At 33.8% G+C, this 72,089-nt stretch overlaps 3 protein-coding genes, 2 non-coding genes and 2 pseudogenes across 7 annotated transcripts in view; 5 read left to right on the top strand and 2 right to left on the bottom strand.

Moving 5' to 3' along the window:
- Positions 1 to 14,429, bottom strand: part of LOC143622940 (uncharacterized) — an 18,829-nt gene extending 4,400 nt beyond the window's left edge. The window contains exons 1-4 of the mRNA XM_077093952.1: positions 14,056 to 14,429; positions 13,474 to 13,577; positions 13,250 to 13,368; positions 13,081 to 13,156 (exon numbers count right to left, since the gene is read on the bottom strand). Coding sequence (XP_076950067.1) covers positions 13,081 to 13,156; positions 13,250 to 13,368; positions 13,474 to 13,577; positions 14,056 to 14,332 — 576 coding nt within the window. The 5' untranslated portion in view covers positions 14,333 to 14,429. The remainder of the gene's footprint in view (positions 1 to 13,080; positions 13,157 to 13,249; positions 13,369 to 13,473; positions 13,578 to 14,055) is intronic.
- A 6,525-nt stretch (positions 14,430 to 20,954) lies between these two features.
- On the top strand, positions 20,955 to 30,900 carry LOC143622936 (ubiquitin C-terminal hydrolase 12-like). Its single transcript, XM_077093947.1, has 32 exons — positions 20,955 to 21,599; positions 22,005 to 22,086; positions 22,171 to 22,321; positions 22,402 to 22,559; positions 22,931 to 23,196; positions 23,278 to 23,496; positions 23,589 to 23,697; positions 23,791 to 23,906; positions 24,020 to 24,118; positions 24,454 to 24,563; positions 25,026 to 25,100; positions 25,529 to 25,607; positions 25,696 to 25,842; positions 25,936 to 26,016; positions 26,094 to 26,213; positions 26,325 to 26,447; positions 26,816 to 26,890; positions 26,968 to 27,056; positions 27,212 to 27,320; positions 27,397 to 27,465; positions 27,559 to 27,669; positions 28,205 to 28,260; positions 28,338 to 28,515; positions 28,617 to 28,718; positions 28,815 to 28,886; positions 29,330 to 29,395; positions 29,516 to 29,581; positions 29,677 to 29,757; positions 29,831 to 29,947; positions 30,265 to 30,339; positions 30,424 to 30,507; positions 30,607 to 30,900. Exons 1-32 carry the CDS (start codon positions 21,570 to 21,572, stop codon positions 30,646 to 30,648), a joined length of 3,357 nt encoding a protein of 1,118 aa, XP_076950062.1. The 5' UTR covers positions 20,955 to 21,569; the 3' UTR covers positions 30,649 to 30,900.
- Positions 30,901 to 33,362: 2,462 nt separating this feature from the next.
- On the top strand, positions 33,363 to 33,435 carry TRNAR-CCU (transfer RNA arginine (anticodon CCU)). Its single transcript has one exon. It is a non-coding gene; the product is annotated as a tRNA-Arg (tRNA).
- A 945-nt stretch (positions 33,436 to 34,380) lies between these two features.
- Positions 34,381 to 37,039, bottom strand: LOC143622774 (uncharacterized). Its single transcript, XM_077093830.1, has 8 exons — positions 36,811 to 37,039; positions 36,470 to 36,670; positions 35,708 to 35,798; positions 35,495 to 35,565; positions 34,972 to 35,034; positions 34,791 to 34,894; positions 34,606 to 34,705; positions 34,381 to 34,498 (listed from the first exon to the last, which is right to left on the bottom strand). The coding sequence occupies exons 1-8, from the start codon at positions 36,920 to 36,922 to the stop codon at positions 34,404 to 34,406; spliced, it is 837 nt and encodes a 278-aa protein (XP_076949945.1). The 5' UTR covers positions 36,923 to 37,039; the 3' UTR covers positions 34,381 to 34,403.
- Positions 37,040 to 37,063: 24 nt separating this feature from the next.
- Positions 37,064 to 37,136, top strand: TRNAR-CCU (transfer RNA arginine (anticodon CCU)). The gene has a single exon. It is a non-coding gene; the product is annotated as a tRNA-Arg (tRNA).
- Positions 37,137 to 40,247: 3,111 nt separating this feature from the next.
- Positions 40,248 to 42,657, top strand: LOC143622773 (myosin-binding protein 7-like; annotated as a pseudogene). Its single transcript, XR_013151774.1, has 4 exons — positions 40,248 to 40,461; positions 40,553 to 41,847; positions 41,995 to 42,041; positions 42,323 to 42,657. The product of XR_013151774.1 is annotated as a myosin-binding protein 7-like (transcript).
- Positions 42,658 to 44,664: 2,007 nt separating this feature from the next.
- Positions 44,665 to 54,908, top strand: LOC143622772 (calcium-dependent protein kinase 20-like; annotated as a pseudogene). Its single transcript, XR_013151773.1, has 7 exons — positions 44,665 to 45,614; positions 46,356 to 46,499; positions 46,618 to 46,770; positions 47,630 to 47,745; positions 47,890 to 48,057; positions 53,831 to 54,055; positions 54,721 to 54,908. The product of XR_013151773.1 is annotated as a calcium-dependent protein kinase 20-like (transcript).
- Positions 54,909 to 72,089: the final 17,181 nt, after the last annotated feature.

Here is a 72,089-nt window from a genome sequence, read left to right as displayed (position 1 = left end):
TAATTATTTAAATGAATTATTATTTAAAAAAACAAATAAAATTAATAATGAATGGGCGCCACGTGGCGCATAAACCCTGGTAGTGGAGAGTTATGACTACAGCCTGTTTTTGTACAAAACCATAACTCTGACTGGGCGCCACGTGACGCATAACCCCTAGTAGTGGAGCTTTATGACTATTTGTTTTTAATGAATATTCTAGTTCTTTTATAAGGAAACAATATATATATAGTACTCATGTGTATGTAAAACAATAAAAACTACTTGGAATTCCAGTGCTTTCTTGAGTTGTAACACCACCTCACTTGCCGTGGGCCGTTTCGCTCTCTTATCATGTAAGCACTGATACGCAATCCTTTGGTAAGTGGTTATTGAATTTTCCACGATGTTATCCTTTATTCCCTTAAACACCAACTCATCAACTTTTCCTTCTTCATAGTGAGATGTAACCAATCTGGTAAGAAACCTACGTTCATCCTGATAGTCATTTATAAGGGCCAATCTTCCGCACATTATCTCAGACAGAACCACACCAAGTGAATATATATCCGATTCTCTTGTTAGTAAACCTGTCATTGGGTACGCTGGGTCAATGTAGCCTAATGTGCCGCAAGCATTAGTGACCAAAAAGTCATATTCATTAAATTGTTGAGTTGTTGTGGAAAACCCAAAATCCGTAATTAATCACCATTTAGTAGAATGTTGGTGGATTTTATATCTTATGTATCACAGGAGGAGCCTTTGTCAAACCACCCCCATGAAGGAAATCCAGCCCCATTGCAACATCAATGCTGATTTTAAGTCGTTTTGTCCAGGTAAGATTAGGATTGTTCACATGCCTATCCAGACTTCCGTTACTCAAAAATACTTATCCTCTCATTATTTTCGTCACAGTAGCCTATGAGAGAAATAATATTCTCGTGCTTATACAGTTTCAAGCTCTGTCAGAAATTCCTGTCCTCCTTGCTGGAAGCTTATATGATTCCGCTTTGCAGCAATGGGAGTAGGTTCATTATCAAGTAAAATTTCTCCTCTGTACCATATCCTCCCTTCCCAATTTCATTTTCAATACTGAAGCCTCGTGTGGCCCCTTTCACATCTTCAATTGATAATCGGAGCTTGTCATCCCCAATTTCCTATTAATCACAGACATTAAGTTTGTGGATCAATCACAAGTAAATTGAACTTGTTAACTAAAACTTCATTATGTTATCATTTCTAGTAGTTCCCAATTGTTGCCCCGACACTATTAATATTTGGGAAAAAAAGAACTAAAACGTGCGCATAGATAAAACAATAAACAGTAATGCTAGCTATCAGAAACTACAAGTTTGTAATATTTAAATGCAAAATGGTGTTTGAATTGGGCACAAGCATGTAAGCATGTTAGTGGATGTAGAATCATTTTTATAGCGGAAATAATTATGAACACTGAAAACTAGCAATGAAACTACAACACACGTAACAGAGGAAATCAGAGTAAATTGTAATACACATGACACTCCAATACCTGAAGGTATAATTTATCTAGTTTGTTGATGACGTCGTTCATTGATGGGCGTTGAGCCTGCTTTTCTGACAAACATTGATACCCAATTTCACAAAATGTATGTAAAGGATCTTCATCGGGTCCTTTATTTGGTGTGCGGTTTTTTTCATACAATTCTTCCTTTAACTTTGGATCTACCAATTTTTTTTAATGTTCTTCTCTCGAAGTGTTGTCGCACAATGGGTGCAAGACCCTTTTCATTTTCTTTGGTGTAAACCGAATCATGAGCCAATCTCCCTGTCAATATCTCAAACAACACCACCCCAAAAGAGTAAACATCTGATTCTTTTTTCAAATGTCCAGTTCTCTCATATTCTGGATCCCAGTACACCTTTGTGCCTACAACGTTGTTCGTTATGATAGTGCTCTTCGTCTGATTAAGTGGGTGCAATTTGGACAGTCCAAAGTCGGCAATCTTCGCCTTCCAGTTCTCACCCAACAGAATATTGGCACTTTTTATGTCGCGGTGGATAATCGTTTCTTTGTTCTCAGTGGGGGTGTGTAAGTAATCCAACCCACGTGCAATATCAATGCATATCTTTATGCGCTGCGCCCATGTAAAAGTAATCATCTTTGCTTTGCTACTTAAATAACTATCAAGACTTCCTTTAGAAACATACTCATAGACGAGGATCATATGAGGACGTTTATAACAAAAGCCTAGAAGAGACTGTTGGGATGGACACATCTACTAAGTGTGTCAACTTCTGTAAAGATAGTCTCTTCTAGGCTTTTGTTCTCCTTGTGTGTCTTCTCTAATGAAGATTTTTTTTATAGCTACAATGCTGCGTCTCCTACGCAGTTTCGAATCGTTGTTATCTTTCATTTCGGAGAAATCATAATGTTCAAGTTCTGATTTGTACACTGCACCATACCCGCCGGACCCAATCTGATAATTCACGGAAAAATTCTCGGTGGCCTTCTTTATAGCATAATAGCCAATCCTCAAGTGTTCCAAATTTTTACCCTGCAACCATGGGCGGATCTACGGTAGTAACGGGTGGTTCCGCGGAACCACCCGAGTTTCGAAATTATAGTGTATTTATATATAGAAAATAATAAAGGAACCACCTTATAAATTATACAGGAACCATCTTAAAAACATATAAAGTGCATGCTCGGCTGGTAGTTTGTGGGTTTTGTAACCCGGAGGTCGCAAGTTCTATTCCCGTTTTTAACAGTTTTTTTTTTTTTTTTACTAAGTTACCCTAAGTCCCTAACTGATGTTAGCCTGTTAGGGTTTTTTATAACATAACCAAAGCAGCTCAGCAGCTGCAGCGCCTCTGTCCACCACTCCACCCTCAGCTCAGCCACTCCGGCACACCGCCTCCGCCTCTGATTGAATCAGTCACACGTAAACGATAAACCGAACTGGTTTCAAACCCCTGAACCAATCCTTGCCCCCATAAAAATCAATTCCAACAAAAACCGATATTGACCAAACTAAACCCGGTTGTCCACACCGTCGTCCGTCGCTGCAGACTGGTGTCCTTTGCCTGCTCACTAGTCACTGCTCCTTGTAGGTATTTTTTTGCTTCTTGTATGATTCATTTTATTTAATCCATTCGAAATGATAATTGATTATTGAAAGTAGTTTGCTTTGTGAAAATCTTTTTGAAAGAGAGTGTTGTATTCTAGTTATCCGATTCATATTGATCCAACCCAGTCCTTCTTATGACGATTCCCGAATCCAGGGATGCCCTCCACCTGTTCGACGATTTGTCTGAGTGAAAATTTGTTTTGATATTTGTAACTTTATTTTTTATTTATTTCACTAAATAAACTTATGTGAATAACTTTATTTTTTTTATTTATTTCAAATAAACCCAGTCCTTGTAACTTATGTTAACTCTGAAAATTTGTTTTGATATTTGTAACTTTATTTTTTTTATTTATTCGAAATGATTATTGAAAGTAGTTTGCTTTGTGATTAATGATAACCATCTGCATTCACCAACACTAAATAAACTTATGTGAATAAAACAAATAAAGCTCAATCAAACAACACACATTGGCAGTTACAATAAAGCCTTAATGATTATTGGTTTTAATTTGTTAGTTTGTTAGTTTTTGTTAGTTTCTTAGTTTTAAATTTGTTAGTTTGAAATTGTTGATTGTAGGTATTTTGAATATGAAGAGATATTATCAAAGTGAACCATCGAACCTTGGATCATCATCTTCAAGTAGTAAACCATTAAAAATAAATTTGGATGATCTACCATGGGATCCTTCCGAAAGGCAACCAATTTCATCTTATCACCCAAGTCAAAAAGATGAAATTAGACGGGCATATCTACTTAGAGGTCCATGTCAACCAACCGTGCATGATTGTCCTCTAACAAATTTTAGTGGTAAATTAAGACGCTTTAATGAGGAATGGTACACTAGTGAATTTGGAAATTGGTTGGAATATAGTGTCAAAGCGGATAAAGTGTATTGTTTGCATTGTTACTTGTTTAAGGAAAGTGGACAAAATGATGCATTTCTAAGTGAAGGATTGCGATGTTGGAATAGGTGTCGGGAGAAATTTAGCAATCATGTTGGAAAAATCAATAATTTCAACACGGTTCTCGACATGCAAATTCAAGAGCTTGGAAGCCGCTTTAATGAGGTAACCACTAAATTGCTTACTAATATGAGTTCTTTGAGCCCGTCTTGTAATTTTAGTGCCTTTAGTAAAGTAAAATAATTTATTTTATCGTATTTTTATTATGTAATGAACTTTTCCCGAACCATCGAACCGACCCGAACCTCAAACCGACCCGGAATTTTATATACCCGACTCGGTGAAATTGAAACATATAAAAGTAGTGAACCACCCAAAAAAAATTCCTGGATCCGCCACTGCCTGCAACATTATATGTTAGATGAAAACTAGAGTTTGCAGCCCACAGAGACTAGTAATTATGGATGCAACTTAACCAAAAAAAATTTATGAAGTCAGTACCGTGTTCATTCCTATCCAGAAATAAGTTAACATAAAACATTCAAATTTAAGTTAATCTACTAGTTTTTTTAACACTAGCCTCCCCTTTTACATTCACTTGATACCACAATCTACTAGTTTTTTTTTAACACTAGCCTCCCCTGTATGTATGTATGTATGCATGCATGCATGCATGCATGCATGTATAGGGTAGGGTAAGGTTAACGTCAAAAACAATAGTTTCGTGAGAACCATAAGAATAGATCTTGACCTTTGGATCTAGTATCCAGTGGTTGAGAATTGAGATTAGTAGTTTCTAAAAATTGTATAGTTTCCTATTTACATGATATAGGATCTTATTTTAGTAATGTGCTTGATTTTAAAGCATTCTCACATTTCTTACAAAACAATTGTTTTTTTTTAATCATTTTGTGTGTGTGTGTAGAGAGAGAGGATGGTTCAGACGAAAAGTCATTTTAAAACGAGAATAGCGAGAAGTCAATTTAGACCATTGATCATGTGTAAATCATTGACATACAATAGAAATGACAAAATTGTAATAATTAACCCATATTATAACATGTTTTTAAGACAAAAGGGTATTTATGTCTTTTGAATGTATCCTTAATTAAATCAAAGAAAAGCGTCCATTTTTATTCTCAAATCATGTCTTAAAATAGTTATTTAATATACTTCTATTTTTATGCTCAATCATCGCTTAATATACTTATTTAATTAATACATTCCTACAATTGACTACACAAATTTTGTGGTTGATTCTTACTGTTTGTTTTTTTTTTCTTATAGTAACATTGGTTCAATATTTCCTCCGGTATACATACACAACCATTAGTAGACAATTTAATATATATTATGTTATGTATAGGATGTGTAGTACTTATATGTAAATTATGCATTGTTTTTGTATATGTAATGATATGTTATGTTATGTGTAGGTCATGTAGTATATATTATGCTATTAGGCTCTATAGTATTTATTATGCTATGTGTAGTATATCTTAAGTTATGTGTCGGTTATGTAGTATATGTTACGTTATGTGTAGGTAAAGTTGTGTAGTATATATATGCATATACATCATGTTATGTGTAGGTGTTTATCCGTCAATTGTCTATTATGTGTATTTATCTGCAAATTGAGTATATATATTATTATGTGTAGGTTGTGTATGTGTTAAGTTGAGTAATATTATGTTATGACATATAGGCTTTAGGGATCTGCAAATCATTATTGCATTTCTATCGGAATGGAAATTGCCACCATAAATATTTTTTAAAATAACCATTAAAACACACACACGGCTAGAATCTGAATACCTACATCTAGATTTAAACATTCTACACAAGGTCATAGAATACAATAATGTTATCAGTTATAACAGAAAAGTCATGGTAAATATTGGCAAATTCTAAGAATTATTATTGGGGATAAATGACTAAATAATAAAATTAATGCTATGGCAAGTTGACAACTTTGAAGTGGGTACAAACGAACTGAATGAAAAATTGATTTGGCATTGGTATATGTAAATTTCTCTAAATAATAGTTACTTTCCAAAAATATGAAATTAAGTCGTACTAATATACCCCCATGTAATAAAAAAAACTTGTGATTGGTTATAATGATTTCTCACAGTTCTCGCATTAAGATGATTTCTCGTGTGAACTTAAGCTTATATATATATATATACTGGCTTTAGAAACTCGAGTATTACACGGTATAAATTAATGTATAAATTACAATGAATAATTTAATACAAAAAAAATATAATTAAGTCTCTTTATATTATGTAAAAAAAATGTATTACAAATATAGTCGTTTTATACCATCAAAAAAATTTGAATTTTAAATCAAGAATGAGTTGTTCTACTATCGGTATACAATAATAAAGCAATGACACTGGAAGCAGCATTTAAAACAATGAGACCTTTCGATGTGAAAGATTTAGCAAAAGTCTTTCACAAAAATGTTATACGTTTCATACCCGGCCATAGACAAAAAAGACACGAGATTTTCCTTTTTAAACAGTTTTCAAGTTGTCCTTATAAACACATTGTTATTCAACTATCACAATAGTCTTATAATGAATATAAAAAATGAAAGATTTGTCTATGATTTTTAAGACTAAATATTTGTTTAAAAATAAAAAAAAGTTTATTATAGCTTTCTTCAATATAAAGACGTCTCAAAAAAATTAAATGTTAATGTAATTTTTAAGCATAAACTCTTTTATATATGCATTTCAATCTTAAAGAAAATATATTTATGACACATAATTATTATATTAATATTTTTTTATATTAAGTATGTTTAGAATATAATTTATTGCATTAATAATTTAATCAATAGAGATTAATACTATATTTAGAAATAAGATATTTTTTCTTTTCCATCAATAGAAAGTGATTTTTGAAGGAATTTGATAGTGAGAATCAACCTCAAAATGACATGTGTCATAATTATTTTCTTTTATTAGTATAGGTAGAGGTAGATATATATATATATATATATCTATATATATATATAAAGAGAGAGAGAGAGAGTAAGGTTATAATAAGAAGTATATTTTTTTAAAAAGTGTAGAAAGTGTGTTTTCACCATTAAATCTAATAAAACGCAACATATTACTTCTTACATTTCTTAGACACACTCCACTTCTTACTTTAAGCAGTGTTTTAAAAACCGGTTAAACATGATTTCGCACAACAAACTGGTATTTTGAGTCCGGTATTTTTGGTCGGTTTGCTAAAATATCGTACCAGCGGTTTTTGTCTAAAATACCGGTTTTTTTTGAAAAACCGGTTTTATATCCGAGAAATTACTAATATTTATGGTCCATATTTTTTTAAAATTACTTTAAACCCAACAATTAACATTTAAACGTGTAAACTTTATGACTATTTTTTTAAAAAAATTGAGTGCTTTTATATTATTTTTTAATATCTATTAACTTTTGGATTATATTTTTGTTATGGAATCATTTACTTTTAGGTTACTTTTGAATTGAAGTTACATTTATAGGAAATTATAAGGTAATTTATTCAACCGGTTGAACATTCCGTATAACCCGGTTCAACCGGTTGTACCGTTTTTTAGCAAAATCCGGTACAAGTAAAATATCGGTTTTTAAAACATTGATTTTAAGTACTCCCACATAAAGGATCCAATACAATAATCCCTAATCGTACATTACGTACGCGACTCGCATCCCCGTCGATTTCAAATAACACGCGGTGGCAATATTGTAATATTCATCAAATCGTTGCTCCCATCGATTTCGTCCACCTTCAATATGACCGTTCAACAATCCGTCACCATCCAACGATCCTGTCCACCGTCCACCATCTAATGATTCCGTCCACCGTACACCATCTTCCTCTGTCACGACCTGTTGATAAAATTGACCAATTGAAATTGAAATTGTTGAACTAATTGACCAATTAAACTTTGAAATTGGTCCAATTAATCATCAATTTGAAGTTTCAATTGATCAATTTTGAGTTTTGAGAGATGGGTTTTAACTGAACGTTTAAAGTTTTAAGCGCCATTTGCAGAAACCCAGTTGCAGACGTTCCATATTTTGTTCATATGATCGAATCAATGATCAAATTAACGGTAACTGACGATTGTTTGATGATTATGAGATTATATGAAGTGATTTCAGTGTTCAATTTCATGTTTACAAGTGTTTAATATTTTTTTATTTGGTTAGTTTTAGAAGTTCTGAACACCCAGAACTTCTTAGAACTTCTAAACTTTATCAGAACTTCTAAACTTTTTTGACTCATAACTTCTTAGAACTTCTAAACTTTATCAAAACTTTTAAACATTTTTTAACAACCTGAACTTCTTAGAACGTATTAGAACGTTTAAAGATGTTCATTGTTTTTTGAACACGCAGAACTTCATTGAACGTATTAGAACGTTTAAAGATGCTTTTTTTGGTCAGAACGTTTAAACATAATATTTTGAACCCTAATCAGAGCTCGATTGAGTGCGTTATTTCTGCAATTCCATAATCGATTGATGATTCTAAAGCCTCTCACACATCAATTCCATCGATTAAATCATCAATTTTGGTGCTTATTTTGGTCAGAACGTTTAAACTTTGAGCAGAACGTTTAAACATGAACCCTAATCATAGCTCAATTAAGTGTGTTAATTTGTATTTTCTAATCGATTGATGATTCTAAAGCCACTTACACATCAATTTGATTGATTAAATCATCAATTTTTAATCAATTTGAAGATTTTTAATGTTCATGGGCGTTCTATTTCAATTTTGGTTTTTGACTTTAGAGATTTCATACTTTAAGCTGTGATTAGAGTTTATAAATTGGATTAGATTGAGCGACAAGTTCCAAATTTGGATCAGAGTTGATTTGTAATCGACGAATTTTGATCACGAACTGGCTGTTGGGTTATTTACGAAATTGCCACCGCGCGTTTTTTAATCAAACGCTCTGGAATGTCGCGTACCTAATGTATGATAAGTCATTATTGTACGTTAACCCACCCATATATATATATATATATATATATATATATATATATATATATATATATATATGGTAAGGATCCTAAGAGAACCCTTTAAAAATTGAGAACTTTGATAAATGTTTTGGACCACTATAAAAACCTCTAAAAATTTATTAAAAAAAACAAAAATTGTTAAAAAGTAAAAAACCAAAGTTCTTATACTTCATTCCGGTTTCATAAAAAAATCGTATTATACACATGTGTATAATTTCATTTAATCTTTAATTACGTAATGTACACATGTGTACATTATCATTTACCTTAAATTGTACATATATGTATAATTTAGCTAAACCGAGATGGTTTTTTTATGAAACCGGGATGATAAATAAGAATTTTTTTTTTTTTTACTTTTTTTATTTGCGTTTTTTTTGTTTTATGATATTTTTTATTTTGGATTTTTTGTGGTTCAAAATAGTTTTTAAAGTTCTCAATTTTTAAAATAGTTCTCACATGGTCTCAATCCTATATATATATAATATGATATTTTTTTAACAAAACTAGAATAGTTGGGTTTATACATAAAAATGAAAGATTTAAACGTAACAAGTAAATAATCTAGGAACTTTAGAAAGAAATCAGTGTAAGCCTAATATTTTTTTCAATTTTAGCTAGGATTTAAAACTCTCAAAAGGAATAGAGCACATATTTTCTTTTAGAATAGCGACTTTGTTAACCTCTTGGGCTAGCTCAAGTGGCCAGCCAAATGATAGGTAAGAGCTTGATGCTGGTTGGCCTCTCAAGTTCGAATCTTGATGGCGACACGAGTTTTCTATTAGAGTGTCCCTTCACAGAGACCTTGCTCTTGTGGGCGGACAACTCCTGTCAAGTGGCAGGGGGCTCGAAATTTTCTCATGGAACGCCTAGCCAAACTTGGATGTCAAGTGTGGGCCCGGTTAAGACAACATAGTCTTGGCCCGAGTGGGGCGATTAGGGCTCTCTCCGAGAACTGTGGTTAATTATTCAACCACTATGAAAGTCACCGTTAAAAAAAAAAGAATAGCGACTTTGTTTTAGTTATGCTACAGATACACAAATGCTATTGAGCCAAATGCCCACTGGTTTTTGAAATTAATGTGCCAAAACTTTTATGTAAAAGAATTTAATTACCTTCCAATGGTTGAGTGAAGTACCTTGAGCCGAGTGTTCCTGTAATACAAGTTGCAACAACAGGAAACCAATTAAGATCATGAGTAGTCATAACTCTCCACTTCCAGGCGTTATGCGCCATGTGGCGCTTATGGCTTTTTACAAAAAACAAGTGTAGTCATAACTCTCCATAACTTTGTTTATTTGTTTTTTTTTTTAATTCTTAAAGGTAAAAAAGTAACGCTTCTTTTTCGATTTTGGTGCAATTATCGCGTTTTGTGTATAACTTGCAAAAAAAAAACCCATAACTTTGAGGGGGGCGATGTTTCCCAGAGTTATGAGCCATAAAGCTGCCCCATAACTCTCCACTATGAATAATGAATATTTAAAAAATGTATTAATGAGTTAAAACAAAACAGGGGAAATAATGGCCTTACAGAGGTTTTGCGTGCCAGCTGATGAATCAATGCTTGCTCAAGTGCAAAGATAACCTGATCTATAGTTGGGCGTTGTCCTCGTTTCTCGTTTAAGCAGTAATATGCTGCATCCGAGAATATCTTTAGTGATTGCGAGTCCATTTGCTTCTGTAGACCGGGATGGATGACTTCATTGAGTTTTCCACTTTCATAATTGGATTTGGCCGATGTAGCTAATAACACCTCGTTGTTGTCTGGGATGCATGCTTTCTTCCCGGACATGACCTCAAAAAACACCACACCCAAGGAGTAAAGATCCGACTTATTGGTCACACTTCCAGATGTTACATATTCTGGGTCCATATACCCAGGCATTCCACATGGAGTGTCAAGGACAAGACCATGCCTTCGATCTACTGGCTGCGTAATAGAAAGCTCAAAACCAGAGAGTTTTGGTTCCCACTCGTCACCTAATAAAATATTAGAGCTTTTGATATTACGATGAATCACGCTAAAACTGCGTCCCTCGTCATAGTGGATGTAACTGAGCGCACGTGCAATTCCAAGACAGATCTGCAATCTTTGAGTCCATCCAAGTGTTGGGTCACTAAGGTGTCGGTCAAGACTTCCCCTGGCCTCGAACTCAGTTATGATGATCTTCTCATCATTCTCGTCACAGGCCCCAACAAGCGAGACCAGATTTTGATGCTTGAGACAAGAGAGCATCATAATCTCCGTCTCAAACTCTTTGGTTCGTTGCCCAAAGCTACGATCCAACCTCCGTGCAACAATTTCAATCAGTTTTCCGGAGATTGAGAGTTGCCCCTTGTAGATCTTGCGAGTTAATCCTCCTTGTCTGATGAGATTTTCATGAGCAAAATTTTTGGTAGCCTCTTTTATGTCTTCGAGTGGAATATTTAGGTAATCAAGCTTTTGATCTAAAGAAGACATGATGTTTCTATACCAAGTCAGAGAGATGGGGGCAAGAAATGAATGAATGTGAAGGATCAGTGAATGAGTTGTATGTTGCCGCCTCAATAGATGTTTGTATATATATAGCCAGCACTTGGACTATGTGTAGTGGAAGGACTATAAAATAGGCCGACTTGTGCCGTGTAACGTTCAGTCAACAAATTGTTTTGTTTTAAGGGTGTAATGGTGTTATAGCCCCGCGTATATATATATACATACCACACACATAATAAATTAATAATCATTAATTTTTCTTTCTTCTTCATTCGCAACCATCCTTAACCCTAGCCAGGTTACAATCAAGTAATATAATATCGATTATATGTGAACAAATTTTATAAAGTTTTTAGTAGACTTCTTATTTATTGATTGGTCATAGTTTATTAGCCAGGTTGCAATAAAATAATTAAACATCATAACCGAGGAACATGGTGACCAAATTTTTATAGAGTTTTTAGTAGACTTCTTATTTAATGATTGGTCAATGTCCATACTATATGATCAGCCAGGTTGCAATCAAGTAATATAATACTCCGTATCAATTAGATGTGAACAGCTGGTAAAAAAAGGAAAAGAAAAAAGATAGACGTGAACAAATTTTATAAAGTTTTTAGAGCATTTTTCAGACTATAATAAATAATGATTCATCCTATTTTCATATGTTAATCAAACATGACAATGAAATAGTAATAATCAATTTCATTCTCCTATCCATTCTATTCCATCGTCTATTTTATTCCATCTCCTTCCATCTTCATTCCATTATCCCATATCACATATCAAACATATACAGTTTATAAATAAGTATGTTACTACTATACATGAGCACCCTCAACATAGATATCTCCTGATTAACTTTAGAGGTTAACAAATTTTAGGTTCGAATTAGGTAGAAATGATATAAATCAATAACTATGCATTTAGCCATTTAGGTTATACACACTTGTACAGTTGCACGGACCTAATTTAGAAAACATGCAAGCGAGCAAAGAAACAAACAAAAATAATAACTGATGTTTTGTGATCTATATGGGCTATTGTATGAGATAAGCCCAAGACCCATTTGGAGTTGTACGTAGTTGAGAACTGATTTGTTCTCAGTTAAAAATTGGGTCCAATCCCTTATTAGTTTCTACGTTCTAGTATGCTCTTCAAGTTTATTTAATCGAGTTGATATGATAAATCTAAAGCTTGGATTTAATCTTATATAGGGGAAATGGATAATAGTGGTATTTGTAATCATCCATACATCCATGTGCTCCATGAGCAAAATGAGTGATTCCATGTAAACTTTTATTACTTTTGTTGATTAAGATGTCTATTTACGTGATTTTCTTTTGTTTTTTAATCCTCGTACCCAATATATAATCAAACATCATGATACAAAAGATATATATCACCAACTTAAGTAATAATTCAAAGATCCATACATCATCATGCTCATAGCATTATAATAACATAGTCTTAATTTACCACCACAACAATATAAGTGGGTTACAATCATACACTTATATAAATAACACAATCAACACCATACTTAATTATACTTTTATTGGATCAGAAATTACGCCTTCTGCGGACGAACAACGAGAACAGGACATTTGGCATGATGCGCACAGTAGTCGCTAATGCTTCCAAGTACAGCCCTGTAAATATATTCATTACAGTGGTAATGATTTTTGTTTATTTGAATATATTTTATATATGAGGTTTTAAATAAAAATTAAATATCTAAATACCTTTTAATCTGGCCTAGACCTCTGCTGCCAACAACCAGGAGATCAATATCCATTTGCTCTACAGCTTCAACAAGTATTTCTTTTGGATTTCCTCTTAAAACCAAATATTCGGCTTTTATCTGTTTAAGTGTTCAAGTGATATATAAATCAAGAACATGAGATGTTATAGAAGAAAAAATTGGTCGATTCGTATGAAATAATGACGATCGAGAAAAATGATTAACCTTATGTTGGTCGCATAATTCTGAAGCACGCGCAAGGATTTTAGCAGCACTTTCTTCCTCGGCTTTCACCACGGAGTCCCTCATCCCAGATGTTGCAAATAAAACTGCATTCATCGCAAATAAGCAGATAAACAGTTTTAATAGTCAATCTCAAACGTTGATTATCAAGTTAGCGAATCTAGCACCGCTATCAAACAGTGAGTCAAACCATTAGTAACGTGACCATTGCAAACCAAACCATTAGAAATTAAACCAACCCAACCAAATAGCTACCAACATATTGGATCTTTTGTCCATTCGATAACCGTACAAAACCCTTAGGAAACCATTCGCTGCAATTTGAAAATTTTGAAGCTTTAATAATAAAATATAAAAGGATACATAGTAAAAAATTCTATATCCCGGTTTGGCTTTTTATTTCTCATCTTGTAATGGTAAACCAAACCATTGGGACGGTTTGAAATTTTCTTGGCTAACTGACCAAAAAAAGAAATAATCATGAATTGACTATGAAACCAAACCGATGACTAATTTGAGCGGTTTCAAGCTGAACTATGAACACCCTAAAACATCACCACTTACCGGGACCAACGGGGAGAGCAGTGTAAGTCGGTTGAAAGGGCGGTTGGACATGAACCACAGTGATGGCAAAAGGGGACTCCTTATCAGCATCATAGTGCCCAAAGAGGTGGCCAAGAGCCCATTCGAGAGCATAAAAACTCCCATCACTCTCATCCACGGCTATCCATATCTTCATTGCGGCCTTCTGCTCCGCGGTATCCTCCCCATCACCCATGGTTTTCACATCTCTCTCGGTTGCTTGCACCGCAGTCTCAACACTTCCGTTTGTTGCCTCCATATCACCTTTGTAATCTTTGTTTCAGTGGTGGAAGAAATGAAAGAGGTTTATGTGTATTTATAGTGAATTTTTGGCCTCCTTAGGTTTATGTAAAGTTTTAAAAGTAATAATTATTTATTAAATGTTAAAAATAATGTTGTGTACAAGATTAATTTGTTAGCTTATTCTGTCACGTATGCATGAAAGAAATTAAGCAAACATTTTTTCTTATCTACACTAAAAGAATGGTATGGACAAATAACCCCTTTATATCATCTAAGCTTTTAGTAGATTTATTAAAGTTGACACGTACACTAAATGTGGCGATGAGCATTGGACATTTTTTGAACCACGTCAACATACCTAACCAAAATTTCAATTATAATATAAAAGTTGAGATGAAAGGCTTCCATCTAACTCTATAGTCTATACACAAACCAACGCGGAAGAAAGTTTGGCGTAAGAAAGCTCAGGTTCGAGCTCAGTTAGACAGTTACTGAGCTCGATCTTATAGTTGACTCTAAGGCTTCCATCTAATTCGAGTTTTTATCAAATGACAAGGTTAATCATGAATAATCAGACTTCTTTACACCCTTGTTTTGATAACCTTATGAAACTATTCTATTAATAATGTGTTTAAGTTCTAGTTCCTGCTCATACTATTAAACCTTTCTAGTAGACTTTGATTATTTTATTCTGAAAGTTGACTTAACGGTAAATTTATGTTTTAATGTAAAAAACAAAAACTAAAAAAAAAATAAAACAAAATACATAATATAAGTTAGGAAATAACAATAATTAATGCAGTTTAGAGATTAGAAAGTTAGCATTCGGTCCAATTCAACTTATTGATCAAAAGGCGTCCACTTTATATCCAAGCTTTTGATCATTGGCTATCTTTTATTGGCATAAATCGCATGAAAACTGACACCTTATTCTAGTACATTCGTTACATAAACGCAAATTATACTAAAAATTGCAAGAGTAACAAGTCTAGAAATTGTGATCGGACCAGAAATAGATCATGATCGGACCACAAATAGATCATGTACATGGATGGCTCAATTTTTTTGCACTAAAGCAGATTTTTTAATCCGGATTCTTTTCGTTAAAATTATATTTTATGCTTATAACACGTTTAGATGTCTTTATTTATATATATCGGTTGTGAATATCTATCGCATAGGGGTGTCAATCATTCTGGGTTGATGGCTTGAGTCAATCAATCCTAACCTGTACATACTTAAATCGTGTAACCCGAGCATGACCAATTTAATTCATTTATCTAAACGTGTTAAAAGTTGACAGATTGGTCATTAGTGGATAGTAATCAAGTTGTAAACGAAATAATCACGTAAATACTTGCAGTTGGACGGGTCATGTATATGCAAAAAATGGTGCCTGCTTTATCTAATTAACGAGGTTGTGTCTGGGGTTAATCACTCTATATATTTCCCCCGTATAAATTTTGGGAGGTGTTATTTTAATCAAGTTATATAACTATTGCGATATAATATATTATAACACGATATATTTCTAAGTTATGTTTTGCACTTTAACCGTGAAATTTATAATATAATCTAGGTAAATTTCCGAGTTATGTATGTATCTTCTTGGATTATATTACATTTTTTTTAACTATTAAATGTAACCTTAGAAAATTTTTGAGCTACAATTGGTATTTTAGGCTTTTAGCCATATAACCTAGGGATGAGATTGGTACCGTACATGTACCCGTATCTATACATGTACTCGAAAGTACCTGTACCTAAAATCAGTAAATCTAATCTGGGTACCCATACCCGTACCCAATTTTATGGTGCGGGTACATGTACTGATACGGGTACGGGTACTTTCGGGTACGGTACTCGCTTGGTACCACTTTGTTTTTTTTTAAATTCCAACTAAACTTGGTATAGTACCTGTATAGTACCGACAAACAATTTTTTATAATACCACAGCCAAAGGTCCAAAACCGTATTAACACCGACAAACAATTCTTTATAATACCACAACCAAAACCGTATTAACACAACCAAAACATAATACTAAAACTAAAAATGAAATCTTACTATACTATTAAAGCAATACAAAATATTCATATGATCTTCAACTAGCATGTTCACGTATGCTTCCAAGTCATCCGGTTTCCATATATAAAATTGCCACATAATTCACTAATTAATGTTTTCAATAATCAAAACCTTACTAATTAATGTTTTCTATAATCATAACCAACTATTTCTTTTCAAATGATTTAAAAACCGATTTTGACCACAATTCATCACCATCATCATCATACTCATTAAATTCCACCAATAGCACAGTTATGATAGTGTCTGAGGAGGGTAAGATGTAGACAGTCTTAACTCTACTCTCTAGGAATAGAGAGACTGCTTCCGGTGAGACCCACAGCTTGATAGTAGTTTTGCATCAAGCCTGGGACATAAAGCACATAACACTCAACCATCCGGACACCGGTTGATTGGTGCATGTACCTTTGTCTTTCGGCCATCAACGCCATCACATGATGCCTGATTAACCTTCCGCAACTTTTAACGTTATTTTCACGAAAATAGTAAAATAACATCAAAATTAGTGCAATTTCACTTTTGCCCACCTGCGGGCCCACACATAAATACATTATATGCACGCACCACAACCACGGCATAAATTATTTATAATTGTTTTTGTGTTACCCTTCTTTAGTATGGCTATTATTTTAGCAATTCAACTATTTGTATATTTATACAGTTTCTCATTTCACTCACTATTTATACATATTTTTCCTACATCTTGTGGTGTTGTAAAGAACAAGGTAAAGAATTCTTATGATAGCTACATATATATGACGTTCGAAATATTTTCCACCCGTGTGTAACACGAGCCAGTATCCTAGTAAACCATAATATAAAATATATTCAAAATCAAGTAATGAATTCCAAAACTTATAAAGTGTCCCAAATTTTTTTTTATCAAAATGTTTAAAACAAAATTAACTTATGCAAGGAAAGTTAACATTTGTTTAGTCTTCGTTATTCATCTTACCATTTTCCCTTTCCCCCTTTTTTTATTGTTTCTTAATTTCTATAGAAAAACAAAAGAGAACGTTAATACTTGTTATTTAATGATATACACAAGTACACATACATGAAATAAAAATATATGAATATACATATATAGATCGAGAATGAACTGATTCAACTGATATATACTACTATTAGGTTTTGAAAGTCCCGAGTGAAATTAAGTCATGAGTGTTGTAAATCTAATAAAAGCCCCTAAATATTCTAAACGAGTACTAGTGCCCGTAATACCCATACTTGTACCTATGCATGTACCCGAAAGTACCAATACCTAAAATCAGTAAATTTAGGTACTCATACCCGTACCTAAAAACAAATAAAGCCGTACAGGTACTAAATGTATACGGGTTCGAATATTCAAGAAAAAAATCACATCCCTAATATAGCCGTATCTGTTAGCAGTGATTTGTCAGTTCATCCTAACAGCATGAGCGAATTGCCACCTTTTACTGAGGCTACACTTTACACTAATCATCACTCAAAGACCAAAAGTCTCAAGGTCAAAAGTCCAACACAAGTTTTTTGAAGTAGGTATTTGGGCTATGAGCTTCTCCAAAGAATTAACTACAACCCATAAATAACATCTCAAATGGGCCTTACCCTTCTAATGTACATATCAAAAACCGTCATGTTACGACGACACACCAAAGCAAATGCGGTCACTATCGGCTAGGTTAGGTTTGTTACCGTAACGACATTGAACCCAAAAAGTAAATTAGTAAATGCCGATAATAGTATTGGCACTCGTATAGCTTATGACAAAATAAAAAGCATATTTAAAATGACATTTTCAGTTGGTAAATGTGAACCAACGTGAATTCGGTCATTGTTGGTTTAAGTTTGCGAGGGTACCATAAGTAAAAAATACATTCTTCAATGTCTAAATACCAAAAGTTAACATATTTAAACAACAAAAGGAAACATCACTGGTACTAAACCCAAAAAATAGAGTCGTCTTTGGTTGGTAAACCCGCTCGTTGCGGGAGCGAATCGTCTCACATTCGGCCAGTATCGGTTAGGTTCATGAAGATATCATAACTAAAGCCAAAAATATACATTCATCAACGCCCTGATACAAACAAATTAACATATTTAAAAAATATAAATTGGAAACGGTAACAAAACTAAACTAAAAAAATTGGGTTTGGTTGGTAAAACCTTCTCGTTGCGATCGCGAATTCAGTTTGTATCAGTTAGGTTCATGAAGCCAACGCAACTAAAGCCTAAAGATGCATTTGTCAACGGCCAAATACAAAAAAAGATAACTCGTTTAAAATAAAGATACTGAAAACGATATCAAAACTAAAACAAACAAAATAGGTTCGTTAACCTTCAACCGCGAGTTCGGTCGGTATTAGTTTTGTTCATTACTTTACCAGAAAATTGATGGCGTTATTATAAAAGAATACAGTGTTTTTTGGTATCGTAGGTATCATGACCAACCAAATCGATTCTGATCGGATAACATCAGTACCGGTATCGCATTATTGGAACTGATGTTGATAAATTTTTTTCATTATTTTCAGTCAGCCTGTTAAAAGAGAGATGCATTCAAGAAATATATATTTTTTATTTGTTGTGTGTTACCAAATCCCAATAACAACATTGGTTTCACTATTGTTATCATGGAAATCATTACCATTTTTCGTTTCTATGATTGTCGATTGATGTAAAACATGTATATATATTCTTTGAGCATGTCACAACTTTATTTATTATTTTTCTTTTATGGTTGTTAGAGCATCACCAATAAGGTGATTTTTGATGGTGTTTTTTAGATACCAAATGTCACATGGCCCCACCAAACATACTCTCTCTTTTATGTGCTTTCTCCTCTTTCCTCCACCTCCCTCTTACAAACACATTCTTGGAGATTCTTGTATAAGAATCTTACACCTCCTTCTCTCCTCCACATCACCATCTCTTTCCTCCAACTCACCTTCTCTCTCTTCCAATAATCTCTAAAAACATCCTATTGGAGATGGTTTTATATTGAGTGTCAATACTATATTGATACCTTAATGAACCTTACTAATACTAATCAAACTTATGTCACGATGAAATTCTACTAGTCAGATGTACAATGATATAAGTATTAAATGTGAAGATTTGCCGTTCATCATTTTTACTTTAATAGAAAAGGGTAAAAACGCTCATCATATATCAAATCTTTCTATTAAATAAGTATACAAAATTAATTTTAAAATAAAATAACTTTTAATAACTAAAAACAAATAAGTAAACTTGAATAAAAAATAAGTAACTTTAAATAAGAGCTTTCATGTTAAAATATTTCTCTGTAACTCTAAAAACCACATTTTTGTCTTTATATTTTTCTTATTTTTTATTCTTCATCTAGGCATCTATGTCTCTATATATTCGGTATAACTAAATATTCAAAAGATAGATATAGAGATGAAAATGTAGCTTTATGAAACAAAATTAGAATAAATCTCTAAATTTTTAGAGATTGAGAAAAAGATAGATATTATAATTCGAGTTGTTTTAATAAAAATAATATCAAAAGAAGAAGATTATTTTAAGAGTAAGTTAATATAAAATATGATTGAAATAAATGAACCAATTCGCATAATTTCATAAATGTTATTGCATAATTTCAAAATTTTATTTCTTATAACTTTATTAAAGGGTAATTAGTTGTATAATAATGAGTATTGAATGCTGATATGAGTATAAAATACAAATCAAGATAAATGAACCAAATATGCATAATTTCATTATATTGTTAATTTATAACTATTAACAAGTTTAAATTAGTGTCGTTCAAGATAATATAATAAAAAAAAGGTGAATAAGTTGTATAAAAATATGAGTATTAAATACAGAGATTGGGAATTGTCATTATCCACTTCAATAGATAAAGGTTAAAACATTAATCATATATTGAAGCTTTTTGCGGGTGTTAAAAATATTAAAGTTTTTTATTAAATAAGTAAAAAACAAAAGTTAAATTTAAAATTAAAAGTAACATTTTTCTAATAAGAAGTTTATTCATAGCCCGTGGGATTCGAACCCAAAATCTTTAAGTGTTGAATAAAGTTTGTATTTACCATTGGACTATCAACCTAAGGACAATTAAAAGTAATGTTTAATAACTTAAAAGGTAAACAAACTTGATAGAAAAAAAATCATCTTTGTATGGTTTAAGAGTAAATTAAAAACAATAGTGATGTAAATGAACCAAGTCAAGTTGATTCGAGTTCAAATTTATTTAATTTTGAGTTCGGTTTGTTTAAATTAAAATATCCTGCTCTTAAACCATACTCCCTTTGTCCCATTAAAAATGTCATACTTTGAAAAACACAAAGTTTAAGATAGATTGAATAATTATTATTTTTTTGCTTACCAAATGACAATTATGTCATCGAAAACTAGGTTCATCAATATTGTTTATTAATATTAGTTTTGTGTGTTTAAGGGTAAACTTGAAAATTGACTCATACATTATGAAAGTGACATTTGTAATGAAACATATAAAAAAAGGAAATATGAACACTTTTAATGGGACGGAGATAGTATGTTTCAAATTTGAGTCAAACTCATTTAATATATATTACATTTTACACCAATACATTTATTTTATTCGTCTTTACAGCCTGGAATCGTATAACTTAACATATCGAATCAAATGGTGTCCAAGCATATCAAAACAGATCCCAGGAAATCCGCACCGAATCACAACAGAGCCTGCGGTTTTCATTTATAACCGTCAACGTAATAAATATTCATCCTAAAATCATAATCATACATTGATTATACCAACAAAACTTCATTAAAATAGGAAAAACACTAAACCAAAACAAAAAAGCAAATTAAAAAAAAAATAAAAAAAAATAAAAAAAGAGTTTAAGCAATGGGCCAAGTGTAATTAGTACCATGAAAAGTCATTATCACAAGTTCATGAACCTCACAAGCAAAAAGCCCAAAACCCATTACAGTCCACGTGGCATCACATTATTGGCTGTTACACCAATGACTTGTACACCGGACTCCATGCTTATGCTTACATAATAACAATATAAGAAGAAGAAGAATAATAATATTAATATCCTTCACTCCCTCCATTCGCCAGACCGCCTTCTGTTTCTTCAAACCCCCAAATTGCCGTCAGTCAATTAATTACTCTTTAGGTTTCCGGCATACGTCACGTCATGACAACGATTACGCCAGAACCGATGGATGTATGTGTATCTAATTCTCTGTATTCTCTGTTTGTATGTATATATATGTATATGTGAAGTTGTAGTGATTTTACTGATTGTAGTGTATTGATGATGTTTATGAGTGTTTAAGTGTTAATCGTTACGTTACGGAAGCAATTGCTGGTGCAATTGAGGTTCTGCTAGGTTTACGAGTAGCGATCACGCTAGGTTTACTGTTGTTAGTGTGTGTAGAACTGTAGTGTGGTGGTTTGTTAGTGTAATCGGTGGTTTTCGAGTGTTGATTTTGGGTTTTTTGGTTGTGGATGGTGAATTAGGGTTTTAGGTTGATAAGTCGATTATGATTAGAGCTAGTTGTTTGTGTAATTGTGTGGTTGTGGTTGGAATTATGTGTTTAATGGTGTTGTGTTGGTTGATTGAATGCAGCAAGACGGTGAGCAGCTGCTTGTGCCGCACGGTGAGGTCGTGGAAGGTGATCAGCCGGTTGAAGCGCCTCAGAATATGGAAGGTTTGTTTTTTTTTTGTTTTTGTTTTGTGTGTGTGAAAGGTTTTTTTGTAAGTAATTATTAATTTGTTGATTTGGACTTATTAGTGGATGGTGAGGCAGAAGTTGTTTGCACTGCTGAGAATCAAGTAGAAAATAAAACTCAAGCAACTAGGTTTACATGGACAATTGAGCATTTTTCCCGAAGAAACGTCAAAAAGCTTTTCTCTGATGTTTTTGCGGCCGGGCCATATAAATGGTAAATAATTGTAATAAAAATAAGCTCCAGCTTCCTTTGTTTTTAAATTTCTACTTTCATAGCTAATTATTTATCTGCAGGCGTGTGCTTGTGTTTCCACAGGGAAATAATGCGGACTACTTGTCCATGTATCTGGATGTGGCTGATCACGCAACCCTGCCACCTAATTGGGGTAGATTTGCACATTTTAGCTTGGCCGTGGTAAATCAGATGCACAGCAGATTCACAGTGAAAAAAGGTATGTTATCTTTGTGTTTTTGGTTGTGGAGAACTTGTGGTTGGATTAAATTTTTATTTAATTGTTGATCACATGATAACTTATAGTTGTAGACACATTGCTTTTTCTTTTATGGTTCATTATTGTGTTAATGTAGGTAATATATATAATTGTTAATTCACATTTGAAACTAATAGATATCTTCGAATGAGGGAAAGTTTTCTATTTCTCAATCAAGTTATGTTGTCTGGTATAAAAACTAATCGATACTGGCTGCTAAGCATTTTGTTGATGTTAATGTTGAAAAAAGAAGATACACAAACATGCTGGAAAACAGATCATCACTTTTGGCAAAAAATAAGATTAAAGTTGAAGTTTTACTAATTTTGCAGATGCACAGCACCAGTTTCATCAAAAAGAAAGTGACTGGGGGTTCACATCTTTTATGCCTCTAAGTGAACTATATGACACCAGTAGAGGTTACCTTGTGAATGACACATGCGTTATTGAAGCTGAGGTGGCAGTACGTAAATTGGCTGAGTACTGGTCATACGACTCAAAGAAAGAGACTGGCTATGTTGGACTTAAGAATCAAGGAGCAACATGCTACATGAACTCTCTGCTTCAAACTTTGTACCATATTCCTTATTTCAGAAAAGTATGTAATTTCTATTATCTGTGCCTATATGTATAACATACTTGTTTAGAATGAAACATCTAATGTGAAATTTAATATCAGGCTGTGTATCATATGCCGACAACAGAAAATGACATGCCATCTGGCAGTATTCCGTTGGCTCTTCAAAGCTTGTTTTATAAGCTTCAATACAATGAAGCTAGTGTTTCAACAAAAGAACTAACAAGATCTTTTGGGTGGGATACGTATGATTCTTTTATGCAACACGATGTCCAAGAACTTAATAGAGTTTTGTGTGAAAAACTTGAAGATAAAATGAAGGTATGGTTTTCGTTCAATGGTTTTTTATTTTTAAATGTTTGTTTGGGTCTGTTTAGTTAGATGGTCTGAACTTTTGATTCTTGTTTGTTCAGGGAACCGTCGTGGAAGGTACAATACAAAAGCTATTTGAAGGACACAATATGAATTACATTGAATGCATTAACGTGGACTTCAAATCAACTAGAAAAGAGTCATTCTATGGTATCAATTATGTTGAAAATAGCTAAACAGTCTTGTATAGTTTGAATTTGCTTGCTTAGTTTTGTTTTAGTGACATCAAAACTTTAATTTCAGATCTCCAACTTGATGTGAAAGGTTGTAAAGATGTTTATGCTTCTTTTGACAAATACGTTGAAGTGGAACGACTTGAGGGTGACAATAGATATCATGCTGAACAACATAATTTGCAGGTTAGTTGTCAGTTTTTGTTTGTAAATTGAACATTACAACTACTATTGAGAATATAAGGTTTATCATCACATGTTATAGTTATTATGCTTGTTTCATATGCTTTTCCATCCAGGATGCTAGGAAGGGAGTCTTGTTTACCGATTTCCCGCCTGTTCTTGAACTTCAGCTAAAGCGTTTTGAGTATGATTACATGAGGGATACAATGGTAAAGGTAAGTATGTTTTGCTTCTACTTTTCTGAGTTTCTTTTATGAAAACGAGGTACATGAAAAGCTAGTAACTGTATATAATGTGTGAAGAGAAAAACAGAGATATAATGTACAATTGCTGTTTTCATCTTTTGGTGAAACATTTACTAGTGGTTTTTCTATAACTTGTATGTGTTCAGCACTCATGATTGTATATCTACAGTGAATTATACGTGTTTTATTTGAAAGCACAATTTTAATTATTTTTTAGTATGCTGTATATGGTTTCAGATGGAAACAATGGATATAATAGAAGCCCAGATTTTTTCACAAGTTACTTAATGTGATTCTTTTTGCAGATAAATGACCGTTATGAATTCCCACTAGAGCTTGATCTTGATAGGGATGGTGGCAAGTATCTATCTCCTGATGCAGATAAGAGTTTTCGCAACCTTTATACCCTTCACAGGTATCAATATAACTTTTGTGTTTGTTTGTGGATTATGGGTGTGCATGGGTCGGCTTTGGGCTCAAACCGTACAAAAAATCATCGAAGTTTTGGTTTTGAAAACCGCTCACTTTGGATTTTTCGATTTTGCCATTTGGGCTTGAATTTTCTGGGCCAAAAAAAGCCCCAAGGTAATGAAATTGGGTCTAAATATTTTTGTTAATTAATGACTAACTGGTTATTATACATTTGGGTAAAATTTTTCGGTATTTATTAATTTTTTATAAATTACTTAAAACTCAAGGTTAAAAATGAAAATCTTCTGTTTGGTTCGTTTTTAATTACATGCAAAATGCAACCGAATTTACGAAAACATATAATTAAACCGTCGGTTTATGTTTGGGTTCGGTTCTTTCGGTTTCGAATCGGTTTTTTAAGTTTCATGCGCACTCTCTTTGACTTACAATTTTTTTGTGTGTACAGTGTGTTGGTTCATAGTGGCGGTATAAGTGATGGACACTATTATGCATTCATTAGGCCTACCCTATCAGATCAATGGTAAACCCTTTTCCTATTCATATATTGTGTATATTTTCAGACCTTAGTCAGTTTCTGGTTATGGTTATATACTTATCTCTAATTTGGGAGAGTATGAAGGTTTAAACATTATTTGCTATCTTCTTTTCTCTTGTTTCAAGTTTCAACGGATTCATTTGGGTTTACTCAAACTGGTCACGGGACAAAACCTGATAACTTAAAAAGGGTTCAACTTGGTTAGCACCACCCATGACCATTATGTTTCCACCACCACTTGTGGGGTGGGGGTAATATTGTATAAGTTATTTGTTTTTTATTATTTTTTTTTAATTTTAAGTGAAGTAAACTATTTTGGTACTCTAATTTGGTCAAAATGAGCTAAACTGACCTGTAACCCAAATCCGCTCAATAACCTCTATATCTTGTAATATGGTTGTGCTTTCATTCAGGTTCAAGTTTGATGACGAAAGGGTTACAAAAGAAGATATAAGGAGGGCATTAGAAGAGCAATATGGTGGTGAGGAAGAGGTAAAGATTTACTCCGTCGTATAGATACTTGACACTTGTCACCAACAACAAACTTATTTTTCTCATTGTTTCATTTCTTTCTCAACAGCTACCTCAGACGACTCCTGGCTACAATAACACTCCTATAAAATTTACAAAATACTCAAATGCATACATGCTTGTGTATATACGTGTGAGTGACAAGGAAAAGATTGTTTGTGATGTGAACGAGAAAGATATCGCAGAACATCTTAGGGTAAAAACACAATTACTTATTACTTAAATGGCTCGTTCTTGACGAGATTTTGGTTTAGTATAAAGTTAAAGTCTTGCGTTTATGTATTTTTAGATAAGGTTGAAAAAAGAGAAGGAAGAGAAGGAAACAAAGAAAAGATACAATGCAGAGGCTCATCTTTACACTATTTTAAAGGTATTTGATACTTTTTAAGAATCTTTTAAAGTTGAATACTTTGACCTTACTAATTAATATATGCTGTCATTGAATAGGTTGCTCGTGATGCTGATTTAGTACAACAGATAGGAAAGGATTTATATTTTGATCTTATTGATCATGAAAAAGTTCATAGTTTTCGAGTCCAGAAACAGATGCCCTTTAACGTTTTCAAGGTACAAATCACTCATGTTTTCTGTATTTCGTAATGTTTTGTTATTTAAAACCAGACTTAATATTTGAAGCCTAATCATGAGTCATTGCATTTTTTTATTAAATTGTTGCAGGAAGAAGTTGCCAAAGAATTAGGCATACCCGTTCAATATCAGCGTTTTTGGATATGGGCAAAGAGGCAGAACCAAACATATCGCCCCAATCGACCTTTGAAACCAGAGGAGGAAATGCTAGCTGTATGTTTTCACTTCATAACGCTCTTTATATTGTGTAATATTTTTTATTAAACTGAAATTCTTTGGGTCTATTCGTTAATGAGCTTGAGAGTTTAAGTTGGTTATTTAGACTAGAGGTTGCATTTGTTTGAGCTGTTTAGCTATGAACGAGTTGGTGCAGGTTATGTTTTATATCAAATGGATCGAACATTAGCCAAAAGTGTATATTTAATGCTTACAAAGTTTTAAATTGTTTCAAGGAAAAATATTAAATTACATTGCAATATTATAGTGTTTCAAAAGCACATGATTTTATTTGATATTTAGTATTTTGTTTCAACTTTTGAAATAATTTGCCAAAATATATATGATCATAATTGAATTTTCAGGTTGGGAACTTAAAGGAGTCTCATAAAGCTGCAAGTGCTGAACTGAAATTGTTCTTGGAGATAGAGCTTGGACCAGTAATATCCTCTTTACAACACATATAATATTATATATAGTTTCTATTAAATCGTTAATAAGTTATATTTTGTTTCAGAATTTAAATCCACTTCCGCTACCTGAAAAAACTAAAGATGTGATACTTCTTTTCTTCAAGCTTTACGACCCCGAGAAGTCAGAACTTCGGTATGCGTTCATTTCCTTTATTGATTAATATGCATTAGTGTTCACCGCTAGGTTGGATGACGGTTGGATGACTGGGATAAAATGTTTTTCAGTTTATTATCTAGCGATATGTGATTATGGTTTCCTGATTAAATACTACGGTTTTTGTTTTTCAGTTTTGTCGGTAGATCTTTTGTGAAGATATCTAGTAGGGTGAGTGAAATTATACCAAAGTTGAGAGAACTAGCTGGATTTAGTCCTGATGAAGAAATCCAACTTTATGAGGTTTGTTTTCTCATACAGAAATAGGCATTTTTTATGTCTGTAAATGATTTCTAAATATTAATCTGTTATTCATCAGGAAATAAAGTTTGAACCTAATCTCATGTGCGAACGTCTTGAGAAGAGTGTTTCTTTTAGGTTTTGCCATGTAAGTATTTCATCAATTTTATTTAACAGATTATCTTAGTAAATATTTAAAGTTCCTTTTAATTGTAAAATTAATTTCTTTAATTCTTTTTAGATTGAAGATGGTGACATCGTTTGCTTCCAGAAAATTCTTCAGCCTCATGTTGCAGAGAAATGCCAGTTTCCAGATGTCCCATCATTTTTTGAATATGTTAAAAATCGTCAGGTTTGTTATAGTATCAATGGTTCCATAAAAATAGAGGAAGTAATCTTTAAACGAACACGAACACAAACAGAGCATGTTTGTGTTTATTTATTTAATAAGTTTAACCGAACAAACGGCGGAACGTGAACAGTTAAACGAACGGGTTTTTCTTGTTCGTGCTCGTTTGGTAAGAAATTGAACATGTTCGTAACTAACGAACATAATTAAACGTAGATGAACGAACATAACTGAGTTGAAACCTGTTATTCTATTAATAATAGTGTGAAGAACAGTGTATTGCAGTATTGGGCCTAAAAGGTTATTAAAACTAAACATTGTTGTAATGGGCCAAAAATTTAAATGAATATATTAACGAACGTAACGAATGAGCTTAAATACGCGTAAACTAACGAATTTTTTGTTCATGTTCGTTCGTATATTATTTAAACGAACTTTTGTCAGAACACTTCACTATCTCTTAACGGAGTGTTAGGTTTGTTTACGGATCTGTAGGGAAGTGACTATGGATATCTGATTATTTTTATTTTCTTTGCAGATAGTTCATTTTCGATCTCTGGATAGACCTAAAGAGGATGATTTTTGTCTAGAATTGTGAGTTCTGTTTCTTATTTATGTTAGATTTCTGTCAAACAAGCCTGTTGACTGTTTTCATATGATCCATATGATAGGTCAAAGTCACATACATATGATGATGTTGTGGAGAGGGTGGCCTATCAACTTTGTCTTGAAGATCCCTCCAAAATCAGACTTACAAGTCATAACTGCTATTCTCAACAACCGAAACCTCACCCAGTTAAATACCAAGTTCCAGATCAACTTCTAGACATGCTTGTTCACCACAATCAGGTATCTGTACTTTTTAATTATTTTAATTCATTTTTAATTAATAGTTTGTGTTCATTATGATTACTAAAAGGTATAATGCCATCCTATTCTTTTTATTACAGATGTCTGATATTCTATACTATGAAGTGTTGGATATACCTTTGCCACAGTTGCAATGTCTGAAAACTCTTAAGATTGTTTTCCTTCGTTCTCCAAAGGAAGAGGTATGTTACTAAGACTGCAATAATTGTTTCGTTTTTGGCCATCATATTGTAATCTATGTTATTGGTTTTTATATCTTGTTGTAAATTTTGTTGCAGCCTGTAATTCACAATATTAGGTTGCCCAAACAAAGCACTGTTGGAGATGTTCTCACTGAATTGAAGACAAAGGTATGCTTTCAATAATAATAATATACATCAAACTCATAATTTACAATTAAGTAGCAGATTATAACTTTTTAGGCAGTTTCTTATATGCCTGAAAACTGGTATAATATCATATTTACCCAAGCAAAAAAGTTATTTACCCATTCAAAATACTTGAAATTTCATATTTACCCCAGCAATAAGTTATAGTATGACCATTATACCCTTCTCTTTTTGCCTTACACTCCAAACTCTCATATACTATCATAAGTTGTGAGGGAAGGGTATGAATGTCATATAAGAAATTGTCCCTCTTTTTGTGATTTTTTCTTTTGTTACAAAGTTCACATGTATGATTGAAGCAATATTTCTGGAAAACACATATTTTGACGTCACTAAATAATTTTTCTGCTGACACTTTGTGTTCTTTTGTTCTTTGATATATTCTAATCTGCACATTAAAATAGGTGGAGTTGTCACATCCAGATGCGGAACTGAGACTACTTGAAGTGTTTATTCATAAGATTTACAAGGTATAACATCGCGTATTTTACATAAGTTTTTAATTTATGTGGAAATGCTTATAGTATTATAATAAGGTTTGTACTTTATTAGTTTCTTGAGTAGTTTTTTTTAATGAATTTTCTTTGCAGGTTTTTCCTCTGAGTGAGAAAATTGAGAATATAAATGATCAGTACTGGACAGTACGTGCTGAGGAAGTACGTTTCACAGTTTCTTTTTGCCATTTCTTATTTGATTATCTCGTGTACATGCAATGTGCTTTATATAAAATAATTTTTGTTTCTACTCTCAGATTCCCGAAGAGGAGAAAAACTTTGGACCCCAAGATCGGTTAATTCATGTTTACCATTTTAATAAAGATAGTAACTTAATGGTATGTAGATGATTTTTCTTATATATAGTTTGGAACATTATTATTAACATTTTTATGTTTGATGGTTTTGCAGCAAGTGCAACACTTTGGCGACCCGTTCTTTCTGAAAATTTATGTAGATGAAACTGTAGCAAGTGTGAAAAGTCGAATTCAGAAGAAACTGCAGGTTTCTGATGATGAATTTTCTAAGGTACTTTTTTAGTTTATTATTAATTTTCTAATAATATGTCGTATATGAAAACGGTAATGTAAATATACGTATAAATAAATAAAAATATATATAAAGATGCATATAGTTTATAAATACTAACCGAGCCTGAGTTTGTAAAACTACTCACGAGCCGAGCTCGAGCTCTCTCGGAAATTAAACGAGCCAAGCTTGAGCCTAGTTGTGCTCGGCTCTGCTTGTTTGTACCCTTAAAATTGCGCAACGTGTCAATTTGGTTATGAAACCTACTTTTGAGCTGCTTTTATTTTGTATTTATGAGTAAATTATTGTAATTGCAGTGGAATATTGCATTTTTATCTCTCGGAAGGATAGATTATCTTGAAGACACTGAAATCGTGTCTAACCGTTTTCAGGTTTGTTGGTGGTTGTATTTTTATAGTTTATTAATCTTGTTTCATAATAATTTAACAATTAAATGACTGAATTTGTTTATATAGAGAAAGGATGTTTATGGTGCTTGGGAGCAATACCTTGGGTTGGAACACCCTGATACCACCTCGAAAAGGTCCTTCACTAACCAGGTAACATTTATTTTCATTTTGCGTTTCTTAAAATATAAAGAAATGTCTTCGTTTGTCCCCGTTGGCCGTTTCTAATGGATATTTTATTGTTGCTTGCAGAACCGTCATGCATATGAGAGGCCAGTTAAAATATACAATTAGAGACTATACAATGTGAAGTATTTGAAGGTTTTGTTTTGGGTATCATATTTTTTGTAGAGTATTTATAATAACTCTAAGTTGGAAAAGGGATTTTAAGTACCGTTGGTTTTTCTTTCTAGTTTTTGTTGGGTTTAACTCTGAGCCGTACATAACCAGATTTTGGCGTATGGGTCAACCTCAACTAATTGTAAAACCTTTTGACTTTGTTTCAAGTTATAATACCCATCGTTAGCGTTGAGTATTTTTGTGGTTGCTTGCGATTTAAGAAACAGGTTATATGTGGTTTGAGTTAAGTAGTGTTAAGATGAACAGGAGATTGAATTTTAATAGATGGGACCATAGCATATAAAATGGTGTCTGGGGTGGGTTACTCGGACCAGTTGAGTACCTTGGATGATGAAGTACCCAGGGGAAACCACTCCAGTTTTAGCGAGTAGTGTGGGTGTCGGGTTTTAGCACTACGGCAATTGGGCTGAGTTGTTGGGATGGAAGTTGACCTGAGATGACATTATATTATTAGTTATTTGTTGAGTGGGTACATGGGTAAACTACCTAGAGGTGCAAACGAGACGAGCCCGAACTCGATTAGGCTTGAGCTCAACTCGTTTAACTTACACAAAGCACGTGCTCGAGCTTGGCTCGTTTCGAGCTCTATCTTCAAAGCTCGAGCTTGGCTTATGAGTAGATTTTCAAGCTTGAGCTCGGCTCATTTATTATTTATCAATTATTTATTATTTAATTATAATTATTTTTATATAACTTTTCTATTATAATTTTATGTATAAAATAATATACATTATTTAGTTATTTATATTTATTTTTTCATAACACTATACATATTAATTAATAATTATTAAATACATATTTTAAAAACTATATAAATGATAGGCTCGTTTAGGCTCACAAGCCGGCTTGAGCTCGATAAGTGGAGCTCGGGCTTGTTTATTAAACGAGCTTACTTTTAAGCTCAAGCTCGGGCTTGATTAAGCTCGGCTTGATCCAACTTTTTAACGAGACGATCTCAAGTAGCTCGCGAGCAGCTCGGCTTGTTTGCACCCCTAAATTGGGAAGTGGTAGTTGTAGATTTTGAGATGACACTGCTCTATTGATGGGTTGAGTGATTAGTTTGTGATAGCTTGGAAAATTGAAAGAGAAACCAGATAATTGATCCAACTTTTAAGTTGTAAGCATTCTGACCTGACCGACTCTTTTTATTTACCAACAAGGGTCCATAATACTCATGAGGAGCAAAACTTATTCTTTATAGTGAAGTTTAAGAGATGAAGCTTGAAATATACACACAACTCATTTTTGTGACCTAATGCTTTATTGGTCGTTTCATTTCTTGTTGATTCGAATGGATGTTTAAGTTTTGGAATCTCTTCCCCACTAGAAATAGGTCATCCATGACAATGCATCAAAGAGCCTATGTCTATCTATCTATAAGGAGACGATAAGAAGTGTTTAAGGCGAAGACTCTTTGCATCTATAAAATCCAAAATTTGATAATTATATTATCTATTAAATGATACAGTCGTTTCACACTGTTGGCAACACTAATAGTGTCACAGTCGCGGAGACAAAACTACAACACTTCCTAGTGTCACTAGTGACAGTTGACGGTTCTCAAGCAGAGGCGGCTAGCTTAGAGAACATGGTTTAAGGAACTATTAATAGCGTGTTAAGGCCTCATTTGTAAGTGTTGGTCATTGTGTGAGCCACCACCCGGGGTGGAAAAGTAAGTTATGTAGTTTTATGTTAAGGTTTTAATGATAATCATAGCTTTCGATCTTCTAGACCATTGTTTGTGTGGCTCACGACCACCTGTCTCTACTGTTTTTATAAAAAGGGGGCTTGAAATCAAGATCTAGGGGAGTATCAATCTCTGATGTGATTGCCAAGAGACACCCATGAAATAATGATTGTTTTCATATAGAAGAAAAAAAGATTTTATTTACTTTCATTAGCACCCTTTAGATGATGCATTTGTTTCCAAAATGAACAAAATTTTAAAGTTTGGCAAATATGTGTTTAGACTGGCCATCAATGAATTCAATCAATCTCAAAAAGGACAATACTTCTTGCAGATCTTTAACATGTTATATGGCAGTGATGCAAACTAAAATATCGTTAAAGCACACTTTCACAATACTTGGAACATAGTGATATGTGAATAAATTTACACATAACTTTGTAGAACTTTTTTTCATTAAAAATTATTAAATGACATTTTGAAATTTTTACAAGATTTAACTATATAATTACAAAACTAACAAGCACTTACAATATTACAATAGAAAGTAGTTATGTCATTTGACACTATATTACATTTCAAATGCTTTTCACACTTTTAATGGTCAAACAGAATTATGTCAAAGATGCCATTCCATTATCCTTTGATGAGTTCCAATTCTTACAAAATCATTATATGCAAACCAAACACTCCGAGGCTTAACGCTTGAATGTTCTATAACCTTTGAACACTTAACGGTTCTTTTCATGTAAAATGCATTATATTGGAAGTCGCTCTATCTCTTCTATCTTAGGAAACAAACAACTGTTTAGGCTATAACTTAAAATGTTTTTTGATAAACCAGAAAAAAATAATATGTTATAATCTTTTTAAAAGAACCTAAGTTGTAGCCTAGTATCGGATTAACAAAAATAACAAAAAAAGAGGTTTTAGATTTATAGGCGTAATAAACAAACATTTTGCGCCTGTAGCTCAGTGGATAGAGCGTCTGTTTCCTAAGCAGAAGGTTGTAGGTTCGACTCCTACCTGGCGCGATTTTATTTTTATTTAATATTTTTGTATTGGAGATGTAAGCGATGCGGTTTTGAGCTAAAACCAAATTCTTGGTTTTTTGATATTTCTAAACTGTTTGGTTTCGATATTTGGGTTCGATTCGGTTTTCTTGGTTTTGCTAATTGCACCAACTCAAGATATGCTTAGTGGACTCTATGTCTTAACGAGTGGAAATCGTCGGGGTATTTGTGGCCAAAAAATTTTGAATACTATCTTCCCAATCACGAAAGGTCATCGATTGTTGCTACCGTCAACTAGAGTAAGCCATTTGTGTCATTGGTGAGCAGTATCCATAACCATGCATCTAAGATAGGTCTCCAAACATTTATAAAAAGCCTATGTTCTTCCGTTGGTGGATGGTAACATAATGTGACAGCAACTCCTTACCCCCGCATAAATCCTTTTAGAAATTGGTTTGGAATACTGGGTCACAATCTGATACGATTGTCAAGGGGCATCCATGAATTTTGAACGTGTCAACAAAAAGTTGAGCAACACTGGTAGCTGAAAACGGGTGTGTTAATGGAATAAGTGTGCATATGTTGTTAATATGTTAACTGCTACAAATATTGTATAGTTGCTTTGTAACTTTGGGAAGACTAGTAATAATATTCATGGATATGTCACTAAAGATTCATTATGGAATAAACAAAGGCGAAGGTCTTTTAAACGTTATAATGAAGCGGTGAACCACGCAACTTAGAACAGTCCTAATTTTCATACAATGCCTCTTTCAAACTTTATAATGTTATGTCAACTCTCAACTAAAAAAAGAATAATACTTTTTACAAACCTTTAACATAGTGTTCCATAGTAGTGCAGTAAACTGAAATATCATTAAAGAATACTAAAGCACACTTTCATAATACTTATACTATAGTAATATGTTGATAAATCATACAAACTTCTAATTTCACAATCATGGTATATTGAGGAACTTATACATTGCCTACAGTAGTTTATATGAAATCAACCCATCAACAGTCTCCACAACTAAACGGTTCATCTTCACGAGTAACAACAGGTATGATCGTGTTTTAGGGCCTACATTCACCAGCAGCACAATCTAACTTAGCAAATATTTTGGAAAACAAAAAACAAAATTGACCAAAATTATTTAAAAAGTATGTGTAATGCTTATTAGTTATTACCTAAATCGAGTGACGAAACTTCATCTTGTGTAAGGAAATTGTGATTCTTGGTTTTCTGTTTAAGATGCTTGTTCATCTTCTCCGCTACAGTAAGCAAATCCTGTAAAAGAGTAAAATTGGAATTGGTAAACTTAAACCAAGTGTCGAGTTTTGCATATCATAATATAATAAAAAGAAATATTTACCTCCCATGATGCTAATGATTTCATATATGAAGGAAGACTTTCATAAGCATCTTTCGGTACTATTATTATTAGTTTCACATCTTCCGTCTCGTTCTGTTTGTCATCTGTTCACATGATAGAGACAAAAAGTCATCGATAATGTTAGAAATAGGGTGGGGGTGGGGATCATATAGTTGTTTACCTTCTGTTTTTGAGAAATCCAAGGGTGGTTCATATAGCGGGTCCAATTCAATCTTATTGTAACCTGCAGTTTTGAGATGAGAAACAAGAAAATAAGTGAGTAAGCTTGTAAACGAGAACCAAACAGAACACGAATAGGGCATGTTCATTCAATTAGCTTTGACTGAACAAACGATCAAACACGAGTAGTCAAACGTACAGAGTTTTTTTGTTCGTGTTCATGTTCATTAATAGTATAAATGAACAGATCATGAGCATAAATAAATATATAACTAAACATAGATGAACGAATATAAACGAACATAACTGAGCAAACACCAATTAAAAGTAAATGTGAATATCAATCGGTTGGGCGTAAAAAACAAATAAAACTAGCCTAAATTTTAATGGGCAAATTAAATGAATACATAAACAAACTTATAGAAGCGTAAACTAACCGAACATAAACAAAGAAATAAATGTGTTCATGTTCGTTCATTTATAAAATAAGCAACATAAGAAAAGACTTCTTTGCATCAACTAACCTTCAGATTCAATAGTGGCAAGAGAAGCATCAGAAATGCCAAGTTTCTGCAAGCTCAATGTATCATCAACTCTAAATATACTTAAGAAATGTAAAGAACAGAATCGCAACTAACTGACATGTTTGTGTAATTATCAATTTCAACAATTCCTGATTAAAAACAATTTTTTTATCAAATTTCATAATTCATGAACTAAACTGTAATTAAGGATACAAAGAGTCATCTTCCACCATGTTCTTCAAATTCAAACTAATATTTGGTTGTGAATCATTCATGTCTTCTTCAGGTTCATCAATCTCCAACCCTACAGAAGTAGTACTAGCTTAATAACATGAAAAAACTGAGCGAATTCAACATCAATTTTGTAGAAATTGAACTCAAATTCTAAGAGTTTTTCATCCAATTCGAATCAAACTCGTGTCATTAATTTGATTATTTTAGTTCTTTATATCCTGCCAGCTTATTTATTCAAGTATTTAGGGCTCAAAATGTACTCAAACTTGAAAAAATCAGGATGAGATTTGTACCATGTCAGAACCAAACAAATACCGTACCACAATTATTGGTACTGAAAGCGAGTAAGACCATATACCAAATACCGTACCCATTTTTTCAGTTCACTTCCAACCGGTAACAGTACATTGAAAATACCAAAACCGAATGGTACCAATACTGAAAATATGAAAAAACAAGTGTTGTACCGGTACTGGTATTCAGTAAAAAATGTTCCCTAGTTCGACATAAATTTTGTAACAATTAAACTCAAATTTTTATCAGTCTTTCTTCCGATTCAAATCAAACTCGTGTCATCAATTTGATTATTTCAATTTGCAAGCATAATAACCTCAAAAGTCGAGCGAAATCAAGTAGGGTTCAAATTAAATTCAAAATTTAAAAACTAACTCAACATCGATTTCGTAACAGTTCGAATCAAGCTCGTTTCATTGAATTAAATAAAAGAGAGACGCGTACTACCTGCAACATATCCAAACACGGAAAGCCGATCCTCAAGCTCAATAATATCATTCTGATTCTTCTTATAAATCTCGTTGCAGTGACCTAGCAACTCCTCAAACGACACCGTGTCGAAAGTCATCGACTCAAGGAGGTTGAGATCACTGGTGGCGGTCGATACACGGCGGTTCAGGCATTGCACGAACGATAATGAAGCAGAATCTACAAAACTAATTATTATCATTACAATAAAAATAAAACCTAGATCTAAAGTAAAGTAACAGTTCTTAATTATCATCATCATCATCATTATTATTATTATTAACAAAAGCGATTTGTATTATTATTATTATTATTATTACCGAAGGGGATCGGGCGACGATTAACGGACTGAAGCAGCGCGGCTGAGCTCGATTCGAGGTGGTGGCAGAACCGAGCAATGCCGTCGCGGAACTGCGTGATGGAAGTTTCCATGGTGTTCTGGTAATTGGAATCAATGATTTTGGAATTATTGTTAGGGTTTTAAGAGGAGGGTGAATATTTGGCGGGAGATTTGAACGAAATGAATTAGTTATTGCAATTGATAGGATTTGAGAAGTAATGTATTAATAAGAAGCGCCTGTAGCTCAGTGGATAGAGCGTCTGTTTCCTAAGCAGAAGGTCGTAGGTTCGACCCCTATCTGGCGCGTGTATTTTAATTTTCAAATTTAGCACAAAAAGGTTTTTTTTTTTTTTAAACGACCAATCAAATAAATCTATTAAGCGGGATAGTAAGCTATCAGTCCACCAACAAAACAACAACGCCAACAATATATTTCTTTACCCATACACTCCATGAGAAGTCAAATACTCTCCACCTCAAGTAAGACTCGGGTTTTTTGACCTGCTACATATCCAAAACAATTCAAGGCTTTTATTTCACCCGAAGCTTGACTAACATGAATGGACTCCTTTTGAGCACCCTCACGTTCCTTGTCTTTCAAATGCACCACATTAATTAAGGCAAACCACATTAAATACTTTCGCTTTTCGAGTGGAAAGTTGATAGTATTTATGAAGCTCCAAAATGTCCTAGGCAGAGAAAGCAAAAAAAGATGGTATTTTACACCAACTTGCGGTACCATGCCACACTGCTTGAGCAAACTAGCACGCCACAATAAGATGTTCCACCGTTTTCTAGCACACCACAATAAGATGTTCCACTGTTTTCACCTCATCTTCGCACACCAGGCACCAAACCGCCTCAACTGTTGTATTCCGTCTTGCCAATGCACATAAAACCGGTAGTCTTTCCATCTCCGCCCTCCAAGCAAGTATCCCAACCTTCCTTGGTACAAAGTTATTCCACTCAAGAATAAACTCCCCCATCACACCCTTTACATTCCCTAACCACCTTTTCAAACTTCCTAAAAGAATAAATAACACTTAAGGCTAAAGTTGATCATTTGACATTTCTTTGTTCATCAATTGCAGTAGCATTCTTTGTATAATCAAATTGCATAAACCTCAATGCGGTGATTGCATGATAGTTTGCTAGAGTAAATACTACTCCTTCTCTTAACTATCGACACCCTGTGGGTTCAACATACATTTTCAGATTGTTCGCTTTTTCTAAGTAATCATCGCACCTTCTTACGCGTTGTTGCTATTTTAAATAAGCTCTTGCAAACATTACTGATTAATGTTATAGATGAGCGCAAAGATAAGCGTACAAGCGATAGTTACAATTAAGTGACCAACATAATAAACATAATACATAAAGAAAATTTATTTTAAAGTTTGAGCTCACTTATGCTATACTAAAATTGAGTTTTTAATGAGTTACACCCCTAGTTGAACCCTGTAATGTAAAGTTCTACCATCTTCCTTCAGTGAATTCACTGATTCATCAGAAAATATTTAAACATATGAGCGTCTAAATACATACTTAGATTAATGGAAAGTCAAACAAAGCGCCTGTAGCTCAGTGGATAGATCGTCTGTTTCCTAAGCAGAAAGTCTTATGTTCGATCCCTACCTGGCGCGTTTAATTATTTTATGTCTTTTTTTCTAAGTTTTAAACTAAGCTTTTATAACTATTATCGTCTTTTTTTCTAAGTTTTAATCTAAGCTTTTATAACTATTATCTAGGAGTAGGGATGTTCTTCATGTTAGTTTTTCTGAGTCGATTTATTCAGGTTTCAAAGTTTACACATTTTTTATGATTAATTTACTTGCACCATAAAAGATTGTTAAAAAAGCGTAAACTAAGTTCAAGCTTACGAGCTTATAAGAATTTTAATGAGCGAGTTGAATCAAACCAACATCAACTCACTCTCGAGTTCATAAGTCATAATAATATTGATGCAGTTTTGGAAACACGATCAAATTGTTTGCCCGTAATTTGATTTGGTTCGGTCTATCAAGCTCACGGTAAATCGGTAACTTGGATATCAAGTCGAGCATATTACATGGGCTACATGATACTAATTTATATACTAATTAGTTTTTTTCAACATGATAAGGTTTTGTAAACAAGTCTAGCTAGGTTTTGAAGTTTAAATTAGCATATATATCCAAGCTTACAGATTATATCATGATATTGCAATTTTTCAAGTTATATGAGAAATTGAGAATTAGATGGATCGATCTTATGATCTAAAACATTGTTTGTGTTTATGGGTTTTAGTTACCAAACTTCACAAACGGCTCTATATCTTAATAATTAAAATCAAAAGCTTAAAAAACGATGCCCCCTTTTCAAATACAATCTAGCTTAGTTGACTCATAATCTCTCATCCAAACTTGAAATTGAGCTCTTATATAACTCACATCTTTTTTATTATTATTTTTTTGTTCAAACGAAAACTCCTCGAATCTTACAACTTAATTTAAAACTTATTTTCGACCTTGAATTTGTTTCATATCATATGATGGGCTTACTTTACTGATTTTGACCCAAGTTTCATATCATAAGATGCTTATTAAGGGGCTATAAATTGACTTTTATTGGCTTACTTTGACCACTACTATTATACTAATACTAATTAGTAATTACTAAACAATAAATAATATCACTTAGGATATTCACACGTTTTATTAGACGGCCGATGATTGAAATGGTCTAATTTTCAAGAAACACGCAAAACCCAACTCGATATATCTATTATTTTCCTTTTGTTTAGAATAAGAATTTTATTTTTATGTTTACATCTACTTATTCATTGCTTTATTTATAGCAATTATCAGAAAAAAATCATATTTGAGTAACCGTATTTTATTTTGAAATACAAATTTGCTTAGTATATTATTTTTCATGATGAAAATACGATTTTCAACCTTTTAATTTTTCAGTAAACAAAAAATAAGCATTTCTTTAACAGAAACATCAATCAAGTCACTAATCATATTTTAAAATGCTATATTGCAAGGTATATTTTTTTGTCTACACTTATACAGTTTTTACTTACATAAAACTAATTTTATAATTATCGTAAAAATAACGTATTATATTGGAAGTGCATGATTAAACAAATTACAAACATAAACAACTATTATAGGACCAAGAAACATATACTTGTTTAAATGAATAAAACTTTGCGTAACAACCCTCGTTCACAACAAGTTAGGTATTCAGACGGTATCAAGTTCATTCGACGTTTGATATAGCAACCAAAGGAGAAAATCCAAAAAATCAAAGCCGCAAAATAAATCAAAATGTAATCGCGGCACGAATATCGAGAAACCATTATCAATATATTATTATAATATAATATTATAATACAATATAATATAGTATACACAAATATATATTGAATAATATTCAAAACACACACACATAATCATGCCAAATATGCAGAGACAAATAAACAAGCATAAAAGATAAATCTAGGGTTTGAAATTGTTTTCGATCTAAACCCCCAAATCTTCCTCTTTTCCCTCCACAAAACCTATTTTCCTGCCAATTTTTCACATCAATTCTTCATATTGATTTCAATCTTCATCACCAGCTCAACGATTCCTTGTTCCGTACGGTATATTTCATTCACCTAATCTCAATTTCGTCAAACAATTTGTTATTTGTCGATTAATACGTTCATATTGATTCATAATCGTAATTTGTAGGTTCTATTGGTGTTTTGTTTAGTCTAGAAGCTGCTTTTGTTATTGTTATTGTTGTTATTTGATTGGATTTGATGCACTTTTGGTGTTGATATGGAGTCGGAAAGCTCGAGTACGGTCAAACACTGTGATTGTCGTTGTGGTTATTGTGAATCTGGAACCGGATATTATTCCGGGGCATGGTTACGGTCCGTGAAACGAAAAGTAGACGAATTTGATCACGATGGTGATAAGTTTATCATACCAGGTCTTGTAATCCCGTCTGTAGCGCGTGTGGATATTGAAAACGAATGTAACGCGTTGCGTGAAATGGTTAACAACCAACAACACACGATTCAGGACCTGATTTCTGATTTGGAAGAGGAACGATACGCTTCGTCGTCTTCGGCGAATGAGGCTATGTCGATGATTTTGAAGTTGCAGCGTGAAAAGGCGGAGATTCAGATGGAAGCGCGGCAGTTTAAGCGGTTTTCGGAAGAGAAATGGCGCATGATCAACAGGAGTTGATGGCGTTGGAGGAGCTGTTGTATAGGCGGGAGCAGTCGATTCAGTCTTTGAGTTGTGAAGTGCAGGCGTATAAACATAGAATGATTAGTTTCGGGCTTACGGAATTGGAAGCAGACGGTAACGTTGTTACGAATTTAGAAAGTCAGTTTGATTTTGCATCGTATGATTACCCTCGTTTGAAAGTCAACAATATGAATGAAAATCGGGATAATGATAATGCAACGATTGATATAGAAAAGTATGCATTTGGTGAAACACCACATTCTTTAAAAGATATAGAAGAAAGAATCAATGAATTGGAAGGAAGTCAAAGCCAACCGGTTCTTGAGAAGGTTATAGTTGGTTATTCACCAATGAAGAAATACTCGAGTGATAGTGTCGACTCGTTTTCTACACATGTAAAAGAAGTAGAGCCCGCATCTGAATTTGGGGATGAAACGAGTGATAGGATTTATACTATTGACTCTATACATAATGTGAACAATGATCAAAAGGGTAATATTGGTAGTTATGATGAATACAATTCTTTTATGGGTAGTGATAAAGAATCATCTTCGCATACTGAAATTGAAAGTCTGGAAGTTAAGAAGTTATATGCAAGACTTCATGCACTCGAGGCAGATCGGGAATCGATGAGGCAAACACTTATTTCTATGAGGACTGATAAGGCCCAGTTGGTATTATTGAAGGAAATAGCTCAACAGTTGTGGAAAGAAATGCCCCCGCCACACAAAGTTTATGTTAACAAACCGTATAATGGCGTGGGTTCGTCTTTCTTTTCAATGCTCAAGGTAAACTTATTATTGTTATATTTCAATATGATCACATATGCATATAACATTAGTTTTGCATATAAGATTTGATATTGATGAATTAGTTTGTATTGTTGTATTGGTAAAACATGAAAATTATATTTGTTATCTTTTGCTCTTTGGCAGTGGATCGCAACCTTCGGTTTCTTGAGAGGGAAAACACAACGAAACAAGTGAGTATTGTTAATCTTTTTTAAATTTGGATATAAGCAATTATTAGCTGGTTTTGGTTAAGTAGTTTAACACCACCGCATGTAACAAATAATCTTTCGGTATGGTGGCTTAACGAGGACTGCTACTTACATTACAAAATACGCATCACCTTTTTTCATAAGAATGTGCTTCTTGGTCTTTTTGTATATTAGGTTCTTTAATATATTAAATTGTCAAGCAATTATTTAAACAACTAATCATCTGGTTATGATTTATTCTTTTTATTTGGGAATATTTTCAGGCACATTTTTATTGCATTGGCGGGGAGCGCAGGCTTGCTTATGCTTCTTGACAAGAGACCTCAAATCGGGCAATGGAGGTGTCTTTCTAGTACTAGTTTGAAAAAATGATGTCATAACTCTTCATATATCCAATTCTCTGCTGATGTCATACATTTGAACAGATTTTTAATTTTTATTTCTTTCAAATTAGCATTCACATATGTTGTGTGGATATAGATGTAATTTTGCTAACTGCTCATGTATATTGCTTGCAATAAAGAACTACAAATTCTAGTACGATTTTTCTCTAGCTTTATGTTTCGGGATCAAAGTTGTTACGTTCCAGCATGGCCATTTAATTTATGCTATGTTGACACCCTCGGGACAATGGTCATGTTTGATAGTATTTGTGTATAGATGACAATGGGTGGTGTTTTTGACGGGGTTTGGTATTCTATGACCCACATCCCTGATCATAACAATCAGTATCCCCATCAAAAATTAATATCCGTATGTTGATGCGTTGATGGTATCCTTTTTGATACTCATTAGCTGTCGTGTTTGCGAGTTTACCTGGAAAGATTAAGGATTCCGTTTATGGTCTTCAGGCAATATGTGAAATTTTTTGCAAAAATTTTCAAAGGGTGGATGCATTTTGATACTCGTTAGCTGTCGTGTTTGAGTGTTTGGTATCTCAGTTAGGCTTTTGAGGTGAGTTTACTATCATGTTTCGGGTAATTGGTATCTGACAAGTAATTTTTGACCACATCGCAAACTAGATGGGTAATAAGTAATGCTGTAATGGGTATGATCCATGCATTATCCTTCGAACACGCTAAACACCTTTTATGAATTCTTAGATTTTCCATACACCACTTATGTACTTCTCTTAAGTAAATGTTCAGTTCGAGAACCTTTTAGATTATCATTGTTAAAATGTGTACAACGCATGAACACAATAAAGCTTTACACAAACAAAGAGAAGATTAAAAAAAAGTTGAGTTTTTCATTTGGTGAAAATTCATAGCAAGAGTTTTGGACTGTCATGCGCAATTAGTTAAGGACTAAGATTGATTCGTTAGTAATTGTAACTGTAAAAGTAAATGAGAAGTTAATGTCTAGAAGGAAAAGAGGACATAGTGCATCTAACTTTCTATATGGTTCACTATTATAGTAAGTTTTTATTACCTGACCGGCCAACCCAAACACTCTTTAAGCATCAACACGACACACCCCAAGCCATGGAGTCACATAAGTGTGTTCAACTTGTATTGATGCCAAAGTCGTGTATGGTTAAAATTATGCAAATATCTTTTCCCAGTTTATGCTGTGTTCCCTAGTTCATTTACGGAAAGAATGGAAATGAAAGGAAAGAAAAGTTTTTCCTTTCCATTCTATTCTTTTCTTTTCCTTTCCCTTTCCCTTTCACTTTCCTTCCATTTTACTCTTCAAACATTCTCATTTCTTTCCTTAAATGAATCTCTAGAACACCCTTTTTGTTATTTCCTTCCACAAAAAAAACTCGGAACACCTCTTTTATTCTTTCCATCCCTTTCCTTTCCTTTCTTTCTTAAAGTTATACTCAGGAAAAAAGGCAACCATGTACACATGTCATGCCCTAAAACCCGTCTACATATTTTATCAAGAAACACAATCTTACAATAATCGATCATTTGTAAAACTATAACGTAAAAAGTCTCCTTAAAAGCACCATCAACGTTCTCCTTCACATTAGGTATGCCCGACTTCTGGCCTGCAACATCAACTTATTTTCATGAACACGACCTTTCTCTCCCATCCCCAACTCACATGAACGACCTTTCTTCTACACAAACGGTGTGCGACCAAATCACGTATACAACTTCTCATCCCTCTCTCTTCCACGTCTGTCATCCGTAATTTCAAAACCCATCGATTAACGTAATGACTTAATAATTGTATAAAGGACCACAGCGTGGGTCAAAACGGAGAGGTTAAAAGTTAAAACATTAATCATACTTTATGTTTTATTTTATTTAGTGGAGTATTATTTTTGGGATTTTCCCTCCTTTAATAATAACTCAAAATAATAATTCAATTCGTTGAGTTAAGTCAGTAACTCGTTAAGCTCCGTCTCGTTCCCTCCATTTTCCGTTAATCCAATTTCACATTTCCCCCAAATTTCGTCAAGAATTAGGGTTTCTAATTAGCAGTAACCTGCAAATTATCACATAATAATCAGTTAATTACCCTCCAACTTTCATCAATTTCATCTCAATTTAACATTTCGCATTTCTTCCTGTAACTAAATCCTATTTGTTCATGTTCATGACAATTTCACCTTCAACCTTATAATATCCTGTTTTCGGTGTACGATCGGATCACAATTCACACACCTGAAGCTGCATCACGCATTATCGATTTCATCAAATGCGATCCGCACGTTTAAATCCGCGAGTCTTAAGGTTACGGTTAGGGTTTCGTATTTGGTGTAAATTCTGATTAATGGGAAACACTTTTGTGGGTCCCAGTGTAGGACGCCCTGGCTTCCTACAATCCGTCACCTCCGCCGTCTGGAAAACCCGCCCGCCCGAAACACTCTCCCACCTCCCAACAAAACCAATACTAATAATAATAATAAACCAGATGATAGTGTAAAGTCAAAGGAATTGGCGCAAAGCGCACAAAGCGTGCAGAGTACTCCGCCCGAGACTGTTAAAATGTCGGTACAGGAAGTAGTTAAACCGGATGAAACAGTTAAGTTACCGGAGGAGAAACCGAAGCCTACGAGTAATTTCAAACATGTGAAGAGTATAGGAGTTCAAAACTCTGTATTACAACGGAAAACCGGGAATTTGAAGGAGATTTATAATGTGGGGAAGAAACTAGGGCAAGGTCAATTCGGGACGACGTATTTGTGTATAGAGAAGGAGACCGGAAAGGAGTTTGCGTGTAAAACGATAGTTAAACGGAAGCTAGCGACAAAGGATGATGTGGAGGATGTTAGGAGGGAGATACAGATAATACATCATTTAGCGGGGCATCCGAATGTGATATCGATTGTGGGTGCTTATGAAGATGCTGTTGCTGTTCATGTTATTATGGAGATGTGTGCGGGTGGGGAGTTGTTTGATAGGATTATACAACGGGGGCATTACACGGAGAAGAAAGCTGCGGAGCTTACTAGGATAATAATAGGGGTTGTTGAAGCGTGTCACTCTTTAGGGGTTATGCATAAAGATTTGAAGCCTGAGAATTTTCTGTTTGTTAGTGAGCAGGAAGAAGCTGCGCTTAAAACTATTGATTTCGGGCTTTCGATGTTCTTTAAGCCAGGTATTTTTATATTGTCAGTGTTTCATTTGATTTGATGATTATAGAGATTGAAGAAACATGTTGAATGAGAGAACATATTGGACCATAGGTGACTTTTATAACTGCCCTTGAAAAGATAACTCCTAACAAACAACGTACCCAATCGTAACCCACTCTTAACAAGATGATTGTTTGTTAATATCATAAACGATCACAAATGAACATATATCAATTTCAAAAGTAAAAAAGTTGCATTTTTAAACTTAAAACATTAGACATAATCACCCAAAATAAGTATAAAGTTTGGTACTTGATGTAATTATCTGTTTATACTTGACATGATAAAACTAAAATTAAAAAAAATATATATAAAATATAAAAAACATTTAATGACCAAACGCAAACAAACAAACATGACTGAATGTTCACGAACGAACATAAACGAGCACATCGCTGAATGTTCACGAACACGACCTCTGTTCTTGTTTGCTCATTTAATTAATCGAATGGAATCCCTTGTTCATGTTCGTTTGTTTATTAAATGGAAGCTAGTACACGAACTTCCCGCAGAACGGTTCACTGAACATTTGGACATTTGGTTCATTTACAGCCCTAGCTCAGTAGCTCCCATTGACACTCTTGGCTTGGGTTTGGTTATTTTGGTTCGGTTACGTCTGCTATTTCAGTTATGGATCTTTTTTTTTAATGCACACCCCTAGTTTCTATATATGTATATTAGTAATATTTTGAGTGCTTTAACAGGTGAGATGTTCACTGATATGGTCGGGAGCCCTTATTATGTGGCCCCAGAGGTCTTGAGGAAATTCTACAGTCAAGAATGTGATATTTGGAGTGCGGGTGTAATCATCTACATTTTGTTATGTGGGGTCCCGACATTCTGGGATGGTGAGAAACAGAGAATGTTATCTTTGTCTGCTGTGTTTTTTGTTTATCACTTTTGTGGTGATATTATTATAAGGTTGCATACTTGCATTTATCGTTCTGTTGCTGTGATCTGAATCAGAAACGGAGTCAGGTATATTTGACCAGGTTTTGAAAGGTGATCTTGACTTTTCATCAGAACCATGGCCAGACATATCTGAAAGTGCAAAAGATCTGGTTAAAAAAATGCTTGTAAGAGATCCTAAAAGACGGCTCACAGCACCTGAAGTTCTTCGTGAGTATACGTTCCTATTTTATAATAATAATTAATGCTAATGCTAATTTTGGATAAACCCTATTTCCCTGAGTCAATTCCTTCATGAACAATTATCAAGTCCTGAAAGCCTCTAGTATGAAAAGGCAGTACACACTTTGATAAGAGTATTTCCGTAATAACAATGCTGACACTTTTGAATACATCGTCAGTTGTGTTAAGTTTTTCACACGGGCATATCAAAAAATTTCACAGGCTAGTGTAATCATGCGTGTTAGTGCGTATTGATTAACGAAGATGTTAGGCGTTTAGAAATTAAAACTGCTTGAGTAAACTCTTTATTCATGGTTAGCAGTGGCGAAACTTGGGCTAAGTCAGAGGAGGGGGGGGGGAGGGTTGAAGTCACTGAAGGGTGACCGGGCTCAATATATATAAATAATGCGGACGAAATCACGTAAATTTACCCTACGAAGCGAAAAAACAGCGGTGATCGGGGACACCCTCGCCCCCTTTAAAGCTACACCACTGATGGTTAGCATACTGAATAGTGATTTCATCATATTGATTACGGTTATGATAATCTTTATTGTTATAATGGGATGCATGTGTTACCATACTAATAGATGAACTCATAATGCTAGTTATAATTATAATTATTTTGTTGACAATTATCGCAAGTAATAAATACATTCCGTCACACATGGAGAATAAGATACATACATATGCAATTAGAGTAACAAAAATTACAAATATGAAACTCCAAGATTAATATATAACTAAGATTCATATGCATGTATTTTTTTTTTTATGTTCTTTTGATGATTATCTTTGTTTAATATATTTTTGAATTTTAGTTTGCTGCCATCATATTCTGTTATAGGTCACCCTTGGGTTCAAGCTGATGGTGTGGCTCCAGATAAGCCTCTTGATTCTGCTGTTCTTTCCCGTCTCAAGCAATTTTCTGCCATGAACAAAATCAAGAAGATAGCTATCAGAGTAAGTTTTTTTTCCAACTGTTTTCTGTTAATCCCTTTTTAACCATAAATCATAGTGTTTATTATCTTTAGATAAAGTGTTTATCATAAATCATATTGTTTATTATTATAACCATAAATCATAGTGTTTAACTATAAATCATAGGTTATTGCTGAGAGTCTATCTGAAGAAGAAATTGCTGGACTCAAATAAATGTTCAAACTGATAGATTCTGATGGCAGTGGCCAGATCACATTACAAGAATTAAAGAAAGGCTTAGAGAAAGTTGGAGCCAATTTAAACGATACAGAAATTGCTCGCCTAATGGAAGCGGTAAATTATCCGAGATCCCTTTATTTCCAGCTTACCACCAAGTCTTTTTGTTAAAAATAAAAGGTCTTGTGTGATTATTTTATGTGGGGCTGTAAGCAAGTCAAGCAAATTCGAGCCTGGGTGGGCTTGTCTATCTTAATGAGATGAAATGTTAAGCTAAACCAAGTTCGTGGCTCCTCTGGTGATTCGTTTATTTTTAAAAAAATTAAAGTTTTACAAAATTTTGAATATTTTACACATTAATATATAAACTAAAAATAATATTTGTAACATGTACACATAATGCATAATCTATAACTTAAATAATTCATAATTTATATAATTAAAATTTGGGTCATAAATAATATTTAAATTTGGGATTCGCTTTTGAACGAGAAGTTTTAACATGTTTCTTATTCAATCAATCAATCAATCATGCCCAGTAAAATCCCACCGACAGCAAAGCTATAAGTAGGGTCTGGGGAGGGTGGGATGTAGGCACACCGTACCTCTATCCAAAGGAATAAAGAGGTGGCTTCCAGAGAGACCCTTGGCTCTAGGTACATGTGTATGAAGCAAAATAAAGGAAATCAAAGTTTAACAGTTATATAAAAACTACTACTAATTATAATAATATTAATAATAAGATCACAGTTTAACAGCTATATAAAAGCTAATAATAATTATAAAAATAATAATAATATATGTAAGGGAAATACCATTATGGTATGTGACCTAAATAAGTTAAGTCTAAGCCTTAAGGTATTCAATTCTCTCTAAAAATCCTTAACTTTAATTCTACTTCTCCACGAATTCCTAACCTCAACCATGTCCTCGGAGAGGTTTAGGTCTATCAAATCCTGCCTAATCCTCTCATCCCAAGTCAATTTCGGTCGTCCTCTACCCCTCCTCCCCTCTATAGTAATGTTTTCTACGGATCTAACAGGATTCGTCGTCTGTCTTCTCTTTACATGTCCAAACCATCTCAATCTCCACTCTCTTATCTTGTCTGCTATGTTCGCCACCCCTAATCTCTCGCGAAACACAACGTTTCTTATTCGGTCTAGCCTTGTGTGCCCACACATCCAACGTAGCATTCTCATTTCTGCTACCTCCATCTTCCGCACTTGTGCCTTCTTGATGGCCCAACAATCTGTTCCATATAGCATTGCAGGTCTAACTGCCACCCTATAGAATTTTCCCTTTAGTTTAGTCGGGAAACTCTTGTCGCACAATATACCTGTGGCTGCTTTCCATCTACACCATCCTACCTGAACTCGGTGGGTCACATCACTGTCTAATTCCCCATCGCTCTGTACAAAAGATCCTAAATACTTGAACTTCGTTACCTGCGGGACCACCTGCCCTTCAATTGTGATCTGTGCGTCTTCATTGTCGTTTATCCCACCAAAATCACAGTGGAGGTACTCCGTCTTAGATCGGCTAATCTTTAAACCTTTTGTCTCTAAGGCTGTTCGCCACTCCTCAAGCCTCATGTTTAGATCTTGTTTTTTCTCAGCAAGTAACACAATATCGTCTGCGAACATCATGCACCACGGGAGAGTCCCCTGAATCGACTTTGACAACTCATCCAAGACTACTGCAAAAAGAAACGGGCTCAACGCTGACCCCTGGTGAAGACCTACCTCTACAGGAAAGAAATCAGTATCCCCCACTGGCGCACGGACACTTGTTTCACTCCTGGTATACATATCCATAATTATCTCTATGTATTTCCTGGGCACTCTTCTACCCTCCAAGCACTCCCAGAGCACCTGTCGTGGCACACTGTCGTAGGCCTTTTCTAGGTCAATAAACATCATATGTAGATCACGCTTCTTCTCCCTATACTTTTCCGTTAATCTTCTTATAAGGTGTATTGCCTCTGTGGTGGAACGCCCCGGCATGAAGCCAAATTGGTTGACCGTAACCTGAGTTTCTCGTCTAAGTCTACCCTCAATCACTCTTTCCCATAGCTTCATAGTATGACTTAGTAGTTTGATTCCTCTGTAGTTACCACAACATTGGGCGTCTCCTTTGTTCTTATAGATAGGAACTACAACGCTGCTCCTCCACTGGTCTGGCATCTTACCTGATTTGAGAATACTATTGAACAGAGTAGTTAACCACATGACTCCTTCCTCCCCCAGACACTTCCACACCTCGATGGGTATGTTGTCTGGGCCAACCGCCTTAGACCTTCCCATCCTCCTAAGTGCATCCTTCACCTCTTCTCGTGTGATCCGTCGGCAGTAGCAGTTATTCGATTGTTGTCGTTGAAAGTTTGTGTTGTCATGTTTTTCTTGGTAAGCTCTCCCATTGTTAAAAAGATTGTGGAAGTAGGTTTACCATCTTAGCTTGATGTCCTGCTCCTTGACCAGTACATGCCCATCTGTATCCTTTATGAACTTCACCGGTCCTAGATCTTTCCTTCTACGCTCCATGGCTTTGGCAATCTTAAACATAGCATGTTCCCCCTCTTTTGTTTCTAGACTTTCATACATCCGTTTAAAGGCCGCCTTCTTTGCTTCCGCCACTGCCTTCTTCACCTCTATCTTGGCCGTTTTGTAGTTGTCCCTCAATTCCACTCGCTCCACCTCATTCGTGCACCTCATTAGCTCCCTAAAACATCCTTGTTTGTCCCTTATCTTGTCTTGCACTGCGTCATTCCACCACCAAGACTCCTTATGCCCACTTGTCTTTCCTGTTGTGACCCCGAGAGTCTCCTTTGCTACTTGGATGATCTTTGTCTCCATAGCTTCCCATATATGAGTTGAGTCCCCATTTAGTCGAGCCCGCGTATGCAGTATGAGTTTATCCTTAAACAGTAGGAAATTTTCGTCCTTCAAATTTCCCCATCGAATTCTCGGTGTACCTTTCTTCTCTCGAACAGTCAGCTTATTTCTGAAGGCTATATCTGTCACTAGTAGTCGATGTTGAGTCACAACTGCCTTCCCAGGTATGACTTTGCAGTTCTTCCACCAACGTCGGTCTCCTTGCCTCATCAAAAGGTAGTCAATTTGCGTGTCGCGTCCGCCACTGCTAAAAGTGATTAAATGAGAATCTTGTTTCCTAAAATAAGAATTTATAATACCTAGGTCATGTGCCACCGCAAACTCTAGAAGATCTGTTCCGGTCTCATTCCTATCACCAAAACCGAAACCCCCATGTACGGCTTGAAAACCATCGTTAGCCTTACCAATGTGTCCATTAAAATCACCTCTTATGCAAATCCTCTCCCCCCTAGGTATGCCCCCTACCACTGCGTCTAGGAAATCCCAAAATTCTCTCGTTTCCTGATCCCCTAGGCCTACATGAGGCGCGTAGGCGGAGACTACTGCCACTACTTCCTCTCCTAGTACTAATTTCAACACCATAATCTTGTCATTATGTCTTATCACCTCCACCACACTAGTGTGTATTTCCTTAGCCACTAGAAACCCCACTCCATTCCTAGCTCCATCAGACCCCGAGTACCACAACTTATACCCATTACACTCAGCCCCTCTATGTCCTTTCCACTTAGTCTCCTGGAGGCATGCTATCTGAACCCTACGTCTTTTAAGCACATCTACCAATTCTAGCAACTTACCATTTAATGTTCCTACATTCCAAGAAGCCAAACGCAATATACGCTCCCTATCTTTACTCTTTCCTACACCCCTTGTTTCAGGACATGGTCTCAAGTAATAGTCATGGTTCCTACGCTCTATGGTTGCAACTAATCACACAAACACAAGCAATAGAACACCAAATCAATAATAATAATAATAATAATAATAGTAACAAAAACTAATAATAATAATAATAATAATAATAGTGTGTAGCAATAACAATAATAGTCAAGAGATCTTAAAATGAAAATAAACTCCAAAGATCCGGATCACGTATGTTCTAATGATAATAATAATAATAATAATACTAATAATAATAATAGTGAGAAAGGAACGGGTATACCGTGAAGATGATGAAGGCAGATACAGCTCAACGGCAGCCAGGTTACAAGAAACCCTAGGTGAAATGAATAATATAATAATAATATGAATAGGTTCAGATCGGTGATTGAAGAACGGAATCAAGAACTAGAAATAAAGGTACGAGAGACAGGTCTGGTCGGTTGACTTTATTTCTGGTCAAACCCGACACTGGTGGAGAAAGGAAAATATCACCAAATCAAAAGTCTAATAGCAATACACTGGTTGGAATATTACACCAGCGAAACAACGGGTCAAAAAGGTGACTGGAAACAGGTGCAGCTAGTGGCCGGAGACGGATTCCGGCAGGGGCTTGAGGTGGAAGACGGCGAAGACGACGACAAGGACAGGATAGGTAGGTATCTCCGTGACTGGAGCAGGATGGCTATCACAACGGTTCCGGGGTGAGTCTTCACTTGCCGGAAAAAGGAGCAGATCTGGATATCTCCGTCGGCGCGTGACGGCGGTTCGGCGGCAAGTGGCGGTGCGTCCGACGTCAGTTGGGCCCGAAATTTTCAGGGTATATAGATTGAAGGATTCCGAGAAAGATGGCTTTCTTATTACTTTCATTAAAAAATGCCACTTGGCTTTTAAGTCATACATATATACAAATTTGTGCTTTAATTTAAACGTAAACGAGACAACGATCCAGCTAATGAATAGGCCACAAGCCGAGTTGACCTTGGCTCGGGTTTAGCTTGCCCTGTTTAAAGCCAAGCTGGCTCGGCTCTGATGCTTTTTGAACAACCCTATTTTTATGTATTTTTACAACTTAAAAAAGTAAAAACAAGTCCTAAGATTTTGATCTTAGCGGGTTCTCTAATAAGGACACCGCCCCCCCTAAAGCCCAACATGTTGTGGCGAGTGCCTTATTTAGTGGAATCGTCAAGAGTTTAGAAGTGAAGTTTGATCTATCCCCTCGCCAAAAGGCGGTGTTTGAATGCCTTCGGGCTCCTCGGGCTCAGGATTTTCTAACGGCCATCCCCATTGAAGGATTAGGCCAACGTATGTCGGGTTTGGAGTATCGGGCTATCCTTAAGTACCGGTTAATGATCCCTATGTTCCCGACGGATGAACCTTGCCCAATTTGTCGCAAGGTCTGTTTGGATTCTTTTGGTGACCATGCGGTGCATTGCAAAGAATTTCCTGGCTTTAAATACAGACATGATCTGGTTAGGGATGTTCTGTGTGATGTTCTTAAACGGGCAGGGATTTCTGCTAAAAAGAAGGCCCCTGTTAACTTTCTCACGGATCCTCTTGAAGGGAGGTCTACTTTATGACCAGCTGATATTCTTGTGTTTGGGTGGGCAGGGGGGAAACACGCCTGTGTGGATCTTACAGGAGTGTCTCCTCTTGTTGGGCTCAGGGACCGTGGGTTTGTTATGGGTAGGCTGCGTTGAAGGACGAATCGGGCAAAGTTGTTAAACACGAGAAAGCTTGTTTAGATAATCAACATGTCTTTCTACCATTTGCCTTTGATACATTTGGTTTTCTGGCTCCAGAGGCTGTGAAATTTTTTAGTAGGGTTCAGCGCGTCGTACACGGAACCTTTTCAGCTTCTAGGTCCCAAAGCTTCGTTTTTAGCAGGATTGGCTTTGCTATTCAAAAGGGGGTTGCGGCGCAGCTTGTTGCCCGTTTGCCTGCCACTTTATTGTAATCGTTTTATAGTAAATTATATAAAATAGTCCTAAGATTATCTGGAATTATTTTGCCTTACTGAACACTAACATGAATTACATCTCATTACCATTAACCTTTTGATATAAGTTTCATCCATTTTAATATATTTCTTTAATCACACATGTTCACTAACATTTCAGGCAGACATTGACAACAGTGGCACCATAGATTACAAAGAATTTGTTGCAGCAATGCTCCACCTAAACAAAATCCATAAAGAAGATCATATGTATGCTGCATTTTCATACTTTGATAAAGATGGTAGTGGTTTCATCACTGCAGAGGAACTCCAGCTGGCATTTGATAAATTCGGTTTGGGTGATATACATCTTGATGAAGTTATGAATGACATCGATAAAGATAATGTACATCATTCCTTCTCTAATCTCATCATTTACCAAACGGATCAACACAAGTTGTGTTGATGCGTCCGTTAACATTTTTTTTCCCATTATTCTTAAATTTTACAAAAATCAATCATTTTGGGTCACTTTTAGTTAGGGGTGTGCATGGGTTGGGTTTGGCCTCAAATCGAACCAACAACCGAATATCCGGTTTTTGAGTTTTTGAAAACCGTTTGGTTTTTGGTTTGGGTTCGGTTTTACCATCTGGGCTTGAAATTTTTGGGCCAAAAAAATGGTATTAAATAATGAATTTGGGCCTAAACCTTTTTGTTTATTAATTATTATATATTTTTTCAAAAAAAAAATTATTTTGCATTTGGATTTTTGGACCTACAGAGTACAGACTACACGGTTTATTAATTGTTTTAGCAATTACTTAGCATTCTAAATCAAAAGTGAAAATCCAAAATTCAGTCCGGTTCTGTTTTAGTTACATGCAAAACCAAAACCGAACTAAAAATAGTGTTTTACGAAAACATAAAACCAAACTGTCGGTTTTTGTACGGATTAGGTTAGATTGGTTTCATGCGTTTGAAAGATTTACCCATTTGACCCGTTAGTAGTAAAATATAACCTGAACAAATGTCAGTTCTCTTACAAACCTTTTGTTTTTTTAATGATTATAGGACGGGCGGATAGATTACAGTGCATTTGTGGCAATGATGAAAGAGGGTGACTTTGGGAAGAACATAACTCCCCGGTTAAGGTAGAACTGTAATTTTTTTGTTGATTATTCATAGTTTTCATACTTACCAATCTTCTAAATATAAAACAATTAGCAAGTCGCCATCTTTGTAAAGATCCACATCATATACACGGGTTCTAATCAGTTTCTAGGTAATTAGGTAATTGTTCAATTTTCCGGGTTATAAGTTTGACCAAAAATGTAGATAAGTGAAACTGATTATCATATATGTTCTTTTCTAAAACGCGTGTATAAGAACAGAACATAACGTATCATAATCATTAGCACGTATCACGAGTCGTAGCAGTTGGAGCATACATTTGTATGAGGTGCATTTGTATGCATATATCTATCAATGTGTGCATTCTTTTGATCACATGAAAAAAGTGTTGGTTTGATTTGATATGATTCACATGATATACATGCCATCTTTCCATAAAAAGAATTGAAGATAGGAAGCAAGTAAAAGTGTACCAAATTATGTGTGGAAATATGAACTGTGTTGGTGTAACTACATATTCATAATCCTGATGAAACAAACTAACAAAGAATGACACAAGGGATGTCTATCTGTAAAACTATACTCATTATCATTTTCTCTGTTTTTTTCATTAAAATTACAATTGTGAAAGATCTTTTTAGAATCATACTTTACCATAGTAATAACATGTTGATCCAAGTTTCTTGTGAGAACCAAAATCGCACCAATTACTCGAGCTAAAAACCTTATCCTTTATCCTTATGACTATAGGATATAATTATAATATATTAGCTTCTGGCATGCTATCGCTAAGTTTAATATCAATTTATTTGATTCATAAAAGCTTGAATTCGACTTTTTATTGTTTATTAAATATTGAATAATTGTAATTTTATATTTTTACTTAACATATACAATTACGTGCCTTTATTAGTTTATATATTATAATATTTATTATATAAAGTAAAAAATCTTTTACTTGTATAAATAAGTAGGTTTATTTAGGCTTGTAAGCCCAATTGAGCTTGGTTGTGAAGCTCAAGCTTATTCATTTTAAAGTTTTTTAATCCGTTTTTGTTTAAGTTTTATCTTATTTTAAACTTTTAAAAAACCAATTTTAAATAGCTAATGAAACATTCGACTCATTTACATTTCTAATATTAATACACGCATTGGTGTAAAGTTTTACCCTAACATTTGATAAAATTTATATCAAAATATTTTCAATATTTCAAAATATAAGAACATAAAATATCTAAAAAATTATTTTCTTTTTATTTTTTGTTATGAGATGGGAGGACACTTGTTATTGATCTAGCTTGTGAAGCAAAAAAGGGGCACACCAATAGCCACTACACATGACACCATACCTAACACCAATAATACCAACATACATATCCACTCTGATTTTTGCTTTAATACAAAATACACCTTTTTATTTATCTATCATTTTCGGTCCTTTTATTTTCAATGTATATATTTTTTCTGAAAGCCATTTTTAATATATTTTATTAAGATATATCTATGATTGAGTTGTCCACTTTGCTTTAAGCTTTGAAGGCCCATTTTTTACTTTTGATATTTCATCTTTCACTATTGTAATGCTTTCACTTTTTTGCGATAATTTAATAAGTATTGGTTCGATTTATACGGCATTGACACGATACCAACATTCGTTATACAATACCAGTTCGGTCCATTAAAGTTTCGCTACCGTACCGTCACTCGATATAAGAAAGAAAAAACCCAAAAAATAAAGTCGGGATATGTTGTAAAGAATTTCGACACTTGTTTTACATCGACCGAAAATCATACAAATAAATATCATTAACTGTTACGATAGTTACCTATGCTGGTATCGATGTTGCTCGTTCAAAATTGATGCGGTACCGATATTGTTGGGACGATACAGTTCGGATAGTCATACTCTATTGCGAATACAACTCCATTTTCAACAAAATTAATAGCGAAAACCATTAAAACAAATGCTAGTATCATTACCGAAATTGTTCAAATGGTATAAGTTTGATTCATCATGGTAAGGAACAAAAAAATCAAATTAAATTTTTAACAAATTTTTTATTGAAACGTAGATAAAAGTAAGCACGTCGTAGCAGTATATTTGGAAATTTAGAAAAGATTTCATTATATGAATAATGAAAAGGTTAGATTACTCCAATTAATAAAAAGAATATGAATGTAATTTAGCTTTGATAACACGTATCTTTGTGCTTCAGTTATTTGTAGATTATTATTCAAAACTCGGTTTTTGAAAAATACGTACTTTAAAAGTTAGAAGAGAGAAACAAAATATGCTAGAAATTAATTATAATTATAAACTAATAATTTTTTAAATGCATAAAAAAGGAGAAATTAAACCTATGTATACAATCTATGTTAATGCAAAAACAGATGTGAGATGTTGATTTCATTACTTCATAATCTGTATATAATAAATAAAGAAAAGACGAAGAAAGTTTGGCTTTGGCAAAGACTTTGCGAAAAACATTAACAATATGATCATTTCTTGATATAACTAAGCATGAAGATTTCCCTAAGCAACCCTTTCTCTAACAAAATAAAAATCAACTTACACATACTTTGTGTTGCATGAAAATATAATCAGCTTAACGATAGTTGCACCTCGATTGTCACGTCAAAAGGTAAGAGTCGTAGTTTTCCAGCTCTTAGTTCTTGAAGGAGAGCTTTCAAACAAGTAAGTTTAGTCACTATGTTAGCAAGAGTCTTGTATGTAGATTAAATAGAGGAACGAGAAACGATTGTGTTGTTTGCGAGTACTCCATGAGAGAGGTTCGAACCCAAATAGATAGCAAATCCTCCATGGAATAATAATTTGTTGGAGGTAATTGTAAATTAGTAAAACTTATTTGTATGGAATATGAAATAGAGGCCTCAAAATAAAATAAAAACAAGCTTTTTTTAAAAAAAATAAATACTATTCGTTTTTTATTTGTTCTATATTTGTGTTTTTATAAAACCTTAAATGAATAAAATAATTAAAAAATGAAATAGTTAAATTGTTAACATCTACTTGTAGTTTATGAATTATGATTGATCTTATATTTATCAAGTTACAAATGCAAACTTTTATTGTTTGACTTGAACTAAATTGAGTACTAATTTTATAAATACACATGTCAAATTTGCCGATTTATATTAATTGAAAGTGACAAATAATGAGTATTCCTCGTCGTCTATGTCAAAGTTCCAATCACGGTGAACCAAATTTTTTTTATTTTTAATTTACTTATGCATAAATGTTATAAGGACTCTTTTCATTTGTCCCAGAATGTAACTTTGATTATTATTTATTGATTTTTTACTTCTTTTTTTAGAAATTTTGCTCTAACTATATGCAATAATAAATTTGTAACTTAAAATGTTAGATTTACTAAATGTTATGCGATAATGAGGTTAAAAAATTCGTTTAAGTTAGCCTAGATATATTGGAATTTCTGACTATGAGTTAGTCAACTTAAATAATTTGATCAGCATTAATTAATTATTTCATCGAATCAATAGATGACGATTGTAGGCTTACTCACAAGTCAATACAAGTATACAACTATAATATAATATCTATAGATCAAACGTAATAATCAAATAAATGCAATCTTAGTTTGGTCAACATTATTAGTTTATCGTTTACAGTTTGTTTTCTTTTAACAACGTTCAAAACCAACATATTATAATACTCGGGTGAGATTTCTTGAGACGGAATATCAACCATCCATATTGATTTAATGATCCAGACCTGACTCATCCCAGAATATTATCAAAAAGGACCCTCACCCCCGCCCCGAATCAGGTTTCGAGCCTAATATCTCAACTTCTCAATTATCCCAAGGCTTAATCATCATTCTCATGCCATTAAACCAAAATACCGGTTGTTATCGAATACAGTTTGTAATTTGATAAATTCTCAACTCAGTTATTTATTTAATTTTGTTCAAAAAACTACATATTTTAACAATAAAAATTTAAAACATTGAAAGAAATTTTTATTAAATAAAACTAAACTAATATCATACTCAAGCCAAAAAAACAAAATGCCTTAGAAATATATTAACATATGAAAAAGTCACTGGCTTTGAAAATTGTGAACTAAAATTGGTTTAAAAATAAAATTAAATAAATACATTTACAAAGATGATGGTAAGGTTGAAAATAATTTTCAATTATTTGAAACTTGACTAAAAGTTAGAGGCAAAGTTGTAAGATATTTTTAAACTTATGCAAATATGCAATAAAAGTTGTAAAATTAGTAATGCCATTTTTAATACTTAAAATTTTAAGATTTTCTAGCTAGTATAAACAGATTACATACATGTTTTAGGTTTGATTTAGTTTTTTTTTCGCTATTGACATCTAATTGTATAAACGATTTTACGTTTTTTTTAACGGCCAACTAAGTAAAGCCAGGTACTTCGTACGCGGCCCTCATTGGCTAAAGGTAGCCCGAGCCGGCCACTAGTCCGGACAGATGGTGCCCCTAGCGGTCCACCTATTGAGGGATTCACCGGATAAAACCCGACCCCATGCCCGCCAAACGGCACGACAGCGAGGAGCCGATAAACCGGGTGAGATCAGGACTCGAACCCTGGCAGGCCAGGGTCATCCCTTATATCTCCCATATAAGTTGGTGATAGTGGGATTTGAACCCCCTATCTCACTTATAAAGTGAGTGCTCTACCATGAGCCACAACGATTTAATGACACTTGATGAATTTTCGTTATTTCTCTATAATTTTATGTTTGAAATGTACTTATTTATAGAAAAGATATTTAATTTAAAAAATCTAAATTCTTCATCGGCATATTAAAGCATACGTACATCACATGCACACGTAACAATCAATTTTAAATTTTTAATAGAAACATTTGATTATTACTAAAAATGGTTTTAATATTATTAGTATTGTTTTAAAACTTTTAAATTTATAAAAACAACTATTTAAACAACTATTTAAAAACAACTAATGTACATACCTATTAAACCCGGTTCTAAGTCGACACCTATATCTACCATAGAAACTGAAAACTCAACCACCTAAAAATAAACACCTTTATTACACCTTGATACCTTGCAGACAACTTCTAACTAATATACCTTATATATATATGGCTCCGTCAATTAAGACATCTCATTTTTCTATTTAGACACTGATATGGGTCACATTATTAAATATAAGGCATATTAGCCTATCTGTGTATGTACTTTTGTGTCTGATTTGGAACCTAATATGCTCCGTATTGAGTAATGTGAAGCATATTGGGGATGTCTAAATAAATTTTTGGGTGTGCTTTCCTATCTAATATTATTACTGTGTAGACAATAACGGAGTCTACGTACATGTCCGATAACTCCACATCACCATTTTATCCCATTTCACTTACCTTTAACACCCCATTTCAACCAAGGGATTAAAATAATTTAACGTACCTAACGCCCTTTTTTACATTTAATACTTAACTCATATCCCTTTCTCACACTCGTTAACACCTTAACCTGTCCACATTTTAAAGCCCCTCACTTCCTTGCCGGAGTGGTTTTAAAGCTCCTTCACGAACCCTTATTATTATTATTATTATTATTATTATTATTATTATTATATGTAACAAGTCAAACAAACTAGTTTAAACACAAAAATCGTTCTTATTCTTAAAAACCAAATGCGCCTCTCATTAAACTCATGACAAAGATACATGTTTAGAATCCAATTAATAATCGACAAAGGTCAACTTTTTTACACACTCTAATCAATTTCACACTCAATAATCAATATTGTTTTCAAATCTATGAAGAATATTAAGTGGGGTCAACAGGGGCGGTTCCAACACGACCACCTTAGACCGTACACGTGTTGAGGTTAATGCGGTTTGTGACCACAAGCTGAGTTGTGTCCAGCGTGACCCAGTGCGGTCCGTACACGTGTCTAGTGGTGAACCTAAATAAGCATTGTAGACATTAGTTAGTGTCGTAGTCACGTGCGTCCACACCGTTAACCGGCCGGCACCGCCCACTAGTTATAGATATCTTTCATCTTTCTCTTGTAGCCGTTGTGTGTGTTATATGTTGACATTTTATCATTTTATTAACTAATCACATCATAATATCATATGATGATTGATTATTTTGTTTTTTATTTGTAATGCCTAATCAAACTTCAAGTTACACTTGGTTACTTAAAAGGATTTACTTTACCTAATCTTTTCTTATAATGATAATCGTAGTCCACACTAGTTGACTGTATAATAGTGGAAGTAGAATTGCATGATTAGTCAATATTAATAATATGTATATATAGTAACCTCTTATCAGTTTTGGATTAACTTGTCACTGATCTTTAGTTCAATTGACAAATGCTAGTTGGGTTAAGTGTGAGCCAATGAGATGTATCAGGGTTTGAATCACACACGTGTCAAGAATTTTGTGGGAACATCTTAGATTTTCGAATCCTAATTCAATTCCAACAATTGTATACCATTAATAAGGGGAAAACACCAATGTTTTAGTATTCAAACTCGGGTAATGTGGATTGTATGCGGGTAGTAATTAGTCTTTCGAAGTCCCCCAGACAACCAGTTGCACTAAAGCCATTAATTTTTTGGATGAGCAACATAGACACTAGAGATACTTCATGCTTTTACTCAGAACTTGTTACTTAATTGTTATGGATATATATACAAGCAAAGTTGTTTATCTTAATTCTAGCAGGTTTACGTAACTGTCTTACATTGTTTAATTTTTAGCGCGTGTTTTGACGACGCCCACGACATATGCTAAGAGGTTAGCAAGTAAGAAAGATATATAAGTGCTGAGAAGAGACGCCTAGAAGTAAAAGTATTCATGTATATCTTATGATTGTTAGTTAAGGGTTTAGTAACATCTGTGTGTATAATGTATTACGATTAATCTTGTATACTAGATGATTATGGTTGACAATCATGTGATGTATATTTTTAGGGAAGAGTTTGTAATGTGGTGATGTAGATGAGCATGCGTTGAAAGTTTGCCACATTACTAAATTAAAGATGGTATATCCGCTTTGCTTGCATTCGAAGTTTAGACTTGCCTTTTAATATGTGTTATTTTAGTTGATGAGTTACCCAATATAAAACATGAAATCTATTATTGTCTATTAGCGACACCGGATGATTTGTACCTAAAGTACTGTTAGAAACTTAGAATATATACACTGCTCTATAGATTACCATATAATCTCTCCTCTCTTTCAATACACTAGTCACTTCATATGGTCCCAAATAAATATTTTAAATACATTAATAGACCATAATAAGTTATCAGTGTAATTTAATATCTATTTTATAAAGACAAGTTTATAATTTATTTAAGGCATCGCAATCCTTGACAATAAATTATCGATATTGTAAATAGACAGAAAATAGATAAAACTATATTTGCTTCAAACAAACTATTTGTGGAATTTTTTCTTAAAAAATTATATTAAGATACATAAATAAATGGGAGAGATATGGGGAACTACCCTTCATCTTAGCCCGACGGGTGCGAAAGGGCCGATGTGTTTTACATGCGGGTTGAGGTGGCATTGAGCCACGTTGTAGGACATTACACCCACCTTGTTTGGTCCGTTTTACATGCGGGTTGAGGTGGCATTGAGCCACGTTGTAGGACATTACACCCACCTTGTTTGGTCCACGTGTGTGATTCACTAGCTTGGAGATGGTGATGTGTGTGGTGGCAGTCATATGATTGTTATAATCGTCATTTTTTCTAAAAGAAGTGATTTTTTTAAAGTTTAGTCTTACTGCTATAAACACAAGATTTTTACAAAATATAACCCTACTTCCTTGGTTCTCTACAAAGAAAACATACTTTGGGTAAATGCTTGGATGATGGATCATAAACCATATCTTATATAAAAGTGAACAACCCTTGGTGCGTCAAGGAAGAGGCGTTGCCCACGCTTATGTCCACATCTAGCAGGATCAGATCGCTAGTAGAACGCAAAACAAGGATGCATCGTGGATACAAGATTTGGGGGAAGTTTCACGACATCCGAACAAATATTTGTTTTTTGTTGTACTCAACCGTTATCGTAACAAACTGAATACATACTTGGGTTCCGCCAAAGCATGTTAATAGACCCAAAAATTATATTGTTTTTAGTAATATTAATTTACTTCCATTTTTCTATTTCTTCTCTAATGGAAATGATGAAAAAATCGACTTACCATAATTAAAATAATCTTTTAAGTTAAAAAATAAAATGGAACACAAGATAAGTTCATTAATTAGGGAAGTACACCCAAGAATTTGTCACTTTGAGGGGCCACTTTGTCTCTATAGGGACACATTGTTTCCAGTTTAGCTTCAACCTCTCTATTTGTGACAGCACATCCTCCACTCTAAAAATCCCTATCAATCTCGTGTATAATAATATTTAAATGAAGTATTATTTGGCCCATGTTGATGGATTTGCATTTTAAGTCCTTTAACTTATATTAAAAGTTTAAAACTACGAAGGAAAAGATTGGAAAGATGATATTTCATGTATGTGTTACGTATATATTTAATGTGTACGGGTATCGGTATCGAATAATAATATTGTCTATGAGACCAGGATGAAGCATATCCCAATATAGTAGATTACAGGACCATTGGATGACCTTCTCTCATTTTCTTACCTATAGAAATAGGTCTTGTTTATCGTAAAGATAAGTCTAAGTTGGACTCTTGGTCACGCGGCACGGTTGTGGTTATAAACGAGAGTTTAAGGTTCGTTTGACGTTTGTACTTTGTAACTTTCACGCATAAACAACCCACTGGCCGGTGATTAGTTGACTAATTTGTATTTAATGGTAAAAGTAATAATCCCACTACGTGTAAGAAAAATTATGAGAAGGTCATCCAATGATTCCTATCTACCATTTTGGAATCTACTTCATCATGGTCTCATAAGCAATGTTATTATTCGACACCCGTCCACATTAACTATATATATAACACATACATGAAAGATAATGTTTTGTAAAAGATAAAGTAGTGGTTTTATTAATGAAAGAATACATGTTGCGTCAAAAGATTTATCGTGAGAAAAAAAAAGGTTACCATACTAGTTCTTACTTTTGTAAAATAAATATTTGAATATACTGATTGATATTAAAATTTACTGTTTTTAAATTGATTATAGTTGTTTCCTAAATATATTTTGAGCTTTTATATTAAAAATTATGATTTCACATTAAACATTATACCTTACGTGTGTATGATATTGTCTTAAACAAATAATTAGTTGTTCTGGACATTACACTTAGCCAAAAAAATAATAATAAAATAAAATAAAATAAAATAAAATAAAATAAAATAAAAACTCTTGCAATATATTATCCATAAATGATGAGACGTTTATACTAGTTTTATAACTACAAACGTTACTATACTCCTACTAACTCCTAAATTACACCATAATAAACTCCTTGCATGTGATTGAATCCAAAACATTTAAGAGGCATGCACATGTACCATCTAAGCATGTCATATGTCTTGTACAAGAGGTTCGAATGATATTTTTTGTCATTAAGTTTCTTTAATAACATTTTTTATCAATATTTTCTAATAGTTTAGCATTAATTTACTTATATTCTTGAGTGCCACCATTCACTACCAGTCACCCGCCCAACACCTCCATTATGATACATTGATACCATCCACCACCAGCATCACAATCCTCGATCAACACTATCCACCGCTACCACTATCATTCTCACTGCCATCCAAACACACACGAACACGTGTTAGGTTTAGTGGTATACTCCCCAAGCTACAGTTCATTGTGGGTTCAAACCATACGAAGTGATTTTAGAAGTAGAGTGTGTGTGTGTTCGTGGTAAAAATAAAAAGTTAGGAATCTCACCCATCATTATCCATCCAATACTGTAACCTAAAACATATCTAAAGCACACAAATTGACACAAATTTTGAATCATCATCCATACTTCCACCTATTAAAAACCATACACATAAATTAACATAAATATGGAAAACACACACAAACAATACATATATTTGGTGGCAAGGTTGTGGTGGAAGAGAGGAAAGCTGGAGGTGAGAGAGGGTGTAGGGTGTGGAAGATGGTCGAGGCGAGTTCTGACTTATTTGAGGGTCTAAAATAATGTTTTTACTTAGAAATATAACATATGAGAATAAACGTCTTTTCTGTACGATTTGTAACACACACGAATTACACAACTCCAATAGAAAGTACAAGGGACTGAGAGCTAGAGTTGTGATTGGAGTGTAAGAATCGAACATGAACCAAACGTAGTATACTCTAAATTAATGGGGCCTCAAGTTTGAGTTTATTTTTTTTCACTACCCAAGCCAACCCGAAAACAAAACCATACGAGTTATCAGCTTGGTTCTAAATCATCATCAAAATCGTTATTATCTTTTACCCTAAAGTGTATACAGAATAAGTAATTACCTTGTCATACCTACCTTTAACTTCCTTCAAAATATTGAGTCATGTTTAATATAAAAGTAATGAGTTTCCTTTAGATACATATAAAGGCTAGTTGAATTTAATAATCCAATGTATAACATGTTGGCTGATTATTGATTCGGGTAATATGGCTAATTGGAAGAGTTTGTCGTTAAAATACAAAACTAAAAGTTAAGAGTGTCATTAACTACTTTATGAGCATGTATAACTGTCATAAAATGTATTGAAATTTAATTTGTTTAAAGTAAAATAAAAACGGTTGATATTTTAAATTCTTGATTTTGCAATACGATCCAAAGGCTCATCAGTGACCACTTGTCACTAACTCACTGCTCACAATCCCTCAAAATTGACAAGAAATGATTGGTGGTCTACCACTTATCCATTCTAGAACGTTTCTGAAAATCAGCATAAATGTATATTATGTATTATTCATATTATTCGAAAATATAAAAACTTTGTGTACTAATTGTATTTAAAAAAACAAACAAACTCAAATCAATGGATAAATAAGTGATACAAATGGCTTCTACTTCTACCATTTTGATAGTCGCATATATGGTACTGAGGAGATCCATATTTTTATTGTATCGTTAGACTTTAGTACTTTCTTAGTTCTTGAAAAATATGCATATATAAGTATTTGATACTCAATTACTCATTTATCATATTAACATGGATGCATCAAATGTAGGTTTTCTTTTCTATGTTTTTCCCTTTTTCTTTTTCTTTTAGCACATTCACTATGTTTTCAAATAAATACAATTCAATACATGTGTAAGGAATGAGGAGGATTCTATATTTTGATTGAATACAATTGGTTACAGGATTTCGTGCTTTGTAGCATGTACCATTTGGAACTTGTAAGAATTGTTCCATTGTTTTCAAATGGGGGCGTTGACGGGTGCATCTGGCGTGGAGTAGACAGACAATGTAGAAGCTGAACATGAACAATTAGATCTTATCTCAATCAAATTATCGAAGGTGGTGAATAATAATAACATAGGTTCGTGGATTTGGGATTTCGATGAATCTTTCTAGCTAGTTTGATACGAAAGCAAATTGATTTTATATGCCGCTTCTTCTTCTTCTTCTTCTTCTTCTTCTTCTTCTTCAAGGGACTCTTTCTACTTGATGGAACCGTCTTCTTCCTACTTAAGTCAATTTATTTGGTGGATGGATATTCTCAAACCATCTCCCTATTCAATCAATTTTTTGAGGTTCAGGGTATTGAGTTACCGTCGGTTATTGGTCGTCTATGTGACACTTCGGAGGAGTCAATGGATCATTTGTTTGGAACATGCGAGATTGCTTTGAGTGTGTTTTGCTATTTGAAATGGTTTGATTTACCAGTGTTTCAAACCATTTATGTCCCAGGAGTTTTGAATTTGATTGATTCGTTTTCTGGTTCGGATAATAAGAAAAACGTTATGCATGGTATTATTCAAGCAACCTAGTGGGTGATTTGGACATATTGAAATGACATCGGTTTTGTGAGTGAAGAAAGGAGAAAGATCAAATGTTGATTCTATTATCAATGATAAACATAATAAAGTTACGATTAGTTGGTCAGAGTTAATTAAAAATCCTATATTGTTATGTAGTTACCTCTTGTTTCTTCCAAACATCTCGATAGTATTTTAATAAAGTTTACTAGTATTTAACAGTTTAGGAATTACCTATTTAAGTATGAAAGTTGTATTTACTATTTTTCTTAACATGAAAAAAAAACTATATGTAAATAAATTTACAAGAGTAGTAAATCTGGAGTCAGAATTTAAAGTTATTTTCAAGTATCGCAAACAATATTTACCAAAAAAATAAAATAAAGTTGGTGAAAAAGATGTTACCTTTTCTTTCTTTGAGAAATGGCAGGTCAAAAAAGTTGAACGTACGTGCATTTCACGTGTCATTTTCCTAAAGATTGTATACGTCATTTTTTTTATTTTTTTGTTATAGAAATAAATATCGAGGATACCATCAAATATTAAAAACATCCTTCCACATGCACATACATATACACAAAGATACGTATTGTAATATGTTGTGTAAACAAAGAGTTATTTTTTTAAACATTTGTAGCATGTGTGTCGCCTAGAATATAAGGCATGATGATTTGACGTTATCTGCATCTTTCTACGGCTTATCAGCGGCAATATGTGTGACAATCGTCAATTTCAGGTTAACTCCGTTAACTCAACTCCGTCAATTCAAACTTAAAGATCATTGAATTTATAACGCACACTTCATTACATTTAAACTAGAGTTTAAATGACGCTTAACACTTACTACATGTGTAGTCTTTCGGGATTTGCACCGAAACGCAAACGAGTTGACGCAAACGATTGAGGAATAAACGAAAAACGTCAACATAATAATTATGGGATAATTATGTGTTAACATATGTGTTACTTGATTATATGGTGTGTAATGCTAGACAAGAAACAAGAACTAAGTTAGTTAAGTTAGAAAAACAACAATTGGAAGTGGAGGGACTTGAGTGTAACTTGTATGTCTATAAATATAACCTTAATAACTTAACCCTAACTCCTTATTATTAACCTCAAGTCCGATCGGCCTCCTTCCCTTGTGAACCCTTGGCTGCCGTCCACTCTATACACACATTCAACCATCAAATCAAGTGTTTGATTGAAGAACTAGGTGCTAGGAAGGTATAATTGATCATCATTTACATTCTTGTTGCTTGATTTTGATGTTTGTTGGGTTAACCACAAACCCTAGGCTGCCGATTTTGAGTTTGTACATAGCTAACATGATTGTTGTTATTTGGATGATGATTTGATAACTAGATTGAATCTTGTTGCATGGTGATTGTTGTGTCTTTGATTTGAGTTCAAACACAAACCCTAATCAAGTATGTAATATGTAATTGATGTGCATGGATGGTGTTTATGGAGTCTAGAGGGTCATATGAATGCATGATAGTTCATAGGTTGTTATTATGTTGAGTTTGGATGCAAACAGTTTCTGGACAGAATGTGTATTTGATGTTTAAGTGACTGTAACGAAGTGTAAACGTGAAAATTGGTTGAGATTATTGGTACTGCAGTAAACTAGGTTGAGTCTAGTTTCTATAAAGTATAAGTTTGTAATTTTTGGACAAGTAGAAGTTAACTTTTATGATTTTACAAAAACGTTGTGCAAAGCTGAGCTGTTAGACCTGCTGTTAGGTTATGTTGTAAATGTTATATCTCATGAACTACGAGACCATTTGGGTTGGTTCCACTTCTGGAAGTTGACTCATTGAGTTAGGAACCAAACCCAAGTGGTCTTGCATTTATTGGATTTTTCGTTTAACGGGAATTTCAAATAACATTCTGTTGTGCATGAATCTGACTGTTATGAGTTTGCTGTAATGATTTGATGATTGTGAGAAAACTATGAGGAATAAAAATGTAATAAAATATGTTCTAGAAACCTAAGACATATGTGCTTCTGTGGTGATTTTTGGTAAATTAATTGAGACGCTATGATCGGTGAAATAGTACAATCTTTCTAGTAGGATTTCTGTCTCGGTGAAACTAGCTGCTGAGTTTTATGAAAATGCATGAAATATGATACTTGCTAATTTATTATCGTGTTTTGACCAAATTGCCCTTGAGGGGAATGATTGCAAGATAATTGTCGTGTTTTGACTAAAATGCCCTCGCGGGGAATAACTGCTAATTGATTGTCATAATTTGACCAAAATGCCCTTATGGGGAATAATGGCTAGTTAATTGTTATGTGTTGACCAAAATGCCCTTACGGGGAATAATTGCTAGTAATGTACGTTATGAATACATGACACGTATATGATTGCTTACACATGTGATGTGTCACAAAAACACTTGTTAAAGTCACACACGATTCACAAACGAAACACGAAACATGTTATGTGCATAGGTATTATGTGCCGGGTCTAGAGACTCGATAATATTCCGACACTTAGAAAAATCTCTTTGTTGTTTTAGAACGTTAGAGAGAGTTTTTCGGTGACGCGCATCTTGGTGATTTATTTTGGGAATTTCTTCGCAAACAGTGAGTTTCACTTTCCCCTCTTTAAACTGTTTTCAAACGTTTTTCACTTGGGGGAGATAACATACTCTACAACGCATTTAAGATTTTGTTATAAATTATATATCACTTGTAAAGGCTAAGTGGCAAACGAAACATTTGAAGTCCTACACATCGAACCGGTTAATATTTAGAATAGCGAGTCACTGTTGAGTAGTACTACTGGGTTTGACAAACCCCACCCAACGCTAAACTCGACTGGAGGTCGAGCGGGTGTAATTTTGGCTAACACGTACCATGGTCTGGAGGACCTGGTGACAAGGCACTTACTAAACGAGTCAGCTTCGGTGTCGAACACTTAGTAATACTTGTTGTATAGACTAGCTACCTATCGATATATAATTTGACATAACACTATCTGGTAACGCAAAACGCTTAACGCAAAACGCCGTAACGTGGTTACGCAAAACGCTTAACGTAAAACGCTGAACGCAAACGCTAAACGATTTATTTTATATAACTTGTGAACTCACCAACCTTGTGTTGACACTTTTATTATGTTATTCTCAGGTAGCCGAGGCGGGCGCGCGGTTTAGGAACATGCATTGATTGAAAACGCTTTTGTCCTGCAAACTTATTTTTAACGATTATCTTTGGTTTTAAGTCGTCCTGCGTGACGCAACTTTTGATTAAAGGTTTTTACGCTTCCGCATTTAAATTACTCGTAAACGTTTTCATGGTTTTGAATTTTTATTTTATGGTTTGATTATAACTGATGATTCCGATCCTGCCAGTTGACACCCTCTGACGGTAAAACTCCGTTAGTGGATTTTGAGGGTTTGACAATATGTTCAGGGTTCTAGACTCAATCTAAATGACATCCCAATTCCTATTTTTTATTTTTGAAGAAGGTGGGGGGGGGGTGTGGGGGGGGGTGGAGGGGGGATGACTTTCGGTCCAATCACTTCAGTTGACCTGAGTTTTTTTAAAATTATATATATAATATGTATGGAAAAAAAAGATATGTATTGTTAATATTTAAACTCAATTACTCCGTTTATTTAAACTCATTTGTATATAAAAAAACTGGACAACTCAATAAGCTTATTTAAAATTTAATTGTTTATACCTAATAAAAAAACCCTTTTATAGTTAAGTCATAAGTTTTTTCTCGCGCCTTCGATCCAAAAAAAATAATTAATGATTTCTAGGACGGCCATGACTAGACATTTAGACTATTAGAACATGATGTGTAGGAGAAAAGATAGTTGATAAGTACGAAATCCATTGCATACTTAGCTTACGAAATAATTGGATGGGTTCGATCGTTGTTGATAATGAGAAATAATCTCCCAAATAATTGGAGGTGTTGTATTTATGTGTATAGAATAAGTAGATGAGATGGCAACATTCGATTCAATCTACCATGATTTTTATTTTAAAATAAAATATTTTTTTATCAAGATGACGATAAAATGATGTTACAAATTCGTCAACCTATTTTAGAAGAAAATAAACAAATAAGTACTGAAATAACTTTTCATTGACGAGTTAGGGACATGCTGTTCATTTGGTATATATTCTATTTTGTCTCATTTTTGTATTATATTGTACATATAAAAGCCTTTAATAAGCAGGATAAGTGAAACAAGTGGCATCACATCCGATTTCCCTAAATGTGAAAAATACGAAAGTGCTAAGTTTCTTGAAATTTTTGCTTACACACTACCACAAATGATTCTCATCTATAAGCGAAGATCAGCACAGTCTAACGAACACCTAATGTCAGCACGGTCGTCTTTGGTTTGAACGTTTGAAGGGTTAATCTTAATTGTTAATATGTGAAAGGGTCAAATGATTAAATCGATAAAGAAGGTTAAAGATTAAAAGTTGATGATAAAGATAATCAATAAAAAACATAAATAATGATGGAGTTATAAAAATAATTATGAGTTAAAGTTAAAGATAAAATTTATTTTTAATTAGTTTATTTGGTTTTCTAGTTCGAGTCTAGTTAGAAGATGACGGGGCTCGGCACTTATATATTCTGTATTTGAAAACTGTTGGTAATCTGTCGATACAACATTTCCCACAAGTTGATTTCTCGATCGGGCATCAACTAAGGATTTTCATTGGAAACTACCTTTCACGACAGATAAATTAAAATGTCTCATGTTTATAACTTCTTTAATTCGTGCTTCCTTACTTATTAGAATATGAAAATAACTAATAATAAATGAATAAAAAATAAATCATGATAACAAATTAATAATGATGATGATGTATGAGTGTACATGCAATGATTTTAAGGAAAATTCCAAGAGATTTTTAGTACCCTAAGACAAAGGTAACCTGAGAATGAATGACAGCCTCACAATATGAAAGATTGAAGGGCATACGATACTATACTAAGAGTATCATGACCTATGCATCTTTCCACCTCCATCTATATGAAGCTTCAAACTTACCCTACCAAATTTATTGCTAAAAGTTTAAAAAACTGACTTCTCAACTGATCTCAAAACAAACCAAGAAAAATGAAACGAATTCGTCAAACAAATGCAAACATAAAATAAAATCGAATTTGGCCACTTAACACGTGTACGGGAAATTAATTTGAAAGTGAATTATACAACTAAGTTCCGCCTTCGGTGTCATAATAAATGTTTCATCATGAATATCTAATGCATTTATACATCTTGTCAAGTGATGTACATAATCATATACAGAAATTATAATTTCATTTTATTTCAAGATGTGCTAGGGTCATTTTTGTCATTTCATTAAAGTTGCTATTATTAGGCT

The sequence above is a fragment of the Bidens hawaiensis genome, unplaced genomic scaffold, assembly GCF_021521415.1.
Source record: "Bidens hawaiensis isolate Kalapana, Puna unplaced genomic scaffold, B.hawaiensis_p1.1 tig00003244_1, whole genome shotgun sequence".
Taxonomy (NCBI): domain Eukaryota; kingdom Viridiplantae; phylum Streptophyta; class Magnoliopsida; order Asterales; family Asteraceae; genus Bidens; species Bidens hawaiensis.
This window is presented reverse-complemented; position numbering and strand designations above follow the sequence as displayed.

Coding starts and splice junctions, on each gene's coding strand:
- LOC143622936 (XM_077093947.1), top strand. CDS start 21,570: ATGACAACGATTACGCCAGAACCGATGGAT. Junction 22,322..22,401: donor GCGGCCGGGCCATATAAATG/GTAAATAATTGT, acceptor ATTTATCTGCAG/GCGTGTGCTTGTGTTTCCAC. Junction 25,843..25,935: donor ATATCGCAGAACATCTTAGG/GTAAAAACACAA, acceptor ATGTATTTTTAG/ATAAGGTTGAAAAAAGAGAA.
- LOC143622774 (XM_077093830.1), bottom strand. CDS start 36,922: ATGGAAACTTCCATCACGCAGTTCCGCGACGGCATTGCTCGGTTCTGC. Junction 35,566..35,707: donor ATGGTGGAAGATGACTCTTT/GTATCCTTAATT, acceptor AAGTATATTTAG/AGTTGATGATACATTGAGCT. Junction 34,706..34,790: donor AATCATTAGCATCATGGGAG/GTAAATATTTCT, acceptor ACTCTTTTACAG/GATTTGCTTACTGTAGCGGA.